A 72,089-nucleotide genomic window follows, 5' to 3' on the forward strand; every position below is an offset into this window, starting at 1 on the left:
ACCCCAGCGAGCACCTCCAGAATAATAGGGGAGGGGGGAAGAAAAAAGTGGATGATACAGATACATTAAAAGCAACAGATGAAGCTATGTCTGGCGCTCAAAAAGACCAGAAAATGGCCATTCCAARGCCAGATTTACGGTTCATATCATGAGGAAGAACCTACTCATCAGACAAAATACTTAACGGACAAGAAAGCAAGACTTTGGAGTTTTCTGACAAAATGACGAGGTTTCGTCTTACATCGTCTTGCAGAGAATCCACGTTATCCCTTATAGCTTTAATCTGCTTTCAGCTGAAGGAGGAACACCATTGCRTTTCTTAAAGCCAAGCCACAGCTCTCGCCCAGACCATGTGCCTTGTGCCTGATGTTACACAGGAGAAACTTTGGTACTTCTGACTTTCCTTGAGAAGGGCATCCAAGGACACTAGAGAATACAGGGGAACTGCATGCCCAGATATTATCACAGAATGGTTAAGGTTGGAAGGGACCTCCAGGGATCACCCAGTCCAACCCCTCTCCTTCAGCAGAGCACCTGGTACAGACTCAAAAGATCAGCAAAGGAGGACACTCTGCAACCCCTCCAGGCTAAATCATCTCATTTAGATATATAGTTTAAAAATAAAAAAGCACAGAATTACCATTGTCAGGTTTCATGARTGCAGCTGCACACAAAGAAAACCTTGAATGCTTGGGGAAAAAAAGTGGCTGCTGAGCAATAATGCCACAGAACACCTTGAATAGTGTGAATTTCCTATTCATTTCTTTCACATTGTATTTTTAGAGAAAATACAACTTCAATAGCAAGCATGTTCTTGATGATGATTTCCAATCATTCTTAAACATCTGCCTTCTAAAAGGCAGAATCAATATCACACTAAAAAAAGCCAASCCTATACAAGGTGACAGGAGTAGAAAATGTAACCACAGGTCACACCTTTCAGGACCAAAATTTGGGGTTTCTGGAATATCTTGATTTTGCTTTCACCTGTCCCTACTATTAATTCTTTACCTTTACAAAAAGAAAAAAAATAATATCCTACAGAGTATTCTTTCTCTATGCTTTCTGATGTCTGATAAGACTTCTGCAATATAGTATAAAAATCATGCTTTGATGAAAATTATTCAAATAGACTTGCCACCTGTCCTCACAAGATACTTAAAAAATTAAAGACAGTAATGTATAAAAATAAGATTTCAGTAAATTATGTACTATTCACACACAACACARGTACAACTACTTTTAAGTACAAAATACAACTCAGCTTTAGTTATAAAGCTTTATTCTCAGGAAGATCAGAGTGATTAAAGAAAATGACAACCAATTTCCATGCAGCTATCAAGATGCCTCTCATGCATCCCTGGGCACATCTCTTGGCATGTACAACAGCACTCACAGACACGCTGAGCTTCCGAGAAATAGGAATTTTATTGCTGGTGTTGGGAGAGAATCACCCTCCAAAGCTAGACAGACTCTCAGAACAGTCATTCTCATTTTGACAGCTACACCTAAGAGACAGATTTATTCAGGCTTATTAATTCTGACTGAAGATGACCTTAAGTGCTGCAGCTCACGGAGTACTGCATCAGCAATACTCAATGATGAGCAAAGTTACATTTTGCAATATTAGGTGTTATATTTTTATACATCCTTTTGCATGGTAAAAGGGATGAAATCATTAAGACTGAGTRGCTAGGACAAGAAAAAATGAACTTACAGAAAACAGAAGCACATACAGCACTGGGGTGAATCTCCCTCCCCAGAAAGTTTGCTATCAAATCTCCCCCATATATAATGGCACAAGAGCCCTCCCTCCTGGACACACACCTGAGATTCCGGGCAAACCACCTGTACCATTGCTCCATCTTCACCGCCAAAAGGCACAAACCCGGCCTCGGAGCTGCCTGTGCTTCCAATGAAACAGCAGAAACAAGCTCCTAGTCTCAGGTTTTCTCACAGCAGCTTCAAAAGGGAGGTTTTTTGCACATTCTTGAAGCAAGTGATTACCAAGGAAGCAGTGCAGCCAGGCTGGCTACGTTGCAGTTACRACTTGGGAACCCAGCAACTGCATGGGTGGGTCAGCTGGATCATGCTCACACATGAGCTGAACACATGCATGTGCAGACCAGAAGCAGTAGGTGACCACCGCTGAAATGGCCTGTGATTCAGTTGCCTCTCTCCAGTTTAGAAAAAGGCATCCCACAACACACAAGCACCTGCAGGCGGATTTCAGGATCCTGAGCTTTCTGCAAGCAACGGCAAGAAAAAAGAACAGATATATCACTTGTGTGTCTAGATCAAGACAAAAAAAAACAAAAAAAGATCAGCCTAACAAAGCTGCATGAGAGCCATTTCAATAGCCCAGTGTGCTGCACACCACAATTTTTTTTTTAAACTATAGCAGTACAAGATAAGGAGCCAATATTTAAAACCACTAAAATGCAAGACCTGTCTGAGGATATAAATGGAAAAAGCCTCCAGACTTGCATTTTTCATTAGAAAAAGTAACCTAGTTTTCAAAGGAAATCAAARAGGGGAGGGAAAAAAATCTACTTGCAACTAAATTACCAATGACATGTGGGCGAACTTGTGTCTGTGAACCTGTAAGCGCATCTAGCTGGGAAAGCRTGACTGAAGACCAGACACAAATCGGGACTCTTGGGTCCATGCTAACACAATTTTGGACACAGAAGGGGAAAATAATTCCCTGTTGTTTTGTTAAGTTGCCTGTGTTCTGCAAAGGTAATGTCACTCCTATCCCAATAAATAACTTKTTTGCACTGATTTCGACGCAACAAAATTTTATCCTCTGAAGAACAGTCAACTACCCCTCACAGCACATCTCTAGGCTTCCTCTTTTCTGGAAAGAAGGGGAAATAATCCCACATAAATACAATCCCTTCCAAAATGGCTATGGATCAGACATTCAAAAGAGCCCAAGGAAAAAGCACAAAAGACAAGAGATTTACAGGTACCTTTTTCACAAAAGTTCAGTTACTTAGGAGTGCAGAGTTTAGATTTAAGTATACATTATATGCTCATGAGATGAGCATGGTTAGTTCCACCATTAACTAGTGTCTGGATGAAGCGCACAGAGCAAGGCTTCCAGCACCCTCAGAAACAAGGGGAAAAAGCATCTAGTTTCTTTCAAACTGATCTGTATTCAGAAATAAAGAGGAGGAAACAATACACAATAACTTATTTTTATGAATGTCAGGAATGACAGTGCACTTTAATTTTGTAGCCAGCCCAAATTATGCCTGAGCCAAATATTTCATTTTAAGAGTCTTTTTAAATCTTTCCAAAGGCCTMATTTTATGTGTTCATGAAATAACTCACTATTTTTTTAGCTTTCAAGAATGGTAATTGCTGTAAATCTTGTAAATTAGCAGGAGTAGTACCAGCAAGACACTCTGTTAAAATTCATCTACATTGTTGCTGGAATATTTACTGGGTAGTAAAATATTTAAAGGAAACCTACAACTACAACTCAAAATGCATTTCATTTAAAAAAAAGGTTTTTCTAATAGAGACAAAAATACTAAGAGTCTGATAAAAGAAATCATCTAATCTTGAGCAGAAAAAAAAATATCTTAGGTAGCAGAATAATGTTAACTGGATGATCCCAGTTGCATTTAATTAGTTTGCATAAGTACATTGTCTCGTTCTCTGCCATAACTGACATTATCACCATTTGCACCTACAACAGCAACGTCAGAACCAGCCCGTTGCCTCTTGATGGATCAGGCACCTTCAGAGGTCCTTGACCATGTTTCCTTCTAGCTCCTGCTGCAGAGCCAACCTCCTCCTCTTCCTCATGAGGATCACCCATCCTCCAGTGCCCCGTGCTCATCTGTGCCTCCTAACATGCTCCAGTCCAGCTGAGCCAGCAGACTTCTATTATTTAAATTTAAAACATTCACCACGCTCATTCCCCCTCTACTCTGCCCCTTCTTAAAACTCACTTGTATTCCCTGCTCCAGCCGAGGGTCACAAACAGCAAGGATATAACAGAATTTGTTTGGTGCAAACATGCAGAACATAGCTTGGTGCACACTCATTATATTCACATCAATCCGGGGCTTTACTCTGCTTTTATTTGGTTAAATTATGTTTTACAAGCAAAAGCCACAGAAAATAGTGCTGACAAAAAAAAGAACTAAAGCAGCAACCGCTCATTTTCAGGAGATGCAGTTTCAAATTTGGCTCCTCAGAACTGGAATTCAAATTCTTAGGCTCGTTCCGCAGCATAAGAGCAAACCAGAAAGCACTCTGCAGAGAGGAACAGCCACATTGTCACCCCCCTTCCCGGGGGGATGATTTTTTTCCCCCCTCCAATTGAGACCTCTGCTCTGCAGAGCTTTCTGATTGCTCTAACTCCAGGTCAAATTCTAGGATGACAAAAATATCCTCCCAAAGGATAGTTTGCAAAATTCCTCCCAAATTTCCCTTCCATCTTAACTCATTCATATGGGAACTCACAAATAAACATGCACTGCATCTCTTATCCAGGGAAAATTGATATAAACTACTGACCTGCATTCTCTGGACTTGCATGTTAATGACTAATATATAAATGTCAAAGCTACAAGGCAGCAGACACATATCCCATCCTACACATTCTGAATTTTACATTATTTTTCCTCCTATTCTCCGTGGTAACAGAATTGTTACCAAAGCACTCTTACTTCTCCAAAGAAGTGGACAGCATTTCATCTCTGCTGCTTAACTGAGTAAGTCATGTACAGATGATTTAGCCTCAGAACTGCAATTCTACCGACAGCTACCCATCCAGGCTTACATTTTACTCACAGCTCCAACTCATTGCATACGATGTTCATCTTCACACTTAATGTGCATCACCCTTGCAGTTTTGGTGTTTGCTCTCGGGGAGCCGTGTAAGAGGCTTCAGGCTGCTCCATGGGAAGCACGTTTGTCACAGGCTTCTGCCCAGGGCTGCTGCTGTCACAGCTGGGGAGTACCTGGGCAGCCTCCAGGCTGCTCTCTGTGCATCTCTGTAGGACTACAGGGCCTGGTGGGAGTCTTTTCCTCACCCTTTCCTGAKGATGTTCTTTTTTCTTCCCTTTCTTTGAAAAAAACACAGGTCTGAATAAGTTCTATACCAGCTTTTAGAATAAGTCACTYCAAAGTCAAAAGAAACTATATCAAACTAAACCTAGTTTTCTGTCATGTAATAGTCATGCTTAGTGTCTTCCCCAAGGAAATAACAAAGCAGTGGGGGGGAGTGGGAGGGGRACATCCTACCAAAGAATTTAAATCTTTCACCTTTCAAATAGAAAGAAACAAAGTCCTCCATGTTCCTCCCATTAGTCTAATTTAACAAACCAAAGACACTGTGGATTGTTATTCCACAGAGGCTTAGAAATTAACATTTTTCATCTTGAAAATTTGCATGTCACATGAATAGTTTTTTAAATTACATACCAGGCAAGATAAAAAAAATGAATTATTTTGCAATACTCCCATCCTCTCACACTGCGAGAGMCGTCTCACAACATTCCCTCTGCCCTAACCATTCCAGAAAGCTGCAGAAAATCAACCACCTTACAGGGCAAAACCAAGACTGAAACCAAACAGGACTGTCAGTATCAGAAAGTAACAGGAAACCTAAGAACTCATTGTGCTACATTTGTAGCAAAGTCAGAAGTTGGTATTCTATAGCGTAAGTAGGAACTGGGGGGAAAAAAACGCATAAAGAGCAAGAATAAACTTAAATTGCAGCTACAGCCAAACAGCACACTAGAAAGCAGAGATCAACTRGTAGTTTTCTTGTGTACTGCGAGCGAGGACTAGTCTGGTTTAATCCAGAACTAGTTTCTACAAGAAAAGAATGTTCTGCTGAAGAGCAAAGAATAACCAGCTCCAGGACTAAAACTAGAAGCARAGCCTTAAAGATTATCACCTACCTAGCAGAGAATCTATAGGATCCTGGACTGTCAAGTTTGAGAACACTCCTGGTGTCACTGAAATCCGGGGAAATATGATATTTTGGGGAAAAAAATGAAGATATAGATTAGCTTTGTGAACTTCTGCTAAAGGTGGTTTATGTACATCATTGTGAAAAGATTCTCCATTTCCCAAGACCCATCTTCTTTTAACAAAATTTTAAGATGACTATAAAAACAAAATACTCTGTATTAATTGGAAAAAAAGCAAAAAAAAAAGCTATTTTCTACATAACTTCATTCCCATTCAGACAAAAGAATGACTGCTCCCCCCACTAGAACAGGATCAAGTGACTAGAAACAAGAATATTATCTACTAATATACTMTATATCTCATTTAAATCACAAAAGCTATTATAAAATATACTCYGGCAAAGCAGAAATCTAGCCAGAAACCATGACCAATTACCTAGAACTGCCACAGTTATTTTTTTCTCTATATACAGTTTAATCTGAACCAGGGTAAGYAGGTTAAGTAAGGTTAATTAAAGTAAGCAGGTTGCTGAGCGCAGTTCTGATCAGAGGAGAGGTCTTCAAAACCCGCCTGGATGCCACCCTGTGCCACATGCTCTAGGTGTGCCTGCTTGAGCAGGAAGGTTGGACTAGATGATCTCTAGAGGTCCCTTCCAACCTTGAATATTCTGAAATATTCTGAAATATTCTGAGAGGCCACCACACAGCAGGAACACTAGAGTAAAGACAGAAACATCAGCAGAAGGTTCCTCTGCACCTGCACGGGCATTGCAGTCTTCCGACCACTCCTAGCTAAGCTCTGCTCTTCTCAGGCCCGCGTTAGGCRACACTGCCACCAAAGGTCCAACCACCACCAGCACAAGACTAACAAGGAACAAGACACTAGTTCATTTGTCAGACCCAGCAGTATAAACTCATTCACACCAGCCCTGCTGACCCCTTCAAATCTAAATTGCAGATTAAGAAGCAATTCTGATCCAGACTTTCATGTTAYGAGCTCATCTTTGTTTATGGACTATAAATTCCAGCACATACCAAAATGCAGTCACCATTTGTGCATCATGCAAGATGCTCCCAAGGAAAAAATCTCTCAAAGCTGAGACTGTCACAGAAGCCCTAAGCAAAGTGCTTCAAGTTTCCTTTAAAGGGCTTTAAATCGTCAGAAAAGAGCTTTGGAATCCATAGACTACAGACATGAAAGATAACTTTGTAATTCTGCTGTTTTGAAAATCGACAAGAGAAGAACAACTGGCAGATCAAGAATTCAAGAAAAAGATACTTGCACAGAAATATACCAAGAGGCAAGTATAATGATACAAATGCACTCATGAGACACATGCATAACTAAAGGAAAAAAGGAGAGGAGATGAAGAATGCTTAGAGAAAAGTAGACAAAGAATATTTTTTTTTCCCCTTTACTCTCGAAGATTTAAGGGGAAAACAAAACTATATATTCACTGAACTTTTAAAATAAGAATCAAAATTAAAATTCCCTTCCCCTTAAAATTGACTTTAAGCAAGTTTGTGGTAGAAGTTTCTGCTGTAGCCCCAGATTCCGGCAATCACTTTTTTTTTTAAAACATATTTCACAAGTTAATAGCAATAGGACAACATACCTTTAAAGAGCGCATACATACACACACACACACCCATATAAGCTTATCAATTGTTAAAACTACAGTTATAATAATAATATACACAATTAATGTAACAGCATTTACATGTTGCTACAAACTTTTTTTTAATTTATTAGTCCAGCATATTCATCTAAGTTTATGGTATATTCATCTAAGTTTATGGTAAATAAAGTGTTTACATGCTACTTAAAACATCCTTTTTATGGAAAGGCAGCAACATAAGAGAGAGATTGCGTCTTCAACTATAAAACACTTCATATTCACAGTGCAAAAGTGGCTTGAAGATTTGTCAACTTCATCAGAAAAGTTAACAAGTACCAACTAGCATTTCAGTTCATCTCCATTATCGTAATCACGTGCTTCATGAGCACTAGGCTCTCTCACAGCATGCAGGACACAGGCTTACTGATGAAATGCTACTAGACGAACAGAATAGCAAATGTAAATGAATATGTACATAAAATTATACACATGCATCTATGCTGTTAAATAGATCGGGCTCACTAATGCAACTAACCCCAAGATTTAAGTAACCACCCCATTAACATATTGGCATATTAACTCCACCAAAATATGATAGAAAATACAGTTAAATGTGGTCCGTAATATACATGACATTCTGGGCCTTCAATTATGCAGCAACATTTGCAAAGGAGCAAAATTGCAAAGGTCGCTTTTTAAAAATGTAAGTTCATAGTCAAGTAGCAGTGCCTTCAGCTTTGAGTTTTAAGAACTATAACGCAATGGTCTTAAATCCTCCGCAATGCCCAAATTAAAGTTACATAATTTCAGCTCCTGCCAAGCTCAAGTATCTGCTTCAGATAACTCAGGACAGCGTTTAGAAAAACTTCTTTCACTATTGTTTATGAAGGTAAGTGAGAAGCAACTCCACTGAGGCCAGTAAAATATGTTTCCTTWTTGTAAAGCATTATGGAGCTGATCACAGTTAGAAGTCACTGTGCATGGTCTGTCAACAGTGAATTTATAGTCTGACAACATATAAGCAAGAAAAATGAGAACAATGCTTGCTTAAAGAGCTGAACAATCTACTGGTATTACAAAGAGAAAATTAATAATATAGACAGCTATTGTTTACRACTACCTGCAAATTTCTCAGTGTGTCAGTCCATGCAGTTTATCCTGAAAGTATTTAAAATAACAGTAAATGGAGGTGTGATTGCATTGGTTGACTAGACTATAGATAAATTTAGGTTGATCTGTCATAGTTAAAGATACTTTTTCATGAAKAATAGCAAAATTCTTCCTCTTCCCACTTCCTTTTCTATTTAACTGCAGTATATCTCCTTTTGAAACTAGGCCTTGCAGAAATAATTAGTTAATTGATATAAATATCATAGGATAACAGACCTATGACTAACAGGTTTTCAAGTTTCTTGTTCAAATTAATTAGAACTTTTTTCCTTATTTCCTGAAGCATTACACAGTAGTCCAAATTTAGAGGCAAATATAGGTTTAAACCAATGGTGCTTTGGCTGCCTTTGATATCCCACCTCTCGAGTACCTACATCACCGTATGACATCAGATACCTCAATGCCTCCTCTCTTCACCATTACCTTATCTACGTAGTACAAATCCAGACCTCTACCTGCCCCCCAGGACTCMAGTTACAGAAGAAAGAGTATTTAGAAGAGCTCTAAGGCAGTCAGACTCTCACCCTACAGCCTGAGTTTACGCTCTGCTCTCACTCATGATCCTTGTGTCACTAGCACCAGCATGGCCATGGCTGGCAGTTTCCCCCAACACACCTAAGCAAGCCTGACATTTCATTAGACCTGCTGTCTTTGTAGCAGGCTGCTGCTGAGCTCTCAGCCCAGCAACCTGGCTGCCTAATAGAGCTCTCACCACCTGCATCCTCTGGTCTTGAGCAGCCCTGGTGCAGCAGTGCTTCAGSCAGTCACTTGGCTTCGGGTGAACAACTATGTTGCCTCACAGAAGCTCCTTGCATCAGGTACACAAAAAGTGCCTCTTCCCTGGACAGGTGATAACTCACATCTCACACAGCGGGACAAACTGAGCAACCAGCAGACTGTAACTTGAGGAAAAACCAAGGAAGTTGTAAACACTCTCAGARGCTTATCAACATTCCAGCCTCTCCTCTTTCCATCCTCTACCCTTACTAGTCCAAGCAAAAACAAAAGAAAATTACTAAAGATCTTAAAAATACCCTCTGGAGGTATTTATATATATTTATATATATATATTTATATTTATTTATATATACCCTCTCTTAAAAGGACCCTCTGGAGCCCTCCCATTCAAGGTCCCTGAATTTACCTTCACGAGCAGCTTCCCTTTCCCAGTGCCAAAAGTTATCACCACCAAAAGAAAACCTTCTGATGACACACAGCATAGGCTCCCTCATTTTCCCCCCCCATCCCCATGCATGGCCACTGCTTTCCATGGAAAGCACAGAAACTTTGCTGTCAGMTGTACTGGAAAATGACCATCAAGTTCAAATTGTATCAAAGGAAATGTATGGAAATACACAATCACATTCTCCTGACTTCTGTCAGAAGTCAAGAATTAAAAAAAAATATATTACAAATGTTTTGAAACCAGGCTATATTTCTTTGAAGTCTCTCACTCAGTTTTGTCAATGTTTATCTTAGGCATAAGATCTAAGCCTATGTCACTGAGGTGCCTATTTTAATGAAAACACACATACAAGCTGTACCTTGAACACAAGCCTAGAAGTGAACCTGCGGCTGAGGTGATTCACTGCCCCGGGCAAGAAAACAGCACCTTCCTGTTAGTAACAGCCGAGCTCACGTCATCCTCAGGACACCATTTTACCTATACAGAGTGGGATGGCTTGTGAACACAAACCAGCCCTTTCAAACCCATTGTACATCACTCTCTTCAGTTGGTCATTTTAGTGCAATTCTATCTTTTAAGTACATCAAAAACAAACAAAACTTCCAAGATTAAAATATGCTTCCAATACCACTAGGTTTAAGAGACATCGATAACCTTTCTGATGTATCTAAGTCCAATGCATCACAAGTTCTAGTCTACTACTACAAAATGACCTTCTCCTAGGAATCCTTACAATATGCATCACGATTTTTGAAAGCAACTGAAAATCCACTGTTGATCTTTTAAAATCAGTTCTACACCTGCGTTTTTCCCCCTCACAGATTAAGGGACCAYGAACAATATTCAAACTTAATCTTTAAAAATAAAGAAGTGTTTAAGCCTTTGATTACGCACTTTCCTCAGTCAGGGTGAGGAACAGTGTTCATTATTCACATAACTAGAAATGAAGCGTCAATGGAAAACTTTAAAAAATATGAAAAAAGATATAAGACTAACCCCCCACCACCACTTGTATGTAACCACAGGAGTTCCTTCTGCATTGGGAAAAGTGAACAAAACAGATCAATTTATCTAACCATTTTAAAAAAACATATATTAAATATGCTTGTGCATAACTAATGCTATATAAGGGAAGAGACAGACAGAAAATGTAAATCTTACACCTGCCAGATATTGCCTTTTGGAAAAGGCCTTTTTGCATGTTACATATTTTCAGTCACAGCCTTGATACTCTGCCAGACACTGCAGTGAGAAGACTCCAAATCCCACTYACAGTAAGACCAAAGGAAAGTTATCCAATAATCCTTTGCCAAGCTATATAAAAATGAACAGAAATGAGGAAGAAAAAATAAGTTAGTCAACATTAGCCATACAAATTAAGCATTGTATTACAAATAGGTTTAGGGTAAATAGGATGGTTCCTAAATATTCCTACGCTCTGAAAGGCTCCTTCAAACACAAGTGCAGGCAACCAAGCAACAACTGTTACACTGAGATAGGTTAAAATGCAAGGAATTATAATGGCGCTCACTGTAATTAGAAACTAAATGGGTCTTGGTGTCTGTGATAACAAATAAGGAGCTTTACATACTCCATTTTATAGGAACTGTTCAAGGCAAAATAAAATAGCTCTTATTCCCTATGCAAATGCCAGACTCAAAACCTCTAAAACACATTCCGTTTAGTAATCCTTCCCATGTCTATTTTGTATGACCTTTGTTAGRCTTAATTAATGTTGCAAAATGCTTTGAGATTAATGAACAAAAAATGTTCTGTCAAAGGAAAATATTAGTGGACACACATTTTTGCCTGTGAAACATGTTACGGTAGATACAAAGGAGTCTTCACATTTATTAGAAATCATTCATAAGTAGCAACTTCGGAAATAATTCACACTAAGCAAAAATACATTTATCTAGATATATTTCCAAAATTTCAATTTTTAAAATTTACTTTTGGTCACTGAGCACACTCAGTGAGCACTATGTTCAACTTGTTTTCATGAGCAATATTCATTCTACAAGTGTATTTTCAACTTGCAGTCTAATGTTYCTAGCAAAGATTTGACACTAGAATCTTTATAAGTGACTACCCAACCTAAAACACAGAAATGACTCTTGGAAATTCCTATGGCACCTTTGTGGGGATGAATATTTAGGGATATGAATTACAATAACACTGTATTCTCCCTCTCTCTCTCTACAAATTAGCAGTAAACCRACCTTTAAAGCTTGAACAAACTTGCAAATCCAGGCCTATAAAACCTCTTCCAGGTTTGAAACAGAAGCAAAACACACAATATTTCAATTCAGATTGAGAACTGTGAATATAATTGCCTATGTTAATTATACAACACTAAAGAAAAAAGATGGGTTGGTCTTGTGAGGCAGTGAGTAACAAAAAGACATAAAACCCAGAGCAGCTGGTCAGGAAGATCGTCGCATGTAAAAATATTGCTGCAGTGCAAAGGAAATCTCCACTGACTGTATCCTCTTGTTTATAGCATATCAAGCTAACCTCAAAGTTAATTAATATAACTAAATATAGTGACAAATACCACAATAATATTTTGTCTGGAAAATCATCAAGGATGATCCTAGAAACTAAAGCTAACAACTCTGCTAGATATTAAAAATTACGGATTCAGTAAAGACTTTRGGTTATCTCATTTAATAATTTTTTTGTGCTGTAATATCAAATAATCCCTCAATTTTCTTCAGGTGATAATTATTCATATTCAGCACTAACACTGTATTTAGACAAAATCCTTTTGCAAATATAAAACGATGCTGCTGCCAGGAAAAGTACTCGTTTTTTCCACTACATTTTCACTTTTTGTTACAGTTGTTTCACACTTTTCCATAAGCTAGCAYAAAAATTTTTGTACAGCAACAAAATGAAGTGACTCTGTGACTGACCCACCCAAAAATTTTTGGAAAAAAAAAAGTGTTCCTTAAACTATGTCTCACATCAACTACTCTTGGGTTGTATTTATCTTTCAAACTCACTGCATCAATATCAGACCTAAAGCAAGGCTTATACATCTGAAGCCTTGACTAATTTTACAAACCCTATATAACAAAACAATAAAAGATATCACTTCACCTAGCAACTTTGTATCACAGTCTTATACTATCTATGTCTGCAATAGCACTATAACAAATAGCACCTGTTTCCATAGGACAATTTATTTCACAGCTCTGTTTTACCTTTCAGCATATTATCTGGGCTTTTCGGAAGCAAAAAAAAATTACCTTCCTAAAATAAGATTTTTAAAATCTTAAACAAAACAAAAAACTAACATTCTCTGCCTTATTTTATTTCCAGGCTTTCTACYTTTCAACACATTAAATATAGATACTTCACATATTGTGGCTTCCTTTTTGGCTTCCTTTCCCCTCCCCCYCTACTGTTTTTAATACTGTTCTCCATTTCATATAGAATAGATTTCTAAATTTCAGAATGCTCATTTTGCTAACAAAATAGATCTGTSATATGTAAGACAAGTTAAATTTACTGTTATGAAAATAAATGGTTTTACAATTGAGAAATTGGTCAGGTAAATAACCAGTATTGTTTAGATACTGCTGTTAATCTACAGTTTCACTAGAAATGTGTAATTACTATCAATTATGTAATGCCTCTCAGAGATTATTTTTCAGCCTTTTTCCTTCATTAATTGGCATTTTACAATGGCTTAAGCTTGTGATGACTATCTCAATTACCAGTATTCATCTAATCTCATGACTGGAGGAAGATCTCTCTTAATTGTAACAATTCTGCAAAATATTTTATCTTGGAAATAAATAATAAACAACATGTCCTATGTGATAGTAATTTTTTCTCCTCCGACTCCATTTTATGACATATTAAAGGAGTTTATGATAATAAAAATTCATTAAGTACATGTCATTTTAATGTTGAAATACACCTGTTCCCCTCTCATAGAATAGGTTTGAGAAAGTCAACATGACCTATATCTTGGTTCTAACATTATTTCAGTAACCAGCATGATCTGCTTACTTTCATGGCCCTATACTTCTTTCTTGCACCAAGATCACAAAAAAATAGGCCTCACAAATTATTTCTTTGTCTAGCTGTTTCCCTACTTGTATTTTTACCAGTCAAAGAGGAGGAATATTCTTTGCAAAGAAAAAAAAAAGATGTGCACCATTAAGAAAGCATATATGGAAAAAATTATTTCCAAGTCATATCCAAAAACAAAACAAAAAATACATATTTATGTTATGATTAAGAAGATAACCTAGGAAATCTAACTATAGTAACAGGTTTTTTTTTTTTACAGTAACCAACAATTGTGGATATAAAAAGATATAGATGTGAATTAAAAGCTTAGATGTAAGGCAAATTAGTCTGCTTCTCTAAGCTCTACCTGCTTGTTTTTCCTCAAGCAATTGCTTCACATTTGACAGCTCTGCTAGAGCCTGTTAATAGGATGAAGGTATCTCATTTTCAAGTTTCTAAAGTAAATATGCATGTTAGTACAAATTTGTTCATTTGTTTTTACACAAAYAAAAGGTATGGACTGGTGGGTGATACCCATTTACTACAGAAGCTTTCAAAGGGAACTGCAATTTTGTGAGACTGAAATCTGTACAGGACAATTTAGTATAGATTATAATATGGACAGAACAAGCAGGCAGCTGAATAAATAYCATCTACATAGAAAGTGGGGATTGGGGCATCAGTACGACTTCCATAATGGGAAGTCCTATATTACAAAACTCCTGATGGTCCATGAAAACATCAATGAGTATGTGGACAAGGATGATCTGGCTCAAGATTTAATTAATAAACAGCTTTCCACAAAATCCCTATACAGATAATCAAATGGGAAAGAGAAAAAAGTTTTGAGCCTAAAAAATTAGCAAAAACTCCTGTTTTTATAAAATGTGTAACTAGACTAATAGAGGTAAATGGCATAAGTCTACCAAAATTCAATAAAGATCGGACAGAGCTACATTACTCACAAAACACAAGGTCAGTGTAGATCATTCAAAACTACACTGCACTAACTCCAGTTGCAGCAATGTGGGACTCACAAGATGCCCTTTAAGTTATTAACATGTTATCGTGGTAGCCTGATTCCCTTGCATTAAAAGGCAGGTGTAGGAAAGAAACTCTGCACAAATCTACTGCTTACTAACTGAAGTGTTTTATGGAGTGTTTATAAGTGTACCTAGAGACCTCTTGTATTGTAATTCATAGATTAAAACCTTTGTAAAAAATAAATCTTTGTAACTAATTCCTCTTTAGCTTTATACAAATACTTTCCTTTGATACTCTTTAAAATTTAAAAACTTCTTCAGTGAGTCATGTTGTTCTACCTCTTCTTCTTAAATGAAGATATTTACCTCTAAACACAGCCTTATACAACTACTTATACAACTAYAACTGCTCCTTAATCACTCTCCTTCCCTATTTGCCAAAGCAGATATTTTAAGTAGTAACTAATGTAATTATGTCTTGCTGTTCAAATTCATAGCAGCCACCCCACACTCACAAAGATGGTATGTTGACATGCACATAAACACAGGCTTTCTAGCCTCCTTTAAGTAATATACATCTCTGAAAAAAGGACATGGAAAAAAAAATATTCCATCCTCTTAACACTGTTGTGGTACAACCAAAATTCTTTCTGGTTGAAAGCAAACAAACAAAAACCACAACTACAGCTTAACTTTAAAATACTGTATATATATTAAAAACCAACCATCAACCATAGATGCATACCTGGAAACAGAAATTGTCCAGAAGAACAGGCATTCTCTTTCCAAGCACAAACCTCCYCCTCATACCTATATTTAAGCTTTTAACTTTTAAATATAAACCCCACCACCCCCCAAAAGAAGCTTAAGACAGCAAGCAGCAACACATATGTCTTTATCACTTGCCCTACCCATCTTCACTGGCCTTTTATCCATTTCCCAGAGCTAAGGCCATCAGCTAAACCTAACCTGAAACACCTGTGTCTGTGGTCTTGTGGTGATATAAATTAAGTGCACACATTGACTCTTGCAGAGTAGTAGTCCCTACTTTAAATGTTGAAATGAGTTTGCAAGGTGTGCTTGAGGCACTGCAGAGACTGGGGAGCGCTTTGTAACTTTATTTTTCCCTCGCTTCTGAACTGTTTTCCTTCTCTGTGTCAAACAACGCGGCACTATTGCCTCCCGCGCCCAGCAGCAACCGCCGGGCTCGTTGCGCAGCCCCGGAGCCCAGCGCGGGCACCGCAGCAACGAGACACAAAATGGCGGCCGCCTCACCCCGACAGCGGCCCAGCACTACAGCTCCCATGGTGCCGCGCGCGGCCGCCCTGCCTCGAGAGCGGCCCAGCACTACAGCTCCCATGGTGCCGCGCGGCGGCCGTGGCTCCCGCCGCCTCTCGTGAGGCGCCGTCTCGCGCTCGCGAAGGTCGCGCAGGGCAGAGCGCCGCGGAGCCGCCATCGCCGTCGCCATCATGCTCGCCGCGGCGGTGCGCAGGTTTGCCACCTCTGCCGTCCGCAGGGGCCACTACGAGGACGGGCCCGGGAAGGTGAGGCGGGGAGGAGGCCCCGGGCCGGCCCGGGGGTGGCGGGGAGGAAAGGGCCTGCGTGAGGGAGGGCAGCGGCTCCTCGGGGACGGGGCGGTGGGAGAGGCGCCCTTGGAGGACACTGCGGCGGGCGAGCAGGCACCGCTGCGGCGGCCACGGCCYGGGCCGAGCTCCCGGCGAGGGGCAGCGCCTTTTCGGGGCCCGCGCGGGTGCCCGAGGGGCGCAGGCCCGTCCTGCCGCAGGCCCTGCCCAAGGGGAGCCCAGGGCCCCGCAGGCCGCGGCGGGGCTTGGTCTGCACTTGGCTCTTGTGCTCCCAGCGAGGCCGATGTGGCCGGGCGCAGGCTAATGGATGTCCTTGAGCCAGTGTCCTGGCCGGCACTGGGGGGCTCTGCACTTTGTGGCGTTCTGCATGCCCTTCACTGCTGCCTTCGGCGCCCGTGGTACAGATGATGAGTACTGCAGTATGAGGGGACACAGTGATACTGTAAACGCTTTCTGATGTACCATAGCATGATGTCTTAAAATGCTACTAAAAGCTAAYTGTGCACACCTAATTAACATGGGCATATCCAATCAAATGTTAGAAACGACCTTTTCAGAATGACAGGAAGTACATACGGGAACAGTTTGCATAGCCAAACTGGATTCCCCGTGCTCAGAGGCACTTAACTGGAGAAGGCCCTGACCCAAACTGGTCTCCTTGGGCTCTACTTGGAGGTGATGAACCAGGTGACCTGCAGTGATCGCATCCAGTCTAAGTGGGCCTCCCTTCACAGGAGGGAGGAGAATTGTTTGATGAATGAATGTTTTGTGTGTCACCTTGAATCTGCATGGCCCTGGGCATCTTGCTGTTATCAAGTGGTGAAGAAGCAATTAAGTTATCCTATATTAATTGCAAAGTTAAAATTTAATTTCTTTTCTAGAATATTCCATTTTCCATTGAAAACAAATGGCGACTACTGGCAGTAATGTGTGTGTTTTTTGGAAGTGGCTTTGCTGCCCCTTTTTTTATAGTCAGACACCAGCTCCTTAAGAAGTGAAGAGGATGGAATGTACTCCTGCTGACTGGGTAACTGACTTTTTAAATACTCAAACATTGTGGGATCTGTGATCAAAACAGCTTAACGTGTCAAAACACACCTACAAGTTGCTGTAAGTAACAGGCCTTCCCAGACCAATTGCTCAGAATGTGTGGTCTGAAGTTGCTGCCTAAACTGCTTAAAATTGTGAGAATAGGTTTAATTTGTTTCACATGACTGCTGACCTGTCTCTTTTTCCTGTGAATTCTGACTGCSCAGAGGCTGTGTTTTTCTGCAGCTCCTTGGTGGCATGCAAATAGGCCGTAGAGTGGCAATTTGCAAAAAAATAAATAAAAACAGATCCATCTCCTTTAGAGCAACTAGGCTATACCTAGTATAGTCTGTAGGAGTATCTGGCACACGTGATGTGGACACAACAGTATGAGGCAACTATGACACTGTAAACGCTTTCTGATGTGCCAGTTAAAGGTGGGAAACAGAATTTCCTGAAGTTCCATTTTACTGTGGTAAATAATGGTGATGCCCATGCACAGCACTCATTTGTTTGCCATGTAAAATGCACTTCCTAAAACAATGTTTTTAAGGCTATTTTGTCACAACTGATGCTATAATAACTGATGCTTCAAGACCGATGACCTCTGCAAACAAAGTAAGCCTCCAACACTGTTTGGCCTCTGTAAGCATGCTGTTTGCAGCTGAAAGGTTTCTGCAATTTATCCAAACTTAACTGATTCTGTTTTGCATATAACTGCTAATTCCATAATTTGAGAACTATCAAATCTTTCTGGGAAATGTGGATGACCCAAATATCTCTTGGAAGTGAATGTAATGCTTACTGGTATCTCATAACTAGAAAAAAAGTATAAAGTTTATTGCCATTCTGATACTTTTAGCTACTTAGCTTTTCTTTCTCTTTTTTAAAGTTTTTAAATCTGTTAATTTTTCCACTTTCTCTTGCAGCATTGAAGCCTTCTACACAGCAGCTCTCAATGGAAAAAGGATGACTGCAATTGTGTAACATGCTGGATGTGTCTGTAAATAAATCTTTAATCTGACTGCCCGGCTGTCTGTTTTGTGAAACTCCTGAAGTGCTTATAGAACTGGAGTACAGTCCTTCAAACAGCAATGAATTGACATTAAAGACCAATATTTCTCTCTAGTTCTTACTTATTCTCCCTTTTCCCTCCATCCTCTTAAAGATGAATTTAGGTTTAATGGAGTCTTAGAATGAACTGGGTATTTAAGTCACTTAACATGTTATGTGGATGTCTCGGTCTTCACATTACTCACAGAGTCACGATGTGGGATAGTTGAGCCCATACGTCTGACAGCAGGTATACTGTCAGTGTGCCACAGAACTTGTCTTCAGTACTTCAGGTTGATTAGTTGGGAAYACTCTTAACTTGGCTTTGCTTCCATGCTTAAGAGCCTCGAAAGAGCTTCTGTTGAAGCTCTTCTGTGAAGAGCTGTTGACTGTCTCTTGAGTAAGCTCTTAATAGCTGCTGAGAACACAGGAGTTGCCCCTGTGAGGACATATAGTTGATTTCATTAGTCTACAAGTGGTAAAGTGGCTAGAAACAAGTGTAGCAGCAATGATTACCACTGCTGCCATAAAACTTTTGATAAAGAGATTTTATAGCTTATAAAAACTTAGTAATTACTTAAAATTAGTTGCTRTAGGGAAAGAATCAGTATTTTTAAATTTTTAATTTGAGAGCCTTAACACTGAATCATTAAGGGCAATCTCAGAACTAGCCCGACAGCTAGTGCTGTCAGAAGTTTTCTTCCAAACWGAATATGATCATCATTAATTTAAATTAATGGCCTTGTTGATGACATAGGCAAAAGTCCATCTTCATTGCTGTCATAATACAGGGATACATCTACTTTTTTATCTATCTTTTTTATCTATTATATCTTTTATCTTTTTCATCTAAAACATCTATTTTTCAGCAGCTCTTGATTGTGACTGGCAAACCACATTACATCTTAAATGCCTTAGCCTTACCAAGTATTGGTTATGCTCTACTTTTAAATAATGATGTTTTGAGTTGCTTTCTTTGCGTGAGGCTGCGTGTATGGTTTTCCCCTAAAACAAGCTGCTGTTCAGTAGGAGCAGGGTTTGCAAGATCTGTCAGTCCATAGACGTAAAGGCATCTTTCACAGATGTGGGGGTTTTAGTGTAGTTCCAGCCTAGGCTAATACCTCTTGATCATCAAATAAGATCAGTGGAAATGTATATAAGAAATAGAAGTTATCACAGTGGTAATGAGGTGTCCCATGGTATCTTCCTCATGGTATCTTTAAAATTATGGCTAGTTTTAAAACACACCCTTTAAACAGGGTGGGAGTCTCAGTTGCTTCCTGGTGCAAAGGAACAAGTCTGGCTCTGGTGTGCAAAGGAATAAGGGAAGCCCATTACAGGTAGAAAATTTTCCATCATACAGTGTATGACACTGTATTAAGTTTATATTAAGGGATTATATTGTTCTCTACAACATTAGTTGTAGAAGTTGTAGAAGCTCCACCTTCAAACTTTAAGGATATGATAAGAGAATAACATTTTTGTAGTTTCTTCCCCAACCTTTACACTTAAGTCCCTAATAGATTAGTTAAGATCCAACGTCATATGTGAAGATTTTTCTTGATCTGCTGTTCCTTTGATCTTAAGATCTTTCTGAATATCATTCCCTTCCTTGTACTTTAAAATATGTTTTTGAGCATGGGTGGCTAAACTTGAATGGTTATATTAGTTGAATGTTTAGAGTCTTCTTTCTCCTAGAGTGTATTCTAATCATCTCTTTTATAGCATTGTTATTAGTGATGATGGATTAGAGTCATTTGGGAGCAAATTGGTCTCCAAGGCTGCTAGTTTTTTAGGACTGATAAAATTATGACCCTGTTTCAACCCCACCACCTTATAAAAATTACTCATGAGTATCACTACTAACCTTTGATTTCATGCTGTTTTTATTTAATCTCTGTTACTGCAACTGTAGGACATACTGTGGGGTAAGARCTGGAACTGCTGCACTAAGAGTTGCTTTCCAGCTTGCATCTRTTGTACACTCCTGTTTGCCAGTAAGAATAATATAAAATTAATCCACATCCTCCCCRCTTTGAGTAGATTAGCTGAGTAAATGTATCATGTTAACCATAAACTAACATTTGATAAACCCATGTTTATGGGGTCCCCTTTCTAATTCCTTTAGAAAAGTATCATTAGTTTTTCTTTCCAGGTTTAGTAGAACTCTGTAGCTTTCTTACTCTCATCTGTTCACTCTTTTCATAGTTCCCTATAAGAACACTTACTGGATTTGAGCTAGACACTTCACCAATTATTAGTGTGTATTTTTTAATGAATTGCCTGTATCTTTAAAGTTTCCAACCAACTAGCCCTTTCCTCCGTTACTGTGATGTAGCACTGTTCATACTTTCAAGGCTCTATCTAATTTGTTAAGAATGGGACTGTTGGTAGGCKTCCCTTGAGCAATTTTTAGAACTCTCCAGTGCTACCAGTCATCAAGTCCATAAATTACGTTTGACCTTATTTCAAAACTTCCAGCTCTAACAGAAGCAGGTTATCAGATCTGTTTTATCTTTGTTAATGCAAGCTGAGGTATTCTGGTCACGTTACCCAGACTTTTAGCTGAGGTATTCTGGTCACGTTACCCAGACTTTTTTTTTTTTACTCACTCAAAAAAAATGAAGTAGTGAATTTGATTGTTTTGGTAGAAACAGTTTTCATCTGCACCTATTAATATCAGATATGACAGGATTTAAGTTTAGTTATTCTTTAAGACCCTCTACTCTTCTGTAGTCTTACCAACTGCTGAACAGGTTACCTAGAACTAGAGAAACTGGAGGGAKATGTACCAAACCCCCACCCTACTACTACTAATCATTGCTCACGCCATCCTGCACATTCAGCTGACACAGCCCCTCAGTGGTGAAAGACTGTGGCACCAGAATAGAGCAGAAAAAGTGATCACTGGTGGAAAACCCTGTGTTGGGTCAGGAAGAAGAAAAAAAAAAATTTTTTTTGAGATAACAGCAGACCTGGTTGCTTGTCACCTCTCTCTTTTGTTCAGGAGAATGGGAGCAGCCCAGCAACCCCCACTCAATATCTGAAACTATTGCATTTTTTTTTCCCATTTTTCTAGGTAGAATGAGAACATCCCACGTGGTGCCTGGAGCGTGRCACACCGCTTGCATAGCAAGAGGCRCTCTGGCATTTKTGATTATGTTTTCCTCCCTTGCTGTAGAGAGGTTAACATCTTTGTTGCCKTTTTGATTACCTACTCCTGTACGCTGAGCAGATGTTTTTGTTCGTCTGCTCACAGTGACACTTGCCTGGGTGATCACGATTAGCTCCGAGTGTGTCGCTTCGTACCGTACGAGAAATGCAAATTGCTGATTACCTTGCAGTTTCAACATGAAGGAAAAGTAGACTATTATACAGGAAAAGGGGGAAAGGAAGGAAGATATGTGGAAAATACTGCTAGTTCCACACTGAAGAATTTCTACTGCTGCCATCTGGAAGCTGTGACTGCCGCACAGTCGACCCAAACTGCTGTTAGTCAACTGAAGAGGRAGGTTGGTTGGTTGATTTGGTTTGTTGGATTGTTTTCAATGGAGAAAAAAACTCAGAGCACCAACTTTCGACAGCTCTTCCAGTAAAATAAAGATCAGAGATCTTCCTTTTTCCTGTAAAGAATAGAAATGTCAAAGTTTGCTCAATTACACCTTGAAGCATCAGGCACTAACCCATGTTGGGGGCATGGCATGAGGTTTGATGCACTGCCCTTCTGAACCAAGTGAGAAACCTCTACGTGACACATACTGGTCTGTCACTACATGTGTGATACTGGTGCACGAGAAACCTGCCTGGGGCAACTGGGCCACGTTTTCCCGGTCTGAATCTTAGCTCCCTAGGCTAACCACAGCCCTTTGAAGGGATATGATGCCTTAGGCAGTAATTAGACCATGAGTTATTCACACACACAAAAACTTTGTTTTTGTCATCAATTAAGTAACACAGCACAAATCCTTTCTAATATAAATTAAAGCTACTCCATTACTGGGAAGGAAGGCCAGGGTTGTCTTGGCAGCCAGAAATATTTATTTCTGCTGCACATTAACATAGGAACACAAAGCAATTTAGAGGTTTATAAACAATTTGGGCCTCAGCAAGGAAATATGGAAGTGGAGTTGCGGTTGCCACGACAACCAAGCGAGGGGCGGCTGGTGTGGAAGGGGAGTGGCCCAACGGCTGGTGTGGGAGGGGAGCGGCCCAACGGCTGCCAGGCCCCAGGCCGGGCTAGCGCAGAGGAACTGGTGCTGCCCTTTGGAGGCCAGGGTTGTGCACGGGCTGTATTGCAGCTGCCTGGCTGACTGCCAGAAGCCGCCTATAGTGGTATCTTGGGTTATTACTTAAAAACATTAAATAGAATTGTCAAGGATAAATAAATAAATAAATAAATAAATAAAGCACCAGAAGATGTGATTCTATTAGCTTCCTTCATCTACGGAGAGGAAAAAAATACTTTTTTTTTTTTTTTCTCTCCTTCAGTTTCACGGACAATAGAGCTATAGAGGGTGAAATGATTCACACAAACACACACACACACACACACACACACACACACACACACTCCAAAGTCATAGCAGAGCTGGGACAGAATCAGCTACCCTGTGTTTTAAGATCCCTGCCCATTCTCCTCACACCGGAGTATGTCATATAGCCATAAGAGGTGTAAATCATTATGAAATTATTATTTTGTCAAAATATTAAATATCCTGACAAGGGGATACGAATGGATTCTCCACGTTAAGGTGACCWTGCAGTGGGCATGGGGAACACGGTAACAGGGCAGCCGGCTTTGTCAGGCAGCTGTTCTGAGCGCCTGCTCCTGCAAACGGCACGTGCCAACCTCCAACCAGCTTGACTTGTTTTTATATAGCAGGAAGGTAACTATTAGTTGTTATCCAGCATAATATGCTAGTAAGTTTGACATCCATTTAAATAAATCTAAAATAATAGTATTTAGAGAAATTACTCTGCTGCACTGCCCATTTGCTGTTTCAGCATTCGATGAATAACSTTATGCTCTTTTTTTAATGCCACTGCCACCTTTTCCATTAGCTATGTGGAGCACGCACTCTGAAAAATGCCGTTGTATAAATAGTGTTGCAGAGAACCTAACTGAACTTCTAAGAGCCGGCAACAAAACCTAGACCTGTACCTTGCTGGTAAAGTGATGGGAAAAAAAACAGAATAGGAGAGGTTGAAGGCGAGGCTGAGGGAAAAGATTGTGGTCAAGGCTTATGAATATTTTCCCCTACATTTTTTGACTGCACCATTGGAATCTGGAATTGCTCCAGATGCAGCATTGCAGAAAATTGTTTCCAACCAAACAGTGACAGCTCACTCACGTCTCAAGGCACGTTGAGCTCTCGGATGCCTCTCCCCAGCCCAGCTGGGAGTTTTAAAATGCCAGCTTTCCAAAGCTGGGGAGGGAGACAAGGTTGGCATCCTATAAACTGTATCTTCCCTTTCCAATTTGGTTGGTAGGACCAAGGAGGGGGGTGGATTCTGCAAAGGTTTTGAAGATACTGCAGCATTGAACGCGCAGCTGTCTCGCTGTCTTGGTAGGGAATAGAGCTGTTCCTTGCAGTTCTGCTCTACTGCAAAGGGAAGGTGCCAGTGACTGACAGCTTATTTGGAAGAGACCTAATCTTAAGTAACGGCAGACGTGCCTTCAAAATTAAACTTTATGTAAGTCCTGTCTTCACACGTTGCTTTTAGATTAAAAGAGTCCTTTAATTTGAAATTACTAAAGTATCAGTTCAATTTAAATTCACCTTCAAAGTCAATTACTGTAAACCAAGTGACCAGTTACTCTAATTCTCTTAACAGTGCGTCACCTAGAACTTAATTAATCACTACTTTAACTAGTTCATTTAAAAAAAAAAAAAAAGAAAAGAAAAAAAGCTAATTCAAGTTAATTTTCCCGAGGTTTGCTAAGTAGGCAACCTTAAGAATGACMTGTGCAAAACTCAGAAAGCTAAATTATCCTGTAGTGTTATGTGAAAGAGTGACAATCTGTATTTCAGGGCTTGTTCTAGTGAACACTTAAATACAATTATATAAAACTAACTCTTTACATTCAATGGAACATAAACTTAGGTCTGCTATCCTAGTAAAACATCCTAGCCATACTTCTCATGCAATATCCCTTGCAAGTGACCCTTGAAATTTAGGATAGCCCTAGAAGGCAGTACTGAGAGAAGACCCACATCAGTCTATACCTTATATTCTGTTGGTTAAAATTCTCTCTCAGGAAGCTGAGGGAGAGTTTTAGACTGAACCTAAGCCTCTCGTATCCTGTATAAAGGCTTCCCTAGATAGGCAAAGACCACGTCCTGCTTCTTTCTCCAGCTAAATGCGGAGAAAGCAGTAAATGCAGAGAAATGCGGTTGTTAGCAGTAACCATGCTAACACCTCCTAAATCAGGTCACATAGCAGAGAAAATAACTACATGTTCCAATTTCAAAAATGGCATTGCAAAAAAAGATATATTCTAGAAGGATTTTTGAAATTATAGGAGAAAGAAAATGCAATCTGTCATCAGTGACTTAAAACATTCATTTCTTCAGTAACACCAACAATTTTCAGATGGGATTACTAAATGAAGTCTTCGGTCTGCCTTAGAAATCAATGACCTTTGAAAAATTAGTGACCAAATAGAAATAGTGGATGACTCAGGGTAAGTTTATTGACCAAAGAAAGAAAACAAAAGATTTAACACCTCACTAAAAATGAAAGATGGGAGGGGACCGCAAAATAAGAGATACAAAGTTAACATTAAAATGGCCCACGTCTGCAACAAACCAGACCTCAGGAAAAGAACCCACAGCAGGATGTTCTTTCCTGTCCACCTATGACCTATTTTTTCATAAATAAATAAATAATTCTGCAAAGCCACTTAGTGAACACTAGACCCATCTAGAGTAGATAAAATTATACTTCCAAAAATTAAAAAGTCAACTAAAGGTCAATTTAGGAAAATTTTGGTTTGTGTATTTAAAGACTATTGACATTCACCCAAACATTTTCCATTTCCACAAAAGTTTCTTTTTCACTGGCCATTTTGATAGCACCTGTACACTATGGTTCCCTGTTGACATTTCCCTATTCTGTAGGGCTTAGCCATAAAACCTTAACTTCCTGTAAATTCATTCTTTGTAAAAAAGGGGTTATTTTCACAGCTCTGCAGTATCCGAATAAATATTGTCTATTCCTACCTCATGTCTTTGCGCAGTTCAAGTGGTCTCGTATGAAAGTCCAAAGGACCACAATTATTCTCATATMTCATTTTCACAACAGACGGTGGTTTTACACTGCTGGGCTGCCATAATAAGARTTAGAAGAAGAAGAAAATTGAAATATATGCTCAAATATTTGCCAAAAAATTAAATTTTATGGAGAGCTGCCAAAGAAAAGGGAAAGCATTTCCAGTAAACCACCCAACAAATACTGCTCATTCATTCCAAGAGCCTAAAGACCGGAGTATTCCATTTGGTAAATTCAGATGCAAGAGTACTTGGATTAGATATCTTTTTGTGTAGTTACGTGCAGTTACTCAATTTATCTGTAGTGTCTAGAAAATAATTTGTCAAATGCCAGACTACCTTGAGATGCTGTTAGCACTAAAACATCACCTGTCAAAAAAGAAATGACTTTTCCATAAAGTGTACTTCTAAACGTTGATAAACTTATGTGAAAGCAGATAAGAATAGCAAGATTTACCATACAAGAGAAGCGGTGTCTCTGCACCATCAGGTACCTTCACATTCTCTGATGAATAAGCAATTGAAGCCGTAATTGTTTGTGCATCCCTGCAAATGTCAACAAAATCAAACATCTGTCAGACCAGATGAGGAAATATGACTCAGTTAATATACTTAGCACTCCACTCATCCTTGAAAAGGTCGCTGAGACTTTAACAAGCGGTGCAGAGCTTACTAGCTTCTGGTAAATGACCRTGTTGCAACAATAAAGTTATGGCCATGCTTTGCTCCCCTTCAGCTGTCATATTTGGTTAAGAAAACACATTGTATTTAGGACAATCCGTTCAAGTCTCCTTTTCARTTATGACTGACCTTAAAATAAAATCATTTTTACCTAAGTAATGCTCACATCCCCCTGTGACAACCCCCTAAAATAAGCACAGAGCACAACAAACATACAGAGGCAGCATTTAGTTTTTGCCCACCTTCAGTGGTAACAAACAAAAATTCATGCACAGTTCAAGAGTGGCTTCAAGCCATCAGCTACTAGCAGGTATTGMTCGCCAGCCAAGCACACAAGGGCTAAAGACCCTCTTGATTACGGTTTGGCTCGGTGCATCACGCTCCTCGATCCAGCTCCGAGTCCTGCCGGAGACGGATCATGGCAAAGCCTGCTTGTTATCCTTACTCACCTTCCCCAACAGGCTGTTTGGGGAGCCCGTGAATGTCTCCCTTAGCACAGAGCTATTTAACTGCAATCTGATCTTTTAAACCCATTTCCAATGCCCTTCATTACTCTCCTTGTCCTACATCCAAAGTAAATGCTAATTTCAATACCATTTAGGGATGAATACAGGCACGTTATGAAAGAGAAGATCATGCCTGCTTCAGCAGGCAGCGCTCAAGTACAGGCTACAGCTCCTTGGTAATATACTTAATTTTTTGTTTGATAGCTAATACAGCCTAATGCAAAAATGTAATGCCTTGGGTCTCATTTGACTATAAAAACCCCTGACAAAGTGTTAATATTCCTGGTACTGATGAGTTCCTTCTGTCCCTGCTTGAAATAAAGAAGCTAAGCCTGGAAGATACCGTTATATAAGAGATCAAAATGATCAACATATGTCACAGAGTGGCTGGCAGGCTACATGAGCACAGATGCTCCAATCAGTTGATCGAGCCTCGGGCCAGCTGGTGGGAGCTGGCCCAGCTCTCATTCCTCTGTTCTTCTCCCAAGTATCTGACCCCAGAGCCAAATCTGGGAGCTGGCCTCAGAAATCCTTTCGTTATATATGGTCTGGTTTGGGTCGATATGTTAAAACTCTAAGTAAGAAGGTATGTGCTTTGGGTAAAGATGGTTTTGAGGATTAGATGTATAAATTAGGGAAGAGTTTATACAAATCCTGTAGGGAGGAAKGGAAGGGGAGGGGGTGATCTTCCTTGCTGCTTATTTCAGACATGCAAGAGATCCACAAGCCCCAGAGAGGGTAATGCTACTTGCAGAAAGCTTTTTCAGCCCCAAATCCCAAACCACTCCATAATGTCAGCTTGGTCTATACCTGCCAGCAATGGGAAATACAGATTACAACATTCAGTGCCAAGATTGATCAGTGTTCTCAGATGGACGACAAGCTGATTTGTATATCCAGTTCATTCCCAAGGACTCTCTTTGGGAAATAAGGAGGAATTTCAGATGGAATTCAGCTAAGAGCATAGCCAGCACTTGCATCAGGTTATTACTGCATTCTCTTTCAGGCTATTCCATGTGTTTAAGCCAGGCTTTCTTACTGCTGATACACTATTGGTAAGCAGAAAGCAACATCCAAGGCAGACCAAGGTATCACTATGAGGTGGTGGCCCATGACATTTAAATCTCCCATTCACGCGATTAGCCCATAGGAGCATTTGTTCCATTTGGCATCCTTCATATACACCATCCTAAAATATTTTGTAGTGTTTCCCCCAAATCCATATCATTGCAATATAAGTACATTTGCAGAACAGTAGCACCTTTACTTCTTCAAGCTGYATTATCACTCAGCAGCAAGATGAAGGATGGACAAGCCTAGTGTGGGCCTGGGAGCATGTACCATAACGGACCGTGTTCTCAGCTGGAATAAATAATGTTTAGTGCTTTACACGATGTGGGAGTGTGACTCCCATCTCACCTCAGWCACACATCAGAATGAGCCATGGCACTGTATGGGGGCTAGAAATGTTTCTGAAGGAGGTGGAAGCTCTAAGGTGTTGAACTGAGGGGCAGGGGAAAATCCAGAGGGTCTAGATGAGTAGCAGCGGAAGATCCGACTTGAGTCAAGACTGATGATTGAAGTAACAACAAAATAGAAACAAGGCAGGCTGCAGTGACTAGGAGATTCCAGTTAGCAGTGCAGAGAGCTTTTGCCAGGCAATTAGAGATCTGGAAGAGCTATACACACATCAGGTAGAATTAGCGAACAAGGAGAACCTCATCTTCATCATCACATAGAAATAGAGTTATCCGGAAAAGAGAAAAGCAAGACAACAACCCCCCCGTGTTTTGAAGGCCTGCTTCCTGCTCCTTTCAGTTCACACGTACTGCCTGTCCACATGCCACAGTGCTGCAGTCAGCCACATAGGCCAGCTGCCCCGTGTTCATATGGTGTGGCCTTCTGGATCCCCTCCCTCAGAGCCTGGGCTACTTGAGAGCACAAGACCCAAATTCGATAATTAACCCAAACCTTCCATTTCTTTAGGGGGAGGCAAGTTCCTGATGAACAGAAAGCAAATATTCAAAATTCCCATCAAAATTCCCGTAACAATGAAGGTCCAAAGCAAACAGGACTTTTTTTTGCTTTTGCTTGCACATTGCATGGACAAATTCAGAGAGGATCTGTCCCTCGGTACAAAATAAACATGGCAGCCCCAGTGCARTGTGAGCTCCTGACCAGAAAACAAAACAAAGCAAAAAAGCCAGGGGAGGAATTCTCTCTTCTGCCCCGCCGTCTCCTTATATGTTTATCTGCTGCTATCTATCCTCAAAACTGTGGAGGCGAGACCACCTTTGTCCTCAGCCAGTAAGAATGTTCTTATGAGAGCAAGGTTGAATATTAAACAACTTTTTACATGCACTTTAAAACTCTAATCTTGTTTCAAACCTGGCAATTGCATGATTAATCTCCATCAGGAAAATATATTTCTCTTTGCTTTATATTTTTACTCATTACTAAGGCTATTTTTCTACTTTGGGCCATATTACTATTTCATTTACTTAAATTGTAATGATTAAATCTGATTTGCTACTCCAAAATCTTAGTCCTACTGAAGAGTAATGGATATAGTACATAGTTCAGTTAAGGAACTGATTTGCCACATAACCTCTATTAAGTAATTCAATTTATTTCAATAAAACTAGTCAGTACATGAATGAAAAAAATCTATGGTAGTCTCGAGTTTCTACACAAATCATAATTTTTTGAACAAGCACCAAAGAGAGATTTTGACCCCTTCCTGAAGACATGACTTCTCACAGCCAGGAGTTATAAAAAAATTATGCAAGAAACGCACAAAAAAAAAAAATCCATAAGAAGCTACACATATTCTGGCTTTGCAACTATACAACTACGACCTTATCCCTTCCAAATATATAAAATCCAGCTTGAAAATACAGGAAACAGGGTTTCYATAACCACAGTGAACATAATTTCTCTGAAGAATAAGAAAAGAAAAGCTTATTACTAATAAAGTATTCTCACTTTAATCATGTTTCCTTCATTACTTCCATATTTTAGGTGATATAAAAGGAGGAACAATTATTGCCTTGTTCACTTTGATTTATTTGGCTCAAAGCCTCCTTACCTAGGTAATGTAAAATAAGCTGTGCTACATGGGTCATTTATGATGTGATTTAATAAGATGCTTTTTATTTCTACCCTGCAGGGAAACATATTAGTTTGCGAGCATCTGGCAAAAAAAAACCATTTTTTCTTTCATTCTCTATTTTATTTGAGTAGAGTTCAGCCTACAAGGTAATTTAAAGCTGCAATGCACACATTCTCATCAGGACAATCTACTAAAACAGGACTTCAAAACACACATAAGAAAATGATGCCCGGATGCCAACCTAAGAATAGTCATTACTACAGGCTTGGCCAGTTCCTAACTTCCTAAGGATATTTGTGTGTAAATTAAGACTTGTTCTTTTTCCTTGTCTGAAGTCATTAATGCTTTTCCTTAACAGCATGTGCCCTTTACAGATAAAATTCCGTATGTGCAGCAGGTACATGAGGTAGTCCTGTGGGTATAAAGCAGGGCTAAGAAATTGTTGCTCTGCAAACATGCTGCAAAAAATGCAGTCAAGTTTACTAGGCTCAGATTTACAAAGTCATTATAAGGAATTCGGGTCTCTGCTTCAGCTTTTTGAGGGTTCATTTAACTCCATACAGTGGCAATTACACTTAACTATTCTGCATTTGTGGCAAGGAAGTCAAATGACTGGGTTTTCAAGAGTGATTAGAAACCATAGGGGGAGATCCCCTGTACTGCCAGTGGAACAAACCCAGCCAGATGCCAGTTTCCAAGCATCACAGCAGTTCACACGGTAAGTCCCTGTTTCCTGTCACTCTGAGTTCTCTGGGATTGACATTTGAAATAAAACTGTATCTGCTTAGACTTATCCAGAAAGTGTTTTTCGAGTGAGAACAAAATAAACCAAAACACATGCCAAAACACATGCCACTTATTCTTTCCATTCCTAAAAATAAGTAGCACTTCACTGCACATTTCTACAGATAAACAAAATAAATCTTCAACTGTTTCCATTTTTTTTGGTCTATATCTTTATGTCCCAGCACTGGAGACTTATATATCTAGCATGGATTTTTCACTAGGTTTCAAGTACGCTTTAAGATCCATTCCAAGGGGAATTTATAATCCACTCTTTAAATGCCCAATTCTCAGAGAATATGGGTCTATAAGAACCTGCCACTTCTGCAGTGTATCCGAAGTTAATCCCCTCATGTTTGCCCTGTCTGTAGCAAGCCATGGTGCTGGCGCAGATGGGCGATCCTGAGCCCAGCCTGGCGCCCTAGTTCAAAAGCAGCTGAAGAGCTGGGTGGCAAGTCACTGAGGTCTGTTCAGGACGCCCTCATGTGCTCCTGCATCTGCCAGAAAGTGCAGAAATTTGCACATGGTGGGAACAGACTTCCCAAATACTCTCTATGGCCTCCAGCCAACACAACCTGGTGGAGTCTTATGCTAGGAATCTCTGAAATAACAGGAAACCTATGGAGATCATTACACCATCAAGCCAATGACACTTCAGTTACTTTAGACTGACACCARCCAATTTCTAAATAATCATTTCTCTTCATGTGATCTTATAAGCTACAAGATGTAAAGGTCTGGCAGCTGGGATTTTATGAGTTTTCCTGCTCCCTATAGCTTTCTTAGCTCTTACTTAATTCATGTACTAAAAATCTACTACCCAGTCATCTACGTTTTGGAAATGTGATAGCCAGACCACAACAAGAAGCTGCAAAGTCTGAATTCTTATAAGGCTTTTGTGAGGGATTTAACCAACTTTGCAAAGCTGCTAGAACAGCGCTGTTCTTTATTCTTTGTTCCCTCTATAGAGTTGAAACACACATTATTTTATCTGTAGTTTACTTTATCTGYAGTGTATCCACTAGTACATCCACGGCCGTACTAGTTTAAAATGAGAAGGGGTAAGATATTGGAAATTATAGATAGCTTCAGGCCAACTTTACACTCATTTTCTTTCTGTAGCTCAGAATCTCTATTTCTACATCTACAATCAAAAGGACTACAGTTGGAAAAAGCTCTGATTTGGGATGTCATACATTGAAAAGGCCAAAAATTATGAACATTTCTCCAATGTATGCCTGTCAGTGTTAGTACATCAGAATCATTCATGAGATAGCACACATGGTACCACATCTATGCAGAGCTGCATCTCTCAAAGAGCCATGCTGACATCCACTGCTACGTCACCATACAATTCTTATGAGAGCTATTTCTGTTTCATTTTACGTTGTCTCTTCTAACAAAACAGTAATGGAATTCCTGCCAGGTCATCATCCTAAAAAAATGAAAGCTTTATGCTTGCAGATTAAACTCATCTCATCTTTATCCAGGTAGTTTTATCTATAAATACAATGCCAGCACCACCAGAAAAGATCCTTGTATGACTCTGCAAGGAGACTTCTACTATTATTCTGAGGAACRATTCAACTTCTAGGTTTCCAGTGGTGTTCTTTCTGTTTCTGAGAAAAAAAAAAAAAAATAGTCAAAAATATGCAAATTTGAGCAATACGCTTTTTAGTATTTTTTTTAGATAAAGCATTCACGGCTTTCTAGTTAAAATGGTTTCCTCAGGAAGCAAGGCTTTTGAGTCAATATTTGTTTCTGCTACTACAGTGGTAATGTTGGTAATGTCTGATGTTATGTCTTCTGGCAGTATTTACGTATGTGAAATAAGAACACAGTAAAGCACTTACCTAATGGGATCTGTGGTTGGTACATCAATATAGTCACATAATCCATAAACACTTCTCTTTCATAAGCACTTATCAGCTTTTTACTGATTATTTAGAAAAAAAAATCATTGCTGTTCTCTGACATTATTCCCTCTATTATCTTTAGCCTTAAGTGCAGTCAGATGATGCTAAGAAACAAAGAAGATGAGCGATTTGAGGAAAGACTGGAAATGGAATATTTGGAACCACTTCAAAGCTCTTACAGTTGCAAATCTATTTTTATAAACTGCAACCCGCATGTATCTGGTTCCAGATGGGGCAGGGAAGAATCACAAAATATAAAGACTGAGAAGGCAGAGAGCTTGAAGGAAAAAAAAAGAAAAAAAGAAAGAAAAAAATGACACTGAGGTTAAAACAGTATGTGTCTTTTTTTGTTGTTGTTCTTTTTGTTTGTTTGTTTTTTCCTTCCTGTTACTGTGGCCCAAAGTTTCTTTCTTTTATAATCTTGATCAAGTCACTTAATATCTCAGGGCTATACCTACTGAGGAACTGATATTTTAAAATCCCTATCTAGGTCTAGAGATGTCTCATTCCTTGTTAAGTACATTTTGCCAGTAAAAAGTTGTCAAACTTCGCTATTGTGCGTACAGAGAACTCCTTAAAACTTGGCAGGGAAAGTCACAATCAGTCCTACTGCTTAAATTCTCAGTTTGTAAATCAGCTACTAAGGCATCCATTCAGTACCCACCCCAAGCTAGTTAGAGATGGTTTCCAAAAGAAAGAAAAGGCACATGAGGTCTCTTAGTTAGCTGAGTGCGTTAAATTCAATGGGAAACAGAAAACCTGTGTTCAAGGGTTACTGGGGTATCTCTGTCTACTCCATAAAAATCCTCTCTGCATTCAAAGTCCTCCTGAAAATCTCACAGATTGTAATACAGGGTGCCGTGGAAGAATTTTAAGTAAGGGCACAAACTATTCTCTGAGGAAAGTTATAAACACAGCTCTCTGCAGCAAAATGTACCYAAGAATATTGAGGATATAGACATGACTCTCTGAAGATATTCTCCACATGGTTTCAGGAATACAATGTGGATCTAGTATGGGAAGGATACACTTATTCCGTAAGGCCATCAGAATGSGCAGCCACGTCTTCGAGTAAGAACTGTCAAGTTGATGATTTTACTCAGGTGCCAATAAAGAAATTGCTTTAGAAATAATATAGAACATAATGTAAAACAATATTGGGTGTAGGAGAATTGAAAAAAAACTGCTCTATTTTGACATGTGGCATAAGACATAGGAACAATTGCAATGCACAATTAGCTGCACTTGCCAATGCCACACTGAACASCAAAAGGAGAATGGTTCAACATTTAACATGCGGTGTGAATAAGAGGGGTGAAAGATGATTGCTAGGATATTATTTGCCAATTCTGAAAGCAGAGACCCTAGGCTCTGGTAGACACTCTGGTAGAATCAAAAGATTCCTTAAAGAAATTCAAAAATTTCAAAAAGCAACTCCATTTACTGATGCAAGACATTAAAAGTTGTTCAGGAAGCATATTTTTTTGCTACAGTTCACCAAGGAACATGAGAATTGCACCGATTCCTCTATAAGATCATGTTCCATCATTCACCAAAACGAGTAAAATGAAATCTCTTATCTCCACTGGGAAAAATCTAATCGGGACCAAATGAATGTGTTGATACTGTTCTTACATAGGCAACAAAGGACTATGCTTTAATGCTTCGTGATAACAAACCTGACTACAACAGCAGACCTAGGGGAGCTAAGACAAATGGTTATAAGCAGTTATTAACAGCTAGATTTTTGTCTCATCTCCCCTGAGCCTGCTACTGTAGTTCAGTTTGCTAAAATAAAATAATGGAAAACAATCTTAGTATCTTGCTTAAAGGTTAGCATTGCGCTTTCAGAGAAACTCTCATCCTGGGCTCCCTGYTGAGCTGCTCTAACAGATAACATTTCCTTCTGAACTTTTCAAAGGCACCGGCTTGCTACGTGCTGTTCACTCACTGACTGTTTTGTGCCCTCTCTTCTTTGGGGCACACATTGCTCTGGGGGTTCATTTTCCACACAGTAGTGGCTCAGTCTCCCCTGAGAGCCTACCTAAAGCCCATGCCAAGCACACCAGAAAGAACATGCAATGTCCATGAATATTCACCGTCTTTCATCAGAATATCAGGTTAGAGGATGAGGAGATCTGTCTCGTGAACAACAGTGGTCAGCGTAAGGTGCAAGACATCGATACTGGAACAACTACTAGCAAACACTCTGTTTAAAAGCGAAGGGAGAAATGCTGGTAAAAGCGCATAGTATGTAATTCAGATGTCAGAATAATTCAAAAGGTATCACTGTCAAATTTGATTTTTTGGCATTGTATATAAAATTTACTGACAAAATTTCTCCTCAAAGCAATTAGCAGCCTGCACTAAGTGCTGGCAGCATGCTCAACTGCCTGGGAATAGGACAATAAAGCAACCCTGGGCCTCATTTTACATAGACAGGGACCTCTGGGCTTTTCACAGAAAACCACAGCTATGCAAACCTATTCTGCATCAATTTACCAAAGAAAAGAAAATGCCATGTTATTTCTTGCTCTGATTATCTAGCTGCTTCATTTAAAGATTATCAAGATAAGAATATTTATCTCATCTTAAACCTATCTTTTCAAGGATTACACATAAACAAACAAAATAATCAGTAAATACAAGGCCAAGTCACACTCAACAAATAAAACTGATCTCTGCAGAGATTTCCACAGCTACCTGAAGGTGATGTTGAKCACAGATGGTCTTTACTGGTTACTGGGAGACCTGCTGTTGTTGTTACCAATAACAGCAGCCCAGCTTCTCTTAGATGTTGGCACAACCAGTGTATTTAAGTGTATTCTAGTTAATAGTGTTCCAGGGCGGTGACTTGGTGACTTCTGAAGGCCTCTTTCATTTGCCTTCCCTGGGCCTTAACAACGTCCTGCAGCTTAAATGTGACTGCATTTTCTCCTGAAGAAAAATTACATTCATAGTGCAAGTCATAGCGATCAAAGTATTTCAGCTACTTACAGTAGCAAAACTGGGCTTGAAAAGATGCTGTAGATATTGTCAACTATCAGGTTAGAGTGTGRTTTGACAGGAGCCAATGAAAATTTAGTTTTGCTATGCTTATTTCTGAGCAATCATAGTGAGAGTTATTACAGAAAGTCACAATTTAAAGCAGAAGTGAAGAGAGAAGTTTATGACCCTTTTAGGAAAATGAGAGAAAGGTTCTTGCAACGCAAAAGCTTGTAGCATTCTTCTGCCTTTCATTCTCACAACATTCTTGACTCTGGCAAGACAAGACAACAAAGCTACATAAAAAGTTTTATCGTAGAGACAGGCGCAGAACAGGCACTCCTCTTAAATGCTTTTCAAAAAGATGGTTTTTCAAATGTGCATCGGCTTGCCTATACCTACCTCGTTATATGTTGAGGGTGTTTTATTCTACTGCTGAAAATCAGTTTGCTTACTGTTTTATCATTTCCATATTTAAACTTCTGCTAGCATCACAGCAATCTTCTAATTATCCTATGAAAACATTCTCAAAGGTAGACATGCTTGAACTCAGCAAGTCAGAACATCAAAAGCTGGTTCTGCCTTTTKCAAAACTCAAAACACAAACCCCTCCTGTGTCACCTTATTGACGTAACAATCACATCTCTCAGGCAATTTAACCTCCTTTCTATCTATACCACTAAAATCACTGGAAAGCTTTATGTGAACCAACACATATGGCAATCTTCACRTGACATTTCCTCATGTGTAATACATAGGTCCCTACAGTCAACTTCATATAAATATAACAAGTCGGAGCAAATTTTTAGGGCAGGAAATTTATGTTCTTCTCAATTTATACAATAATGTGATTTTTTTTYCCTATTTTCCTCAACTGCAGAACTGCTTTTGTTAATACTTTAACATAAATTGAGTTATGTAGCTGCCACTTCTTACTGCATATCTTGGAGAAGTCCTGTGCTCTCCAGCTGGCAAGGAGCAAGCACTGGCACTTGCAGCAAGTGTGAAAACATGTTGTGGAGCTTGTGCTTTGTGACCAGATCCTCACTCAGACTCTCCTGATTGATAGAACTGAAGTCTCCAGTTTAAGCTCAAATTAAATTCTCCAAACTGATTYACAACAGCTAGAAATCCAGACTCTTCCTGTAACTCCATTTGGTGATAAAAGCCCCATTAAAACTAGCTTTCCTAAAATCACGTTTCCCCTTTTTAAATCAACCAAGTAATAGCCTTACATATGACTGCTGAGCACCATTCCTGCAGCTCCTGCTGACAAAACAGAGCAGCTYATGGTGCCACTACATAACCACAACACTGAAGCAGCAATTTTCCAGCCCTAGGAAAGTGCCTGGGTGCTAAACAAGTTTGACGTTTGCATGCACTCGTGCTTGACACTCCCATTTGTGTTGCTTTCTTCAGAGACAAAAGTAGAAGCTCTCTCTTAAACATGTCACAGGCCAGTGAGAATTTAGCACAAGCATATAGTGAGCAGCAGCAATTTGTCCTTTCTTTGGTACACTAAGTGTTTTGCAAGTCTCATAAATAATTTTTAAAGCTACCTGCAGTGATAAAATATGCAGTGAGACTGACTAGAATATTGTGATATACCGATATTGAGAGCTGCACATCCTGCAACACGYTTTCATCGTCTTAACCGATATCTTCTCACCTCGCTTTTGACTCCCATGGAAATTCTGAATTTGTTTATTGTCTAACATCTATCAGGGAATTTACAGTATGTAGATTATTACCTGTAGGACAGCTGCACTTAGATTAGCATACAAAATATCTTGTGATGTGCTCATCTCTTCTGAGTGCATTAAAATGGTGAACTTGACTGTCCTGTCTTGTTCAGTCATTTTATTACTTTTTTTYCTGGAAAACTGCAGTATAACATTATTCTCTGTGAGATTATATCTTGACTTTACTTCATTTATTACAGAGCAGAAGGGAGGAAAAAAAAAAAAGAAAAAAAGAAAAATAAGAAACCAAACCACTAGCAGCATAAAAATTGCCTTTTGCAGACAYAACATTGTGTCAGACACTATGGGATATGTTTTGGGTTTTTCTTTTTCCTCTCTTCTCTACACAAACCCCAGGAAAATAATAATGGTGTATGCATTATCCTTAGAAAACTCATATTGTGGACACTTCCAGATCTATGAATTTGGGGGAAAAAGTAAATTTGAACTCTTGCTTCACACCCAATTAAAATGAGTGAAAAAAGATAGATCAATTGAAACACCTTGCATTTTTTTTTAAGCATTACTTATCTTCTAACACCAACAGCATRATAATTTAAACTTTCTTAGTAAATAGTGCCCTCTGCAGCACATTTTGAAATTATGCGAGATTTTTAATACAATACACTCTTTTACTGAYCCTTAAAACATCACAGGCCAGGGAYATAGTGCCAAACAGATATGATTTCAGCAGTCCTCATAGCTCTAACGTTATGTTGCTTTGTATTATAAAGCGGCAGCCTAAACATTTCTCAAGCTGCAATAAGCACCAAGAAAAGGATTTAGGAATTTACGAGAAAGCTACAGTCTCTAAGGAAGACAAAAGCAAGACACACATAAAAACAAAATSAAATCAACCATCTTTGCAATACCATTGCAGTATTTACAGCAATATAATCTGAAAAATAAAAATGCTGAATATATTCTTTCCAGGAATATGTGCATTCATACTTATGGTGCCTTTCAGCCAAGGGTCTCATTTGATTAGCATTAACTATTTACTCCTGTGAGATTGGTATAGAATATGATGTACATTTATTAACATCATTGAAGATATAATTGGTGTTTGTTTTCAATTATGCTTTTACTTTATATTTTTAAAATGTCAACATATGTTGTAATACATATTTTTATATTAAACCTCAAATTAATTATAAAGAGGATCTTTCAGCCACGATACCAGTTTCTAGGTCACATTCTTTCTTTCCTGAAACTCTCCCTGGTCTGCTGTATGTAATTTGTCTTACACTGTGCAGTCTCTTATTCAAAGAGAACTTTTAATCTTTTATGGCTGAGACTTGATAGTGCTCAATTCTTAACGGAATAAGTTCAGCCAAACAATAAAGACATGTCGTGATGAGAAAAATACAAGTTAGCCAAACATGTGTGAGGAGTGATTTTAGCTATAATTGGGGCCAGAACATTGACTAGACAACCTTGTGAGGTCGTCTTTATTTTCCAATTCCATTTTTTGTTATTCTCTCTGTGAAAAACTTTGCTTTTCTTCTCCATTGCATCAGTCTGCTCCAACAAAGATCAACATGAGTTGCCATACTGAAGACCTATCATCATTAAATATGTGAAAAAAAGACTACAAGTAGATTGTTGCACAGACCTAGGATATAGCTCTCAGCTAAAAAGCACCGTAAATTGGGTGACACTAAACTGCACACCACAGTATCTTCACTGCTTCCAATACTTTGCTAAGACCCAACTTTGGTATCTGTATGTTTAAGTGCTACTTGCAGTTAAAATGTTATATCTAGAGGTTGGCCAATACAAGGAACCTGACATCTGCAGCAGGACACTAGCTATTTTTTCCCACCAATGCATAAGAAATGGTCACCAAAGGAGAAAGATCTGTATCTGAAGTGCTTCCTAAAGGCTATAGGCAGGTTTCTTTCATACCAGTTTCAGAGAGCTTATTCGTAGATATGTAATTTTCCATTTTGTTTGTATGGACACTCAGCCAGTTTGGCTTTCTTGAGATTTTTTATCTCTGCCACACTTCATGTCTACAAGTAAGATTTTACAGTGCTCAGCTCAAGTCCTCCTCATGGTCTGAGTGCAAAGTGTTTCTGTKTCAGTAAACCAGAAATGGAATAAAACTATTCAGAAGGGGAATAAAACTGAAAAAGGAAGGAGTGGTGAAGAATCCACCAGGGAAGGAGATCCCAGCTGACTGTAATCCCTCAAAGCAAAGCAGCAGACCTGATTTTCCTCTTCTTACCAGGAAGAGGATGGGAACCCAGTGTGCCTCAGGCCAAGAAACATCCTCTGAGAAAGCTGTGGTAGCATAAGCCAAGCCTGGAGCTGGAGGCAAGATCTGGGCAAGCTGTAGGCTGCATTTAAGGCAGATGTAATATTTGTATTAGAGATAAGCTGACAAAGGGCAGAAGCTGAGCTCTGACATGCTCAGCACACTGATTTCATTCAAGTACTGTTGCACACAGAACTTGCTTTTCTTGGGAAAAAAAAAAAAAGTGATTCACTAAGCGCCGTAGTCAAAAAAAAAAAAAAAGCCAATAAATAAAGTTAGGGAGAAAGCACTGAGCTCAGTGTCAGAAAGACTGGTGGTCCAGTCTTCTGGGCAAACCAGACTTTATAGGAGAGAAACTGAAGGCTCATGGCACCYCTGTACAGAGCACACCTCAGGCTTAGCATGGGTACTGGAAGAGACGCAGTAAGAGCAGTCCTGGACACCTCTACAGGTGTTTCAGACACAGCCACCCACTCTATGGGCACAGTTCTCCCCAGCCAGAAAASAGAGCTCATAACAACTGAAGAGGACCGTGGGAGAAGAGAGGCATCATCTGCCTGCTAAAACTTGATAGAGGTAGCAAAAGCAGCACAGAAAATGGACACCTTCTCCTAGGGATGCCAGAGACCTCAGGTAGCCTATTGGGAAGCACTGAACTTCTCTTGTTTCGATTGCAAGGGCCAAGAGAGGACAGCTGTATTTCACCTTGACATACAACTACAGGGCAGAGGTATCTGTTACATTTCCCCTTTTCTGACAGATCTAATAAAATCAGGTATATATGATTCATTGGTAGGTGCTCCAGGAACCACACAGAACTGTATTTAAGTACAGGACTTCTAGTAAGGGCAAGGATCAATATTTCTGCTCATAAATAAAAAATAAATAAGTCAGTAGTAGCATGTGTTTTATGATCCCAACTCTGTTGCCCACATTTATTCCCATTGCTACTTAAGAAAACASTATTGTATTTTTAGACCAATGTTGTAATACCATTCATAGCCTTTCAAGATACAGCTGCAGATGCTGTTCAACTGCTAAGGAAGGGCCTGATCTCACTGGAGATACACAAATGCTAAACTAAAGGAGAGCCAGTAATAGCACTCTAAGTCTGACCTTCTTCACCACACAGATCTTATATATTAATATCTCATATAAAATGTACTCGTTCCAGCGCAATGCATCAGCCCCAGTCATAGGGCTCTGCTCCCCAACTCATTGAATATTAGGACGCCAAAAGACTGTAAGTTCCTATAGCTGTCCAAGGCCCTCCTTGCTGCAATTATTTTAAGTTGAAGGTTTGGAGCAAAGATTTTCTATTCAAGATGATAATACATTCACATGTGAACAGTTTTCTGAATGAGAGACAAAACTTTCCACACATAAAATTGACTGGTAGGTTATTCATCTATCGCAAACTGATCAGAATTGCTTTGAATCTTGAATATTCCCCCAATACTGGGGGAAATAAATGCTGCAGTAAAACATTCTAAAGTCTATTAAGTTTCAAGGTGCTTTGTCTTTTTTTTTTTTTTTCCATGAGGAGATATTTTCACCTTGCATTTTCATTTGTGAATATACATTTGGAGAGAAAGAGAGATCTCCTTCTTTGGAGATCTTCCAAACCCACATGGATGCAGCCCTGTGCCACGTGCTCCAGGTGACCCTGCATGTGCAGGGSGGTTGGTCTAGATGACCCCTGAGGTCCCTTCCAACCTTAAGCATTCTTTGATTCTATGATCCCTTGCTATGTCCTGAAAATTGAATTAGAYCTGGTGGTACAGTACGTAAAGCTAGGTAAGGCACATAAGAAAGAGAGAGAAAACTAGCACCAAACGAACCATTACGGTTCCTCTGCAGCATGCTGTAAGTGTCCAWGCTTGAGCAGGGGGATTGSACTAGATGATCTTCAGAGATCCCTTCCAACCTCAACCATTCTGTGATTCTGTGTGATTCAACTTGCTCCTTCCTGCTCATTCATTTTCATAATTAGACACAAGAAGATAATTGACCACAAGCAGATAGTCAAAATGGAGCCAGATATTTATAATATATTAAGGCTATATATTTTAAATTATTATATATATATATAATGTATAAATGTATATGCATAACAAAGTATTTCAAACATACTCTGAGATTTTTTCATCACTTGGAAATAAAGTGCATTCTTTTGCTTTAATATTTTAGCTATTCAGATAAGCTAGGTGTACTTTTCCTAGAAGAACCATGCTAATAGTTGAGAAAAAGTCCATTGGTTTCTCATTCTACAGCCAGTGCCAAGATGGAAATGCCAGTCATTAAAAAGAATGATTTCTCCATCCCTATTACTCTCCTTTTAAGCAGTAGCAAAACAAAGTTACACAGTTGCTATAGCTGGGCACAAAAGACTCCTCTTGAGTCAAAAAAGCGCTCATGAAGGAAGATGTTGTCATGAAGACCTGCACTATAAGCCAGGCTTAGTCAGCGCGAGAGGCCCAGGTCAGGCATGCTGTGCAGAGARCTGGCCCCACCACAGCGTTCAGGACCTCAGCAGCCGCTACACCAAAGCTGCTGCATGCAGACTGCTAAAATCTAGAGTAGCAAGGAAAAAATATTTTAAATTTTGGGAGGGCCATGTGTAACAAAAGACACAAAAGCTAATGACTCACAGAAGGCAAAATTATCAGAAATCCATGCAACTTGCTTTTTCATATTTTTAAAGATAAAATTTGCTATCTTATTTTTAATCAATTAAAAATTTTCTAAAACCTAAAACAGTGCAAGGAGAAAAAATAAGATTAAGTATGTAGCAGGCCCTTTTTCCTACTTGCAAGCATGAGTTACCACAGTCCCAGATGAGTTCCTTGCTGCCTATAATTAGAAGTAGCTAAGAAAAATAAGCTAAGAAAGCTGATTGATTTCATACATATATTTCTCAGTTAGCCAAACTAAGTCTTTAAGGTTCYCTACCTTTAGGCAAATTGTGTTATCCTACTGTACACCCAGGAATGCTCAGCAGGAKCACACAGCCTTTTACAGCAGTTAGGCCAAGACCTTGAAGACAAGCAAATTGTTTGTAAGCCTCTTCAGTCTCGTTTAGGCCTACCAAAGAACCTTTCAGTCTTTAGGCTCCGTAGCGTTGCCCAARGTCAAGAGCTCAACTGCGGAGATTGCCTCTCTCCTCAAACCTGGCCCAGTGCGGCACAAGGAGGTGTATGGAGAGGATTACAGAAGTATCACTGACAATACATCTCCTGCATCTGTGCTCCTCTATCTTCTGCTTCTCCTCAGAAAGAAAACAAATAAATAAATAAAAGAAAAAGAAGTTTCCTCACCAAATGTGGAGAACATGGCTGTATTTCAGACCAGGTTGCACTATGTGCAGCAACTGAATCAAGGGTATTAGGCAAATAGCAAAACTGAAGGGTGGTTGGCCTTTTGTTGAAGGAATGTACTGAATTTTATGGCATTGACCTGAGGAGGATAAAAGGAGAACCAAAAAACAAAACAAAAGAGGAAAAAAAAAAAAAGAAAAAAAACAAAACAAACAAACAAAGATTGTGTTGCATGTTTAATATTGACTAAAAACTATGTTTATATTGACATCATTTGGTAATAACCCTTTCTTCCTCTCTAACTTCTCTGTTAGCAACTTGCTCATTTATCTGAATTCAGAACAAATTGGATAAATTCTTTGGTTCCCTAAGTTTATTGTAATAATATAGCCATTGTATTAATACTTTTATTAAGTTCTCACTTAGGTGATCTTCGCAAATGCTTAACATTTCAGGATTTAATAAAAATGTTCCACTTAATGGTTCAAACCTTATACAAGAAGGATTTTATGGGGATGGTATATGACTTAATCTATCAATCTCTTCATGTGGACATATGGGTAATAAAAGTATATGTATTARAATTCGTTTTAATAAGAGCTATATATTAAATAGAGGGGAAGATTCTAAGAGCAGACAAGTTCATTTACAGATTTCAAAGGGACCTATAAAAAACTCTATTCATTGCCTTAATTATGTCTGCGCTGAGACTTGAATTTACTCCCTCTTCGTAAATACTACTTAAAGTTTTATATCAGGTGTTCTGCATGGAATACACTTAAAAATTAAGGTTCACAAAACTTACAACTTCAAATCAAACCAGTCTTCCAATGACCTGCATTAAAAACTTCTTGAGTCTTAATAAAGAGATGGAGAGATTCTAGTTACTTTCATTTTAAAGCACCAAGAGAACAATAATGAGTAACTAAGTGTGAAGAGCAGAGCTTTAAGTCTTTTGGCAAGTCCTGTAGATAAAGATAATAATTTTAATGACAGGTAGGTCTTCCAAGCTCTACTAATTTTTCTTTCCCCTCCCTTTTAATTTTAAAGCTGACTTGAATATTCAACTTCTTCAGTAACTAGAAAAAAACCATAAGGTACTGTCAGGRAAAAAAAAAAAAAAAAAAAGAGAGAGAGAGAGAAAATAGATATCACAAAAATAATGAAACTGGACTTCATTCAAGTAATAAGATGGACTCTGCCCCTAGAGCAGCTTTAGCAGAGATGCAGACTAGAGGTTACCTTTTAGACTTGAAGTTACCCAAGACCACCTCAAGATAAGAAACAGTCAGGAAGGAGAAAAAAMTAGTTTCTCTGAAAAGAGCAGTGGTCTGCCTCCATACTCCATATCATACACTGTTTTCAAGCAGCTTCTCAGCTAGACTTCAGTCAAAACTAATTGAGTAGCCTGATCTACACTTTATCCTGATCCTGAACAATTGGATTGCATAGGACTGTCAAGTTGACCTATTGTAGAGAAGAGCTATCTTCTAACATAATATCAGTATCTCAACAAGATACATCTATCTGTAAATAAGAATGATGTAGAAGATTAGAAGATTTTCTCCAGATGAGAACCTACCCATTGTTCATTGAATTAAGTAACTGTCTCTTGTTGGAGGACCCACAGTTTCCAAGGGATGATTTTTAGATAATACTCAGCTGAGTCCCATTCAACTGCTTCCACTATCATACAAACTTAATCTGCAACTACCACATATTACAGTAAATAGTTCAAATGCTCATTTTAGTTATCCCTKCCCCAGAAAGATGGTAACATCTTTTGATATCTCAGAAAAATATTTAAAAGTGTTGTTACTCATGTTCTTGAACAGTTTCACACATTAATTTTCAACTCCAACACAGAAGGAATTAAAATCTCAGCATAAATAAATAGTAGTTAAGAAACATCAGTTACAGTAGGAGTTCAGGTTTGAGGAAGCTCTGGCACAGACATCCTTTTTCAGACTTTTTAAATCATGCAGGTCCAAGAATTGCATGGAACGTCTTCATAGATCATTTTAGATACACACTTTCAGATGAAATTTATCTCAGAATAAATAAGAGAAAGAAAGGGACATACTGCTTTTAGTGAAACTAATCTACAATGGCATAACTCAGTCCAACAGTGCTGTTCAGACTGTAGCCTATGCTAGTGTAAAAAAAAAACAAAAAACAAAAACACACACACACAACTAACTTCTCAGGATTAGCCCCCATTTGATTTTAGAATCCGTTAGTTTAACAAATGGACTGTATTATTAGGCAACAAATTAGACAGTAAAACAGAAAGACAATTAAATTGCAATAGATTTAACTTCAGATTGCACTCTTAAACACAAATGAATGCCCTCCATCTAATTTCCTTTCTTACTGCTTGGTTGAGAAATCATTCACAGACCAACCGTCCTTGATAACCACAACATCTTCATAACAACAGCAAAGACAATTCTGTGAGACTGAATAAAAGAACATTTTTTCTAACACTTAAATTTACTTTTGTTTCTGGCAAAGTAAACATCTGCATTATAAGTTCATTAAATGTAGGATTTGCATAGGTTCTAATAGAACATTTTGTGTTGAAACACTTTCTAGGCATATCATTGCGTGCTCTACTTCCTTGCAAGCACATTTGAAATGGAGCCAAAGGACCATATGTCCCTTTTTAAGCAACAATAAAGAGTGGCAGATACAAACATCAGGGTAAGGATTCTTTCTATTTATTTATTCTATGTTAGAGAGCAGCTGCCATACCATCTAAGTCTTTATTGTGTGTTTTAGGGTTATTTGCTGGTGCATAGAGCAAGAAACATTACACGCGTTATCGAGCTCAAACATCTAAACTTTTAGCTCAAATGCCTTTTGTGCTAAGTCACTATCCCCACTTCTGATAATTGCTTTCATACTCAACATTTGATTAAAAAAAATAGAAAAGGTTAACAGCAGTCATTGCCAATTGACAGTGTTTGACTTTCTATGTGACACAGCATAAGCAATGTCAGGCTGACAAAATGTCAACATTCAACTTGATATTCTGACCCATCACCAGCCCCTTCTGTCTGACCACAATGGACAGGAATCCTTAACTAAGCCCTCAAATAAAACGATCTGATTTTCAAAGTGCTTGTTAAGCTGTTCAAAARTTTTGAAATTCAGCTCACCTGTGTAGCTAGAATCTAATATAGATATCTGAATATAAATTCCTGGTAATATTTCCACACCTGCCACATATATATGTAAAAAACGAGCTGTAAGATTATTAATTTTTCAATCTAAACAACTTGGCCTGACAGAAGGAGAGTTCCCTTTCATCTGGTGTTTTATTGTATTATATAGAAGCAATTATGCATTTATATTAGAAACATTAGGCTATGTTGGATATACTATCATCTGCCGAAGCAATGCATATGGTCATTTATTAAAAAAAGAAGTACCGAAATTTGTGCAACCCTTTATTCCTCCCTGCTTCCTTAAATAAAGCTGCAGCCTTGCCTTTTGTAGAAGGCAGCAATTCATTTGCTAAAGATATAGGTATAACATTAAAACAAAGAATTATATTAGTACTGTGGAAAAAACAGGCAATCTTTAAAAAGCCCTTAACACTTCAAAGTGAGACCTAAAATAAAACTGCCTCTTGATAACGGCTTTGTTCATTTCAGGAAGAAATGGAAACTTTTATGATCAAGATGTTCTCARTTCTAATGAACTTCTGTTACTGCATTGCACTACATTAGCTACTAGTTTGACATTTTAAAGTTTGACACATTCCCATTATCAATTTCATTSAAAAAGTAATATAAGGCCTACAATAGTATTAGCAGCAAGTTTGCACTTTTCACCACYGCTTCTATCCACCTAAATTATTTTGGTAAAATTGAAATTTATCTCTGAGACTTAAGTGAGTCTCAATGAGAAGGTATTTATTTCAGTTACAGAATTCAAATCTGGTGCCAATAATTCTGCCACTTGCAAAAGGAAAACCAATTTCACTGATACTGAATGTTTCCAAATTATGTGATAGAAGTATCAGTTCTGAGGATCTCCAGAACCTCTTTACATTTACTCTTAACAAAAATCAAAGACACATTGCTGAGAAATTGCTATTAATTTTATTTCACTATCACACATTTTCATTGTTCTCAATAAGTACTAGGGTACTACTGAGCCTTATTTAATTGCAAAAGAATGAAAAGGATTCTAGCTCATACCCAAATATTTCACCTGGAGGACATTTGTCTCAATATATATTAACCCTCTATACATTTAAAATTATATCCACAGAGAAGAATTTATAGAGTAATCAAAATGTGGGGGAGGAAAGGGGTATTAAATATGGCAATTCTTAATAAAACATTTAAAGTCAGGTTAAATTCCCCTCCAGAAAAGTTAACTCAGGTTCATCAATTCCTTTTGTTCAGCTGCAAAAGCCTCTGGCAATGAACTTAGATATCTCGCTTTAGATTACTCTTAAGAGAAATGAAACGAATATCACTCTGAAATTATCATCTTTTCACTTTGAAGAAGAAGATATCAGTGGAAGAATTTGTATCACTAATTTGAAACCACACTGCAGAAAGTTTCAGAAAATATTTCATCTATGAATGAAGCAAAAAAAATCTATTTCATTTGTTCTTGGGATGTGACAAGGAGTCCAAGTAGTTCATCTTCAAAATTAATGTTTTATGGAGTCACTTCAGAGGGCAAGTCAGTCTAATCACATACTAGAACTGACAAAAAGTCGGGACTGATGCAATACCCGCCTGTAGCCATTAGTTTTTGCACATCTAAGAGATTTGTTATGTGCCTGTGTTTAAGCACTGGCATTTCCAGAGCCAAAAAGAGCACCATGAAATGCACAACTTTAACTTTTAATAAACAAAGGCCCATGATGTCAAAATGAATTTCACTACACATCAGCTCTTAAGCTAACTGAARAGACTTCTCAGTATAGACTCTATGCTAGTCAGTCAGACCATTAGTCTGTGTAGGAATCTCTAAATCTATCCTTTATAAACTAAGCAGTTTTTCAGTCTGCTGTGAAGTTCACCCAAAGGAGATAGGTCTGGATGTCTGACTTTAAAGCTAGTTGTACATACCTATGCAGATTMATTTTTCATTCCACTGTCCCCAATAGAAAGGTGCTGCCTTTGCTACAGAACAAAGGAACGTGTAGATCTGAAACATCATCACTCTCTGCATAAAATACTACTCTTATATGTGCTGTCATGTATTTCAGTAAAAAGACCTGTCACATCTGATTAACTTCCTAAATTTTTCACAAGGCATTTTCTCTCTTTCTTTCCCCGCCTCCCCTTCCTTCTTTTGCTAAGACAGAGAAAAAAATGCCTATCAAGCTTGTTTCTTGTATAGCTAGAGGTCATCTGGCCATCCTGAAGTCTCTCCTTTATTCTCCTCATCTTTGCTGAGCATAAGGCTACACTATGCAGGTGATAGGCATAACCCATAGTAACCGGATCATTAACTCCTTGACTTTTGATAGACAGCTGGATCGTTCTAACTATGTTACACAGTAAGAAAGGAAAGCAAAATTAGGTCATTTCTACAAGGCAGATCCTACAAAAGTGAAGGTAAATCCAATAAAGACACAAAATACATTGAACTCTACAGATCTAAGATTACGTTAGTGTTTCTTGAGCCATCTGCCTGTGGTTTAATAAGTTTTAGTTTAATACGCCTGCATGTGTGTTTAACTGCACATATTGAACTTCAGTGCCTACTGACAGTCTAAAATCTCTCCTTTTTGATTTCCTGTGAAGAGACATTAAATTCACAGAAGATGACGAAAGGATAATGTTTTTTCCTGGGTACTCAGAAGTCTGATATGGCAATCTAATCTTGGCAACTAGTAGCTACAACAAATGAAATAAACTTTAAGAAAGTAAGGCTTAGAGTCTTACCTACAGTTTGAACCTCTAGAGCTTRAGCCTCATTTGTAGTGCTTTCCAAATAGTTATCTTTCTAGCTTTCCAACTCATGAAGGCAACCTTTTTACAAAATACTTCTAAAAACAACCCTCACAAACAATGCATATTCACAAGAGCCCTCCCTTACATATAGTGTGCAAACATGTCCAGTTACTTCACTTAATTAACTGATGCAACATTACTACTTCAGTCAATTGTAGCTATTCTGTCCTCCTTAAAGGTCACRGATCAGATGTGAGACAGACACTTGGAAAAGACACTTTGCAGTAATTTGTAGCTCAGCCGGCAGCTGTTGATCAATCAACATTTTTATTCTTTTAATTTTTTGCTTTTAATTGTAAAAGTTATAAAGTCTATATAAATAAGTAACAATTAACCTTAAAAAATTTCGCTTTAGCCAAAAACCAATAGCTCCCAGACAGCCTTAGTTAAAAGCAATTAGATTTGTTCCATTTCACACCCATAGTTCATAGAAAATGGGTACACTAAAGACACTTCTGTGAAGACTGACATATGCAGAATGACCTAAGCAGCAAATCCTCAAATCACAAGGCACTTACCTAAGTAACCTAATTASAATAGTAATTGGACCTCACACAGCTCTTTCCTCTTGAAAAATATATGCAAAGTATTCAGAACTGGAGCACTTCTGAACACTTTTTCTTCCTCTGTAAATAGCTTGGAGACTTTTCATTAACCTTGTGAATTCTTAGATGATTTTTAACTATCAACCAATACATTTTCATCTTCTAAAGCGCCAGATTAGCTCTTAAATTTTGCTCTTACCCTAAAAGCAATCTGTGAAACACTAGTGGCTGTGCTCCTAAATCAGCCACATGGAGATCACATTGCTCACCCAGCTGAGGACAATAACCTTTTTTTTTCTTTTTTTTTTTCTTTTTTCTTTTTTCTTTTTTCTTTTTTTTTTGGTGCAATTGGAGTGCAGAAAACAGAGGTTTCTCCTAATGGATTTGTCTCTGCCAAAATAACAACAAAGAAAATAACAACCAGCACCAGAGTTCTACTTGCAGGGACAGTGCTGCTCTTAACATATGAGAAAACTATTTTTCTTGAGACTAGGCATAAATTTATTTTACCTTCTGGTGTTTTCATCCTTAACTGTCAACTTTTCCTGGTACTGATTTGAAAAAGATTCTTACCTATAGTAGAATTTGAACATATCTTCTGAACATATCTAGTCTATAGCATCTGCAAATACTGCTGAGCAAATAGGAAAAACAGTTTTATCTGAACTATAAGACCTGTTTATTCAGAGAGGGTGCTATAAAGACAATGAGGGATTTTTCCTAGCCCCTGAACAGTTATGAAGCTATAGTGAATTCCACAAGTTCTCCTTCTATGAGCATCACAAAAATGTTTTAGAATAATTTAACTCCTTTGACAGTTGTCCTTGACAAGTAAATTCATTTATCTTTGTCAGAGATTCCCAGATAATGATATTTTCTCACACTTGAGAACGTATAAGGAAAGGACACCTGGAATTTCACAGATTGGGAACTAGGTTTGTTGCATACAGTTTGTATAGTGCTTTGCATCCTGACTTTGAGTCATGATCCACTGAAGATCTAAACACTGTACTTGTACTTGGCTGTTAACTGCAACGAGAAACTGTAAGTTCAGTGAAGAGTATGAAGACTATGTGACTAGCTCAGGGCCATGTGCTTCACGTTTACAGATTTCACTGCTTGCCAACTTTGTTCAAAAGACCACTGTGCCTGCATATTAAACTGCTGCTACCTTATCCCAAGTAAAAAGATTACATTGAACTAATTCCTAGGAATTCAATTAAGCAACACTTAATATTATTCATTAATAATAATATGGGCACCTGCAGCTTCTGCTCTTGATTTGTGAGGGCCTGAGTTTGAATTGAACCTACTCCTACCATTCTGCCTCTCCCTCCCTTGCATGGCATTCTGATCTCTTTCAAAATCAGCTCTAAAAGAATGAAGCTGATTTATCATCCTTCACTGTGTGCTAAAGCATTCTCCAGAAATATTAATCATCCGCAATAAAAACATCAGAAAATCTTCTGACCTAGCAGAGGGGTTTGAATATTGAACCCTAGCTGTCCTTAAGTGGTGAAGCCAAATCTGATTTCCAGCCTATCTAGATGTGGCTCCAGAAATATCATCCTTACATACATCCTTAGTCACTCTGGGTCTATTTCTGCCCTAGGCCATGCCTGTAAAAACGTGCACTAGTATGACAGAAATTGAAGTAAATACTTTACCTTAGGTAGAGATCATATATTTCCTATACTTCTCAATGTAAAGACTACGGGGAGAAAACCAGCAATTCATGTATTTTTTTTTCCACTTGAAAGTTGGCTATAACACTGAGTTAGCAGGACTACTAATTCTAAAGAGAAATTAGTAGGCAGAGTCATTTGAGAAGTTCTCCTTTTAGAAAAGCCAACATGTATAAAGAACAGAAGTACTCATACTGGCTGAACAGTATGCAGAAATGTAATTGAAACACGAATAATGTATAGGTTCTTAATCCTATATGCTTCATTTACAGTGCACCTTGACAAAGGATGTATGTACTTAGGATTTACATGGGGTAGAACATGCAGTGTTGATAATGAAGTTTATTTCCCAACTAATATAGAATAAGTCCAGAACCTATTGCTTGACCTCACTTCCAACTCACTCCATATTTTCTTTTGGCATCTCAAAAATAGAAAGGAACAAACAAAAAAGAAACAATCAAGCAAGCAAAAAAAAAAATCAACAAAGAATTGTGTAGTGATTTCTTTTTCTCTAACGGTGCTTGTCAATTTGTTAACAACAGCTCATGAAGCAGAATTTGAAGAAATCAGAACCTAACAATGCAAACGACTTGCAGGATGTGGGAAAGTTTTACAGCACAAGATACAGAGGTAGCCAAACAAATTATTTAAACTACAATAATCTAATTTGGAGCTACCTTGGCGAGCCTGAAAGGAAGCTCAGTAAAAGAATAAAGAATGAATTTGCTTCTCAGTACACTCTCAGTCTCAATCAAGCTCCCAGGGCTGCTCAGTTGAGTGTTAGGTACGGCGACACACTGTAACGTTAGGTTAGGTTGTATGTTGCTGTGGTTGCTGATGCTCAGTGAGTCGCCACTTCTCATGGAAGCAGGAAGAGCGGACTTTTCCCTCATTGCCGAGAGGCTCCTGAAAGCTTTAAAGACATTCACGTGTCTAGTATGGGTGTCTCTTAGGAAAAAATAAATGAGCAGCACCAGTTGTGTTTCAGATCCTTGATATATTCCATAATGCATTACAACGGAATAGGTTGTGCCCACTGGATTTCATACAGCATCTTGAGTGAATGAAAACCAGCAGCCTTCACAGAGCCAAGCATGTGCAAATAAGCTCAAACAAAGAAGGCTCTCAGGGTTTTGAATGATGACTTTGAAGTGTTCTGAATTTTGAAAGAAGTGTTTGTCCAAAGAAAGATGAAGGCTGGACAGACGTAACACAGCTGGGACTTTCCAGGGAGGCTTGAGGCTTTGCAGTTGTAGGCTGGAAAGGAGAACAAGGTAGTGCCACAGAGATCAAGATTAAAGGTCCTTAGGCTGTTTAGTTTGGCGGGGACTCACTGCCAACATGAATGAATACTATTATTTATTTTAACAGTTCTAACTACGCTCTGTTTATGGCTATAACATTTCACTAACATTACTTCCTCCTTTCCCTTCAATTCTCTTTCCCATCCTTTTATTTCACCCATTTTGGTCCTCTTTAACAGCTCACACTGTATTTTCTCCATTTATCCTCTTATTTCCAAGCATTACATTTGCCATTTTCTGTCACAGCACTGTCTCTATGCCAAAAAAATTATCTCACATCATTTGACAAATGAGGTCAAAGTATAGCAGGCAGTGTAAAAGTGTTCAAGCCAGAGGTTAGTGAATGAAACTTTTTCTCAGCTATTAAATAAAATGCTCTGACAATTTTTTCATAGTTTATTGAATTATACTGTGAAAGACATTTGGAAAAAAAAAAGTCAGTACAGGTAGTAACTTCTTCCTTCTGCCTCTTCACTCTGGAGTAGGAAGTTCAGCATGAGAGTGCACTCCCACTCTATTAGGCTTTGGCAACGTTGCTAAAATCAATGCAATTCCATCCATAACTGCAAAAGGTGAAATAGGCTACCAAGAAGCCAACCCCTCTTCAGTGCAGATTAATGCTCATGTCTTCAAGTTTTATACTCAAAGCATAAATAAGATAGAATGAGGCAGTAACCAAGAAAAACTGATTTTGGTGAACAGTCACACAAATCAAACAATAAATGAGCAGAAAATCCTCAAGGATCCTGAAAGCCAATAGTTAACAAAATTCATCGACAGAAATATATAATATAACTGTATAACAATACACAGTAGGTGATTAGGAATCAGATAGGAAGGGATTAAGGTGTAGTTAGCTCTAATTGTATAGCTGTTTTCTATCCACAGAAAGAATTTAAAAGTTACAAAATCATTTGTTTTTTAATTTGTTGATATTTTGTCATATTTTGTCTGTAATGACATGTTGTAGGTCATTAGACTTTTAGTTTTATATATATAAATAGGTTAGCATTATATTAGTAATGTTGTACGATTGCTGAAATTAAGAATATAATAACAAAATCCTGATAGAGCTATAATTTAATAATCTTGAGCCCTGTAATCATTAAATGGTGGTAATAAGAGAGACACCTATATATTTTCTTTCTAGTACTACGTGGCTGCTCTCAGTGCATGTGGCGCAATTCAGCCTCTTTACCATTCAGTCTTCATACTCTCATSCCTTCTCTGTTTTAGAATCTACCAAGTTATAAAAGATAATCCTTCCCTAAGGTGGAGCCTGTATCAAAAATAYGAATATACTAATATTAACAAAATTAATTTAAAAAAAAACAGCTGTTAGCATTAACTATAAATAGTTTATATTTGCATGGTCTGTCTAAAAGATATCTTTGACTCAGTTTTCCATCTATTTATGTTGATTAAACCCCAGAGACTTATCGCTACATGTAAAGGGGTCTATATAATCATATAGTGAGTTTCAAGCGACAGTTATGAATTTTACTAAAATTCAGCTAACTTTGATTACATGGTTAGAAGGCCAATATAACACGGAGAAAGTATAACCTTATATCTAGCGCTATTTGAATCTTCCCAGATCTGTGGGATCAAAGAAAGACCAGGTTACCTAGAAAGATCTAAACCAGCCATCCTCACCCATGGAAGATCTTAAGATCCTTCTTCTTCTTCTGTAGCGGAATTGAAGCTGTTTGCCTGTAATATATATCAGAGCCTAGATTTAAGTAGGGCCTATCCTGCCTCAGCATACTGCGCTGAGTACATTACTAGCCTAATTTGTAACATTTAGTGAGAATTTAGAGCCTTCCATGTTCTTCATACAAATCTCTGTCAGGGAATCAAATTCCACGTACTGTTTGTGAAACGCTATTTGAGGTTTTCTTCTTGTGGTGAGTACAGTCACTGTAATACAGGATCATCATTTGCAGCAGTTCATTTTTCAAGCAGAATTTACACATCCATAGGGAGTTGTATAGCTAAGCTTCAGTCAGGTTGGTAGAGAACAGCTCTATACAGAGAATACATTTGCTTTAAGCAAGATCTCTTGAAATTAAACAGTTTCTTGTCACACTGTAGAAAAAAAGAATCCTTCAATTAAGGAAAGACAGCAGAATGACAGTTTTTATGTGTATAATGCATGATTTGTTGACAAACAGTGTGTGTATTTTTACTGCAGTTTTATTTGGCAGGATTGTCACAAATAAAGTTCAGGAAGAAGCCTGTAAGAGACAAGAACAGATTTTATTTTTCTCTATTGAAATTTTTTTTCTATTGAAGAATTCGTTTATAAGAAGTATCTCACAAGAGTGTTTATTAAATTAATGCAACCTAAAGAACTTTTGGGCAACCCTGCAGGACTTTTCTTCTTAATAAACTTTTCCACCGTAAAGAGAATAGTATTCCTAATATGAAAGAATTCCTACTAATGCTACTTTCCATAACGCAAAGAGAAAGGAAGGTTATACTTTCACACTTGCTAACCTATTTTACACAGATTTGATTTTGACACTGTAATGAGAAACCTTACTAAGCAAAGAGAGGACAAAGAAAGACAGAGGACAGATGGCAGAAAGCCAACTGGACCAGCAGGCAAGAAAAAAAACAAGAAAAAGCAAGATGAGAAGACCCAAGAAATAATGATCTGAATGAAATATGTGCCTCTGTAAAGTCAAAAGCTCTTACATTTTTCAAATGGTTATAGGATCCATCTTTGAAACACAGTCCTGACACCAGTTCTTTTCTGATGAAAGGGAGTAGTAAATACACACTGATGGACTTTCAGGAAAGCCCAGTGGATGTAGGTGGTTCACATAACTGAAGGATAGTATTATATATAAATTATTTTATCTTGCCAAAGAGATGAGTTTAAATAGATTTTCATTCTCTCTCTAAAGTTACTTTCCTATGTTATAAATTTTGAACAGCTGGTAGTCTACTGACAGAAAGACCATTGACTGTTGCCTTCAAATAAATCAAATAATTTAAAAAAAGTATTTTAATGTCAACATTTAAGACCAGTCTAGAGATTCTGTGATTGACTGCTGTAGCAGGGGTTTGGTGCCCTTTTTCKGATAATGAGCTGGTTGGTGGGGGCATTGTATTTATGTAAACATTTTTTTTCCATCAGTTTGCCCTATGAGCCAATTGCCTTATATCTGATTAACAGAGCTGTTATTCCTGCTGCTGTTGTTGCAGCTTTATTATTTCTAAGAAAGACGTGTTCTCTGCTGTCCTGATTGAAGTGTCCGTGGTTGAGTGCTAACTTTTTGAAGAGGATTTAATCCTTGAGTCAAAATACTTGTGGTTTTTCTAAGTAATTGGACGATTTTTGAGATTCAAGCAGTGCAGAGCTTCCAGTTTCCACAAGCTTTGCTGTTTTCCAAGGATTATACTACATGCTAAAATGTTGACAATGTTTTCAGGTAAGTGATTGAAACTAAATGAGTAAGGCAAGTAAAGTTGGTGAAAGCGTATAGTCAGTGAAGATGTGTAGTTGGATAGGGATAGAGTAGATGGGAATAAAATTCAAAGGAGTAAAAAGCATAAAACCGCACCCCTTGATTACTCTGTTAATTCCTTTGACACTGCTGACAGTTCTCAAGGGCAGACACTTCCTGCATTCTCTTAAATAGAGGCTTTTTCTGCACTTAGATCTTTTTGTGAAGTAAGAATGTAAGAGACTTCTACTTCATGTCATTCTCTGCTCTAGTTTTGCTACAACAACAAGAAAAAAAGGCCACACAAATTGTGAGTTTTGTTGAGATTTTCTGTTTTGTTTTGTTTGATCAGCCTTTGTGGGGCAATGTGAAAACTAGGGCTTTAGTTTTAAAGGGTTAGCGTTGTTTGATGCTTTGATGCTTTTTGCAATTGAGCAAGTTGAAAGCAAGTTACCCTCTCCGCTGAGCCGCCGTTATTTCTTCCAGGTCAGGAAAGGTCCTTGCAGAGCTTTTTCTCTTTGCCAAGGACAACTGGAAATCAACACAGCCATGTCACGCACAGTGCACAGACAGGAACAMACTCAGACGATCCTCATCTTTAAGTTTAAAGGGAAGATCTTGTTTACTGACAGGAATGGCTGGCAGGCTATAGTTAGTGAGTTATCACTTCTTTCAAGGCTTATCTTTCCGCCTGCACTCAGTCAAACTTCTGCTGCACTGAACAAAAATCAGGCAGTGTATTCGGTATTTTAAGTCTGCGAATTCTGCACTGAATTGACACTGTACAKACTTTGATGTAAGTTATGATGACTTCCCCTAAATATGAACCCAGTAGGTAATGACCAGGTTCTTATATTCTCAAGTACTTGAAAAATTGCCTCATTTTTTAATTCTATTTTGTTATTCAGCTTCAGGGAAAATAAATTCTAGAGCTATTGTGCTAAGATAAAATGAAGAGGCTTTCCAACACATTATTTATGTTCTCATTTATGTTATAGCTGAGTAACATTCAAATCTTTTACAGCATTTGTAGAAAAATAGGTAGTTCTCAAATGCTTAATACCTTATTAATTGATTGATATCTAGAATTTCTGACCAATAAAATCAAGCCCTGTATCGATTTCTTTTGCCTTCTACTCACCTCCTTGCAATTAAATACCACTGACCAAATATGTCAACAGAGCTAAGGGGAAAGAGGAGTTCAGGTGTACAGAGAGGACAGCTCCACTACAYTGATAATCATAGGGCATTTTTCACCTGATCCACATCTCACATTATTACATTGTTCCATATATTAGATTATTTTCTATAGTACATGTATATTCATACATTCATATGTATTCTGTTCAAATCAACATCATGCTGTTCTCAAATGGAAAAAAACCCATCATAATCCAGTGTCAAAATTTCATGCCTGTACACATTCACAATATACAAAAATTGCTTCATACAAAGTATTAATTCTGTTTTGACAACATTGTTATTATTTGAATTAATATTAATATGAAAAGTGCAGAAGACACTGATGCTGAGCAGACTACAGGGGAAGCACTTCATGAAGCAGCAAGGGGACAGAAAATAAACACAGAAAATTATCTCATGTCATCTTATGAGCCAGTTAATATATTGCCATCAACAGCACTGCAAAAATTAGCATGCTTAAAACCTCCACTCCTCACTTTAATTAGCTTAGTATTTTGATGGGCTTTTACAATTTTTAATTAATTCAGATGCCATTTAGACTGTAGGGAAAATTAAGTTTTTATTTGTAATTAGAAATTTATGAACTGTCTATAAACGTGAAGATTTAACTAAATATTATGAAAATGATTTTCTTAGGGTTTAATCCCAAACCAGCCAGAACTGATGGGAATCTCTTCCATACCTTCAAGGGAAGATAATTGTGTACTCCTATGAAAACGTAAGTTAAAAAAAAAAAAAAAAAAAAAAAAAAAAAAAAAAAAGCTTTTAGCAGAAAATACCAGGATTGTCCAAGAACTGGAAAATTTTCAAGCTGATACCAGGCATGACAAAAACTGGAAGGGGTGAAGTGGTTAAGAACCAATGCTGATTTCTGCTCTCCCCAGATCCTCAACTCTCTGGAGCAGCAATGTGCCGAATTCTGCCCTGTAAGGCAGCATAATGAAGACTGGCAGAAAAATAAAGTGGAGAGGATGCTGAAAAATAAAGTGGAGAGGATTTTTAAAAAAATCATATTAAAAAAATAATTGAAACAGGCAGTAGGCTTGATAAAAAATCTTGTCATACATAGGAGTCTTCTGGCAGAAAGGTGCCTGCATCCAACACCTATGAACAAATGTTATAAGGTTATTCTCCAAGAGTAGGAGCAGTGAAATCACTGCTGTCCATCAGTTGATATAAATGGTTTCTTTCCTGCAAGTAGCTACATGATAAATATTCTTGGGGTTATAAAGCTGTTCAAAGAAACAAAAATCAAAATTATTCAGTTAAGTCTACTTCATAGCACACAAATTATTCAAAACAATAAGGAAAGCAAACACGATTCATGTAAAATATCTGAGCAGAGATTAAAGACTTTAAATTTCTGTACTCTAGAGAGAGAGAGAACACCCATGTGAGAGACATGATCTCAGGCTATGCATACCTCTGAGGCAACAATGAAAAGGAATAATTTACCATCTCTGCTAATGCAGAGTAATGCAACGAGGAAAAGGACTGATATTAAAAATACACTGCTAGCTTGCAAGTCAGGTTTCTACCCGAAAACTTTGCCGGTGCTCTTGGCAACGCCCTCCCTTTCTGAACATTCTCCCTTTCTGAACGCTCTCCCTTTCTTGTAGCCCCGTGGCCCAGGAAATGGGATATTGCCCTTGCTAGCAACAGTCCAGGGGCTTTGTGCTGAGTTTGCAAGGCCTCAGGCCCGAGCCCGGTCAGGCTTGCTCTGTCTCACCTTGTCCAGACCTGCCTGCACCTCCGTTGTTACTCACTTTAATTGTGACTGCCGTTTTCCTAATGCTCAGGTGGCTGTGGCCAATTTGTCTTACTTTTGCTTATCTTTATACAGCATAACCCTAGTTTTTATGTAGCTAGGAGTAACAAATAGCCGTTTTGCGTAGACATTTATGGCTGTGATGTAGCGTAGAGATGTACAGGTCAGTGCTGCAGCACAGAGAAAAGCAGCCTGCATGATAGCAGAGGCCTTGGGAAGCAGACACGTGTGCAGGAGCACGGGCACGGGATGAGAGACAGGGCACCGGCCGGCGCTGGAAACCACAGGGCTGCCAACAGCCCCTCGGGGCAGGTACGGAAACACGGGCCTGGAGCGGGGCACAGCGAGGCTCAGCGTAAAGAAGAGCAAAGAATGGAGTTTGTAAAAACATGAAAAACCACCACATACACGGCAAATGGRCATGTAACATGGACATGCAGATGAAAGAAGAGTAAAATGTGCAGGCCTGTATTAGAAAGCATACAAAAATACCCCAGGATGAACCAAAAAATAGGAAAGATGAGGAGGAAATCCCACCAACACGACACTCTTCCCAGCAAAGAAGCTGGGAGCGCTGCAAACACCCCTTTCTTGCTGGGAAAAGACCATCAAGCTCAGGATTCAGAGGGAAAAATGAAACAGCAGGCAGAGGGGTTAACACACAAGTATATGTATATAACAATTCTAGTTGTTGATACTACTCAAAACAAAAGGATTTTTACTTTTCCTTTATTTTTCCTGTAATATTGCACCTAGGCTCATCGATTTTTGTTCTTAAAAATTTATGAATTTACTTAACTATATTTCCATTTTGCCCATAATAAGCATTATGAGCACTGAGAGCAGCATAAATTTGCCTTTTTTTTTTCCCCTCTATGAAGAAAAGGAAGCTCTTAAATTACTATCAAATAATAAATTGCATCACTYAAATTTAATGCCAGAGATAAGAAAAACACAGCAGCAACTGAGTCAAAGGGCACATTATTGAGGACCCTTATTCAGAAGGACAGACTCTCATCTGGAATACATCATTTTAGTGGAGCAGTGCCAGGAATTCACCACCTGGTAGTCCAGCTTTGTCATGAGTCTTGGAATCTTCCTAAAATTTCAACATATTTGTGTTTTTATGCTTCTTTACAAAAGAGACGCTTGTTTACAAATCCTAGGGAATGGCAGGCAGTCTGGGCAGCCTCAATGTAATTGGGAGCTCTCTGTATATTTGCCAGTTCAATCAATGCACTCTTTCTGCTSTCTGCTGCTACCCGCTTTCCTAATTTACTTTCCTCAGCCCTAACTTTCTCATTCCCAGTGCAGAGAACACATTTTAATGTGAGAAAGCAGACACTTGGAAATCTAGATTCGATTCTGGTGTGCTTCAGGGAAAACAACAAAGCAAAACAATCCACTAATTCAAGTGCTTGCAAATGAGGACATTTGCTACCCCTTTGCAAAAGCCGGAGGAAGAGATCGAGGCAGCAGCCTCTGCTCCCAAGATTATTTCAAAGGAATCCAGAACCCCACTAGGATACAACCCCCTGTCACTACTCTTAACTGTAAGAACAGATGTCCACTTTCTGGCTATTAGTGGATATCATTAGATTTTATTTAAAAATCTTTGGGTTTTTTTTCCTCCTCTGGAATTTCTGAGTTTCTGGTCTCTGAAAACCCTGTCTGAGGGGTCAGTGTCTGAAACCCTGTCTGAAACCCTGTCTGAAACAGTCAGTGCCTCTGAGCCTTCTGCCACACAAGAGCAGGTCAGTGTGCCTGGGAAGCGCTGGACGTATCATGCAATTGCCCTCAGGGACCATAACTGTTCTTTTCCCATTAGGGAAGAAAACTGCCAGGGCTGCTGGCTCTTGGGCAGAGCCCAGCCTGTGCTCTGGCAGACACTGCTCAAAACCTGCCCTTAGGTAGGGGAAGGCCTAACGTGGTGATCCCAACAGCATTTATGTACTGCATCGCTCAGCACAATCATGAGAAAAATACTTTGAGGTACATTTAGAAACAGAGTGACAGCTGTGCAAAGACCTGTCAGAAACAGGTGAACAAAATTTTTTTTTTTTTTGTATTTTCAGTTCTACTTGTAAAACAAGCACACACTTTGAGAACCTAGATTTCCCAGACTAGCAAGAAAATCCAGCCTACATCACTGCTTTGAAAGGGTATTTAAATCCTTTCAGGGATTGTGTTGGACTTCGTGTAACTTACCAGAGTTGGATGTAACCTATCAGATAGGAATGCCAAGGTGAATTGCAGTGATGAAATGGTCAGTGTTAGAAACTGAGAATGTGCTGCCTTCTCTCTGGTGAGGCTACAGATCCATCCTGCCTTTGTAATCCACATTATCTATTACACTATTAGTGCTAAATTACATTGCATGCACAAAGCAACTTTGCTCTAAAATGGTGCATAGCAGAACTATCCTAGGGTTTTTTTTTTTCCTCCCAATTCACCTTCACAAGATGTTTTCTCTGCAAAACAATAACAAAGATGCAGTACCAACATTTAGGCTGGTCAGTACAGTGTTATTTTTTACATTAATCTGAAAAACAGCACGGAAGAGTTTGAAGTATTTATTTTAAATCTAACTACTTTTGTTTCAACACCTCCAGTGAGCAGCCTAAAGCTCCCAGAAACATTCCACTGGCCAGGTGGGCGAGGGCAATTCCTGGTCCCAGGCTGTGGGTCAAAGCATCTGCTCCACAGTCAGCCTCACTTGTGCATTAAGGCACTGGCTAGAACAAGACACTGTCAAGACCAGCATACAGCTAAAGTTGCTGGAAGTCCAAAAGCTGATTCCCAGAAAACACTTTACCTAATCTCAGTCTCCCGTTTCCTTGTTAGATCTAAACAGATGACTGCTCTATTAGATTTGACATTTCTATTAGGTTTGAGAAGCAAGGGAGAGGGTAGATGCCATCTTTCCRGATACTTTTCTCTGGATAAATGTTTATCTTCCTATCCCAGCAAAAACTCAAGGCTGCCAGAGAAACAAACTCTGTGTCACAACTTCAAAATTCAGGCTTTGTTTTTTAATGGAAGCAATAAGAAAGGAGTGTTTCAGATGAGTTAAAAGGACAAGAGAGCAGAAAGGAAATGAAGWCAGCAAGTATACATAGCATGAGATCCAGAGAAGCTAAAAAGAGACTTTAGAATAAATACTGGCAAGGAACATTGATTATGCAGTCCAGAGATCYCCTTTTTCAGTAACTGCTAAACCGGTCAGCTGCCTGCATGAACTCAGTGCTTTCATTCTGAAGAGCAGTTTTTCCTACAACCAGCCTTTGGCTCCCAAACATGTCCTGAGGCTCTCTCATCTCTGAGGCTAAATACCTRGGATTCAAGGGTATCCGCAGGTGAGTTGGAAGGCCACCCAAATGTAGGTAAGCCCATGGAACACTTAAGCTGATAGGGATGTTCATATCATGCCAAGCTTATGCTCTTTTACTCACACTTTTTCTAGCCTGACTGCTCTGGCACTTTTGAATTTTCAACATCCAAACTTCGAAAGAAGCATAAGCTGTTCTCAGGTCACGCTGGGCTCGAGGCTTAAGGCTCTCTCCTAGGTGTGCGTTTTAACTGTCTCCACAAAAAAAGTCCTGAGCCAATGTCTCCCAGTTCCTGAACAAATACTCTAAAGAATATACAGTTATATTGAACTCCATCCTACTACCTCCATGAGCTATAGCTACATTTAAAAAGAGGTACCTTTGAGTATTTAGGCAGCTCTATTCAGTTGTTGCTAAAATTGCTTCTGGATTCCGAGTGGACAGTGACCACCAAATCAGAGGTTTTCAGCAGTTCAGATACTCTTCTGCGCTCTACATAGCTCCAAGCTGGATCTGTTTGCACGGATCTTCATTGCCTGTGCAGACATTAGGAAGATCCATATGAGCTGTCCTTCAGACTGCCAAAGCTTCGCCATAGCGCCCATCTTTGGGCCTAGTTGTTTCACCCAACCAGTCTAGAGGCTAGTTTTTAAGCACTGTGATACATGTGTGAAGTATTAGCTTAAATGTCTAAGCCCCTTAAAAAAAAAAAAAAAAGGTCTTTAGGACTTTCTGTGTTCAGCATAACAAAACCTAAATTACATTAAAAAAAGAATCTTAGGCTTGTTACCTGTAGGTGCTTCCATCACTGTCCAGAAAGGATTTCTTCTATCATCTCTCTCCTTTTCTTAGCAAACTCTTTCTCAGTGTTCTAAACACTGACTGTCGTTTTGGTCTTATCTTTGGCTAAAGGTTAAGAAAACTCTTCTGTCTGATGTTGATCAGCAGCAGGGAATGCTTATAGCATCAGCTAGCCAGCCTCTGCTTTACCTCCCAAGAAACAAAAGATGAAATTCTCCAAGCCAGCCTCCCACAGCCTGCAGGGCCTGGGATTTACAGCTTATTTGAACTCTCCCAGACGGCAGCACACCAGGGTGCTCAACTCCACGCTAGGAGGCTATTCCAAAGGCACTTTCTCATCCTGATTTATTTGTTCTCTCAACTTCAGCAAGACTTTGTGTTTGTGTCTCTCTGCTCTTTGGGATTTTCTTTCCAGGTCCAAACACTGGACAATTTATGTCACAAGTCATTCTCATCCACCTAGCAAAACACATAAATCTAAACAAATAAGAAAGCATATGGTCTAATGGATTAGATCTATTTTATATTTCATGCTCTTCTAGAGCAAGACCTGACAAAGGCTGACTAGGTCCAAGGAGTACCTTCTGAGAACTTCCTGTATTATTTTAATCACCTGCTTTGGTTCATAAGGAAGGAGGAGCACAAAAGCACGTGCAGAAAACTTGCTTGAAGATTAGATTACCACATAARCTCTTGAACAGCAGCACTGTGAATAGTTAGGTGAATAATTACAGGTAAAAGAATATATGTCTATGGCCAGGAACTTAGATTTCACAGTCCTTGCTTTAATGTGTTTATTTGGGTGTGATGCCTGCAGCAGCCAAAATGGCTTGCCAGCAAAATCATTTGTGTCTCAATTATATAAAATATTCTATTCAGAAATAACATAGCTTWAAACACGTATGTACTTGGACCTCATAGGATCAGTTTGACTTTAAAAGCAAGGGAGACTGTGTGTTGCATGTGTGTCTATGAATATTTATATCAAAACAAATTATCCACACAGTCCCCTCCTGCACAATTCCTGATAATTCCTTCAGTTTTAATGTGTTAGCAGAGAAAAAAAAAAAAAAAAACAAGGAAGCAACCATCAGAGGATAAAAGGATAAACAGAAATCCATTTGACCAAACAAGGCGTCAGGAAGCCCCATCATCTGCACAGTTTAGCTTTGCTTTGACAACCTCATGGGAAGCTCCTGAAGAGTTAGCTCAGTACTAGCCTTATCACCAGGAAACAGGCCAATAGCTTGAAAGAACAAAAGGAAAGCCAGAATATATTTATGAAGGAAGAAAATGAGGAGAAAGGAAGAAGAAAACTGAAGAATGCTTTTAAAGAAGCCTCTTTTCAATCCAAAAAAAAAAAAGAAAAAAAAAAAGATATATTACTTCATTGTGATACACGGTTTCTGAATGTAAGATTTCATGTACTGTGGGTTGCTGAATTCAAATATATTCCCTTATCTAATAATGAAATCCTATGAACAACAGCATAAAGGGATATAGTTATTCAACTGAAATTTTCTAGCCGTATCATGAAAGATTTACAGCTATTGAAGCTTGTTAAAAATGTTTCTAAAGCAAGTTCTCCATCTTATTTCTTCTTTAGAAAATAGTTTTTGCAGAATAAGAGCAGGTTTATTTATTTCCTATAACAATCTACTAAAATTCCTTCTCCTTTTTCTCTTTTATTGCTCTGGTGCGGTGTTACACGATTTATTTACTTGAAAGTACACTCATAARCATAAAAATGTAAGAAACTATATGCCCCTTTCAATTTTAATTTGTCTGGTTTAAAAAAAAAAAAAACTCAAAATACTTGTTAATCCCCGGGCTGGTGAAACCTCCCCCATCYTTTTGCAAAATAGCTAAGTAGGAATACAATATTTTCTACAGGACTGGGATGAAGGGAGATCCAAAAAGCTAGTTTCTCATAGCAAGTTCATGAATAAAACTAGGAATAAAACACAAAACTTCTTATAAGCTTTCAGGACAAGATGTCTCTCCCTTACATCTTAGATTTGCCATATCTCCAGACCAACTCTTCCACTGGCTATTACTCAAAAACAAGAGCTCCAGAGCTTGTGACAAAAACATTACACAGAAGCTAGGAAGCAGTTGGCACCACTTCMCCACCCTGCATACCCCTGAGAATCATCATCTGGGTCAGTTAGCTCTGCGGAGAGTCCATCAAGTATAGCACCAGGAACCCACGTCTTGACCTAATGTTCCTGCAATTCCTTGCTTTGATGTAACTGATGAAGTTCTAAAAGGCTAAAATATTAAATGAAATATCTCCGCTCCCAGACAGTTTTCAAATATTTTTTTTTTAGTATCCCAATATATTTTTGTGTTTCTTTTTATTGCCATAGAATCTGCCCAATAGTTCTTCCTTACTACTAAGCTTTAGGTCTAAAGAAGGCTCCATTTGCTGCCAAAACCACTTATTTCAGTCAATTGCACTTTTGCATGAGAAAAACCTACAGGGGATTTTCTCTATGAACTTTGAGTATCTTTCAGATTTTAAGACTAAGAGCAGTTTGTGTCATGTATAAACCAAGTTACTATCTCACTTGATTAAAACATGCACTTTTAAATCGCTACAATAGGCAAGCTGATGGACATTCTTGTTTTTACGTATTTATGCGTAGTCTCCACTCTGTAAATGTTACCTCTCTTKCCTCTTCTTCCATAATTTGACAAAGCATTTGTTAAGTATTTCAACTGCACATTTAATGGGAAATACGAGATTTCCCAGTAGGAACAAACTCAAGACAATCTAAGTCTAACGTAGCATTGCTTCTTTCATCCGTGCAGGAAGAGACCAGGAATAATCTGCTAGCCTTGTCAAAATTCCTGACTTTTTTTTTAAGCAAACATTGTCTTAAACCCTAGAAAAATAGGTARATACRTATTTTAAAAATGGGGGGCCTTAAATCACACTTTGCACAACTTATTACAAGTACATATGCTGGCAAACTCACCTCTCTGAGAAAAGGAAAACTGTTCTAACCACAGGCAATGATTTTCAGTGAACTCTGGCTCATTCATGTTTGGATGGTCCTCTTGCCCAGACTGATATGAGAAAGATGTTGTAATGCTGAAAGGAAAGGTAGGAATTAATGAGAAAAACAAACAAACAACCCACACACCTGAAGAGGCATACTTTGCCCCAAAATTTTCGTAAGTTTTTCTTTCGTTCTAAGTAATGAAAATCATTTGCAGAAATATTTTTATGAGCAAGATTACAAAATACTACCAGACACAGAAATCCCACAAAAAGTCAAGCTTAATTTAACGATTCTTTAAAAAGACAAAGAGAAAATTTCTCCAAAGTTCTTCGAAATTAATTTAACACCTATTGGTTGATTTTATCTATTTTTTGAACAGTGCTTAGAATTGAATTATTTAAGTAAAGGTTTCTTTTACCTGGTTGTCTGACCAGATGCCTGAGGAATAGCCCTTATAAATTGTCATGCTTAGCTCCTAGCATTCGCACCAAGGGATGTTGAGATTTTGGGGTGATGCCATTTCATAGCTACAGCTAAAGTCTAAATCCTTTCCAYGGATAACTTACAGCTTGCTAGCATATTTCCAGGACTCAGACTTCACAATTATGCTAGATACTCTGAATTAAAAGTATAATGAGAAATAAAACACTTCTGTGCATATTATTTTATTTAATACTTTATGTGTTGGGAGGAAACTGGGCATGCAGAAAACTTCACAAGGTATTTGATTTTTCATTGTAATGTATTGACAGCAGTGTTTCATTTGCATCTGTAACTGAATGAAAAGAATAAAAGTCAAGACATATTTTTGGCTTAACATCTTTATAGCACCTAGGAACAGGGCGAATAGTCTGTGGCTGAATAGCACTGTCTGCCATAGGTTTTATTTTCATTACAGTGTCTTGACAGCAGAACCACTTAGCTACAAATTGATAGAGAAACAAGCAAAGGACAGCAGAAAAGTGTGTGCTTGAGTGTTCAAGCACCCAAGGCACAGATTTCATCTTACTGCTGGATACAGCCATTTTAAGCAGCTCTATCTATTGAATCTCAGCTTGCAACCAAGCCCTTGACACCTCTACAACATTTACATTTTGAAATTTTGCTTTATGTGTTTGCGTTTCCTAATGACATCCATGGAGCCTTCCTCCAAAACAGCCCAACAGGAGCTTTCATAAATTAGCCTGTCATTGAAAAAAATATCATGAAGGTGAAGGAAAGCAGAGCCTTACTAAATCAGAACACAATATAAAAGCACAGAGCAAGACAGCCTCAGCAGACTAACAAATTCATCAGAAAACAGTGATGAGACACTGAGAATACTCATAACTTGGTGTGGATGCCATGTGCACCAGACAAGATATTTTTCAATGATATAGATATGCATTGAAACTTTAAAGAAGAATTATGGCTGTACTCTCTCCTCCTAGTATCTTATTCTTTCCTTCAGATCCCAAACTTTTTTTTTTTTTKTGTGTCGTTTTTAGTTATGAGGAAGAGCCAGTGATTTCTTGTCCCTGATGAAACTTTGATGAAATTCAGCCTTAAATTGCATTGTGATAGAGGCATCTGAATACTTCAGGGCTTTACTTATTTCCCTGTCATGTAGGTCACTCAGAAAACCAAAAACCAGAAGGCGATCGCAAAGCATTCCAGCAGCCAGACAGGAGAGAAATACATTCACCTTTGAGGAAATTTCTCTGAAATGAAAAGATGTTGTAATAACAGAATATTTCTGACAGCCTGCAATACATAATGTAATTTCAATACATATACCATATTCATACACAGTTGTATTGAGGTTTTCTGACTCAAAAAGATAAAGAAAAGCTCAGGGACAACTGTGGTTAAATTGTAAGAAAAAAAGGTGGGGATATAAAGCTGAGCAGTCACAAATAGCTAGTAATAATGAAGGAGGGGGAGAGGTGTTATATTATTTTGCAGTGTACTTTTACATTTGTGCTTCCACAGGATACACCTAGTACAGTATATCAGTTAACCATGCTAAAAGTTGGAAAGAATTGGGAAAAAAAAAACAACGATACCCCGTGCTGCAGAAAGGAATGATACTGTAAATGCACATCTGCTTYGGGAATGTATCGCTCTCATTAAGCTCCATGTCTATAAGATCTAATATTGCAAACCAAAAATCAATATAGATCTCAAAGTCATACCTCCCTAAAAAACTGTTTGAGAAAACTTGCTCATGATTTGCATTCAATGGTCTAAAGACTGCAGCCACCTTTATCTTCAAAACAAAGGTTAAACTCTACATGGTTTATAATCTAGTCTGATGTTACAAGTTTTTTGACCTTATCCTCCCTTCATATTTTTGCCAGCAGGTATTTCTTCATGTTCATATTCATAGAACCATAGCTTCAACATCACTGGAGGTGCAGCAAGAGGTTATGTAACCCGTCTCCTCTTATGAATTATTCTGCCGTCATTTCTGACAGAGCTATGTCTCATCTCATCTTACARTCTCCAGAGAATGAACATTTAACAGTGTTCCTACACAACATAATGCCTTCCAGAGCTCCCTTGTATTTGCTGTTAGGATTATTCTTACAGGCTACCGAGGTGCTATTATTTCTGTCCTAGCCCCCATAGAAAAACTGTTTATTCCTTTCCTTACATGGGGCTKTATTTCTCAAAGGGCCCCTCATATACAAGCTGAGCTCCCCAACATCCACTCGGTGTTTTTCACATATCACTGCGTATTCCCAGCTCCAAGTGAAGTGCAGGTAACTGCACCAGGAATTGTTTCCATGTTCTGCCATTCCTGAGTTTTTCTGGGCTACCATACTCATTACCACGGCTGGAATATCCATCTCCATCTCAGATATTTGCCTGCCCAGCCTTGCTGAGGGATTTCTTCTTACTCCACATCTTYGCAGGTCCTACTTTATTAAACTCCCAAAATTCAAGGGTTTCTGCTTTAGTTCCTGCCCTTTTACTCAAATTCAGACTTTCAGCACAAAAACAATGGATTAGTCATTTATTATTTACATTCTTCTGGGCATTTTGGCAGAAATAATTATATAGTGTTATATGGTTGAGGAAGGAGAAAATCTTCCCTGTAAACAAAATATTCACTGTAGGGAATATTTTGCTCTTATTTTAGATTTCTCTGTACAAATACTTAAYGTTTAATGTTTTACCATCAGAAAATTAAGGCTAATCAATCTATCAATTGCATCTTTTATTCATATATATATATATTTTTTTTAAGTAGGACAATGCAAAGTGTTTGATGAGAGAATTCAATGTAAAGATAATTCTATGGCCATAGACCTCATTAAAATTGCAGGAAATTTAATAAACCTTTGCCAGGGTAAATCATTAGAGACCTTTCGGGACAAAATTCTGTGGTGCTGGACAGAATACTGTCCCAGAGGTCCAGCTCTTCCAGAAAAAAAAAAAAGAGACTTTAGGAAGATTATTTTTAAGGTGTTCTTCCTCTTACTGGCATGCCCCCTGACTGCCAGTGACAGTATCATGATCATATAATTGGACAGAGTATTCTGAGCTACTTGAAACTACTTTAATCATTCTGTTCCTGTTACAGAACCAGTTAGAGTCGCAGAAGTGCTACTAGATTAGCAAGTTGACCCTCCTGGAAGATTTTTTCATTCTCCTCCTAAACATGCAGCTGTCCCATCATAACCTATTCCAGGAAATGAGAATTTCAACACTTGAAACAGCTTCTCATCAAAAGCATTTTTTTCTACTCTTCAGACTATGTTATGAGACAGTTTTCACAATATATTCACTCAAGCTTAATTCTCCTAGAAAAATTGTGTACTTCCAAGAAAATTCAGCTTGCAAGTATAGGAGACTAACCTGCGAGGTTCAAGGGGGAAGGCTCTATGATGTCCAAGTTACTACCACTTTTTTAATACGAATAAAAACCACAGCATTGTTTTAACCAACCATTTCRAAAGGCAAGTTAGGAAAGCAACAGGAAACACTGCAACTAAGTTGTCCCTTTCTCTTCTGGGAGGAGGCAAAAGTGAGATGACAGCAACAGTCGTCTCACACAAGGCAGAAATACTCTCAGGGAGCATCCCCGTGCGCAGGGAAGATTCGCCCTGCTGGAAAACTCAATCAACTTCTAGCAGCAGCTCCACAAACAGTGGTGACACCTCCAAGCACTTCAGGCCTCTTGAGCTCCACTCCATGCTTCGGGGAATCATTCCTATCAGCAGTCTAACTGTGTCTGGTCACAGAAACATTTAAAGAAATGGCACTATTTGAGTAAACATAGGCTTTCCGAAATTGTTTGTGCCCTGGATTTGAAGCAGACTATGAAGCTAGGGTTTATTCTCTTCCTTAGGGCACAGTGGCATCTAGTGGTTTAACAGCAAGTGGTTTCAGTAGCTAAATTTAAAAAATAAGACTGTGTCCATAATTTCATTTAAAAAAATGATATTTACACATCTGTTCATATAACAGTGAAATTTTCAAAACACTTAAGACTTGATATCAAGAAAGATTTTTCAGTGAGAAGTACATACATAAATTTCTTTCTGAATAGACCCTGAGGAACTTGATATTTAAATGTAATGTAAAATAGATACTTACATATACTGGGCACTCTGCCCCACACTATATTTATACTTTWTACTGTATGCAGACACTTAGAAAGCAAAAGACATGGCTCTTGCAATTGCACATTTCCTGTGAATATACTTATATTGTATTTAAATGCTTTCTTCACTAGAGGTCTAGATAGATGCTGCAGGAAAGGGGAGGAATTTGAGCACTCACACTTCTCCATAACTTCAGTTCAACTCGATTAAAAATCATGCATTTCTCAGTGCCTAGAATGGGAATATAAGAGCCATCCAAAACAAGAGGTCTGTTAATGCTGGCAAGCCAGGCAACTGAAGCATTTCTGTAGCTGCATATTTAAGAAAGATGGCACTTCCTAGTATAGATTAACAAATTGAAGCCATTGTGGTAAATGGTTAAAATTCAACATACCAAATCTCTTCATGCAGGTAACTCACTGAGAWGGAATTATACTCTGAAGTTATCGCTCTCATCTAATAAAAGAATGAAATATATCTTTCTACAGCTATTTTTAATACAAAATTCTAACTGAAAAAAAAATCAGTTTGATTTTGAAGTCAGTAACTGGTCTTTAAAATGAACATTTTTGGGAAATTACAATTCCCCAAAGCAATGCTGGTGCTTCTATGGCTGATGGAAGCGACACTCTGGGATTCATCAGCTTCAGCCTCCATTTGCTTTCTTGTATTTTTGTTTCTACACATTATGTTAGTAGGYAAGGGGGGAAGAAAAGCCTTCACTATCATGGGGAAAAAAAATAATACAACAAATCACCAATTTGGAGCTCATCCTTGGAGAGCTCTATGATGATTTTGGCTRCTACCTTAAAAATTTGGCTGCTGCTTTTAGTTGCATATTATGTATTAAAAAAAATCCACAGAAGTGAATTCACAGAGGAAGCAGCTGATAGTGACTTCAATACTATAGATTCTAATCCAGTTCTCTAGGCAAAACAGAAGCTGGAGAAAGAAGTACTGTTACACAGTTGAAGAAAAAGTTATTGTTCTTCAAACTCTCTCTGTTATACAAAGCTACACACATTTTGAATTCAAACATGGTTGTTTGATGGTAAACATCTCCCTCACAGCAGGTATTGCTGAAACAGCGCATCAAGTTATACACAGTTGTAAAGTCTCATCCTTGAGACAACAACAGTCTAGTGCCCTGTCATTTAGGTGGAGGTTCTTTCTGTAKCTTCTGTGAAATTTCTGATTTCCCATTCTTTTTTTGGGTGAACAGGGAGCCTTTTTACATTTGCCAGTAGA

General features: G+C 38.4%; 1 protein-coding gene, 2 long non-coding RNA genes and 2 other non-coding genes across 5 annotated transcripts; 3 read left to right on the forward strand and 2 right to left on the reverse strand.

The window, feature by feature from the left end:
• Positions 1–16,359: 16,359 nt before the first annotated feature.
• On the forward strand, positions 16,360–18,562 carry LOC112945620 (cytochrome c oxidase subunit 7C, mitochondrial). The gene is made up of 3 exons (XM_026037252.1): positions 16,360–16,467; positions 17,388–17,533; positions 18,465–18,562. Exons 1-2 carry the CDS (start codon positions 16,393–16,395, stop codon positions 17,502–17,504), a joined length of 192 nt encoding a protein of 63 aa, XP_025893037.1. The 5' UTR covers positions 16,360–16,392; the 3' UTR covers positions 17,505–17,533; positions 18,465–18,562.
• Positions 16,905–16,967, forward strand: LOC112945622. The gene has a single exon (XR_003249059.1). It is a non-coding gene; the product is annotated as a small nucleolar RNA Z39 (small nucleolar RNA).
• LOC112945621 lies at positions 17,900–17,962 on the forward strand. The gene has a single exon (XR_003249058.1). It is a non-coding gene; the product is annotated as a small nucleolar RNA Z39 (small nucleolar RNA).
• A 3,046-nt stretch (positions 18,563–21,608) lies between the features above and the next one.
• On the reverse strand, positions 21,609–26,398 carry LOC112945612. Its single transcript, XR_003249052.1, has 3 exons — positions 26,317–26,398; positions 25,812–25,915; positions 21,609–22,211 (listed from the first exon to the last, which is right to left on the reverse strand). It is a non-coding gene; the product is annotated as an uncharacterized LOC112945612 (long non-coding RNA).
• A 28,374-nt stretch (positions 26,399–54,772) lies between these two features.
• Positions 54,773–56,653, reverse strand: LOC112945613. Its single transcript, XR_003249053.1, has 2 exons — positions 56,595–56,653; positions 54,773–54,922 (listed from the first exon to the last, which is right to left on the reverse strand). It is a non-coding gene; the product is annotated as an uncharacterized LOC112945613 (long non-coding RNA).
• Between the last annotated feature and the right edge of the window lie 15,436 nt (positions 56,654–72,089).

This window comes from Nothoprocta perdicaria, unplaced genomic scaffold (genome assembly GCF_003342845.1).
Source record: "Nothoprocta perdicaria isolate Ctin4 unplaced genomic scaffold, notPer1 scaffold_194, whole genome shotgun sequence".
Lineage (NCBI taxonomy): Eukaryota > Metazoa > Chordata > Aves > Tinamiformes > Tinamidae > Nothoprocta > Nothoprocta perdicaria.

Bases quoted from the DNA above. Each gene is read 5' to 3' on its own strand.
- LOC112945620 (XM_026037252.1), top strand. From the start codon at position 16,393: ATGCTCGCCGCGGCGGTGCGCAGGTTTGCCACCTCTGCCGTCCGCAGG. The intron at 16,468-17,387 runs GTGAGGCGGGGA...TTTCTTTTCTAG, and splicing joins ACGAGGACGGGCCCGGGAAG to AATATTCCATTTTCCATTGA.